Raw genomic sequence first — 72,089 nt, forward strand, 5'->3', positions numbered from 1 at the left:
ATGTTGTTCTCTTTTGATGTGAAAAATCCACTTGCAACCGACAACATTTTGGATTGGAGAAGATGGAACAAGATCCCATGTTTCATTTCGAATTAGAGCATTCATTTTGGCATCCATAGCAGTACGCTAAACTTGGCTTTTGACAGCCTGGGTTATATTTTTGTGAAGTGCAACTTCTGCGTGTTCAACATTTAGGTTGAGTTTGTTAATTGGTTTTGAAATGCCACGTTGGAGACGTGTTGTCATGTTATGAGAAGGTTGAGATTGTACTAATGTAGGAGAGTTTTGAGGTTGGTCATTAGAAGAGGACGGTTGACTAGAAGTTGGTAACTGGGAAATATGAATGTTATCAGGAGAGTTTGTATTTGAGGAGGGAGTGGGCTCATTAGGTGTAGAGTTTATAGTTGAAGAAAGAGTTGATATGTTAGGTGTTGAGGACACATGTTGAAGAGTGGTAATGTATAAGGGTGCCCACTCATTTAACACATTTATAGGAGTGAAATTTGGTGATGAATTAATATGTTCTTTAAAATAAAATTTACTTTCAACAAAGTGGACATGTCTTGAGGTATATATGCGATGTGAGTCGAGCTCTAAACAATAATATGCACTTTGTGTTGGAGAAATCCAATGAACACACATGGTTTGGACTTTGGTTCAAGTTTGTGGTTATTATAAAGTCTTAACCAAGGAAAACATAAGCAACCAAAGCTACCAAGTTTATTATAGTTGGGTTTGGAGCCAAATAATTTTGTCTAAGGGGTTTCATTTTGTAAAGTGGGTGTTGGTAGTCTATTTATCAAATAAACAACAGTTGAGCATGCATTAGTCCAGTATTGTAGAGGCATATGAGCATGAGTTAAAAGAGTGAGAAATGTCTCAACAATGTGACGATGTTGTCTTTCAGAATAACCGTTGTGTTGAGGTGTATGTGGTGGTGTTGTAAGATGAGTTATGCCTTCACTGGAGAGATAAGGTTTTAGACCCTCAAAATTCACCGCCATTGTCTGAGTATAAGACTTTAAGAGGGAGCTGAAAAAAATTTTCAACCAAAGACTTAAATCTAATGAAAAATTGGCTTTGTGTCAGATTTTTGTTTTAAAGGATATAGCCATATGTATTTTAAGAATCTACAAAAATATATAGTACTTATATCCATCATAAGAGGTTACAGGGGAAGTCCAAACATTAGTATAAATATATTGTAATGGAGCAGTGGATACGATGGAAGAAGTAGAAAAAGAAAGTTTATGACTTTTACTTATGCAACATGAAGTACATTCTAAAGTGGAAATGTTAGAAACATTTAAATTATTTTTCGAGACAATTTGACGAAACATATTGAGAGATGGATGGCCAAGTCGGTGATGCCAATGCAATGAGGTGGTGGTAGTGATAGCATAGACTTTAGGAGATGGAGACATCAATTTATAAATGCCATCTTTAGAAGGGCCTTGGAGTTGTATACTCTCTGAGTTGTGTGTTTTAATGAAAAAAGAATTAGATGAGAAAGTAACATTAAGTGGATTATCTTTGCAAAGTTGTGAAACAGATATAATATTTTTGGTTATGGAAGGAACAACAAGAATATTATTGAGAGTAAGATTTAGGAAAGACATAGAATCAATGTGAGAGATTTTAAGACCCATTCCATCACAGACAAATAGTTCATCGGTACCATCATACAGAGCATGGAGTGAAAGATTGTTGAGATCGTCGGTTACATGGTGAGACGCACCACTATCAAGCATCCAAGAGAATGATGAATTGAAGTTTCCTAAGGTGGCAGAATGTGCCAATAGTTTGGAGATTGTGGGTTTTAGATTGATGGATAAAAAAGGTTGTTTAGTTTGACTACATTTGGAGTGCGAATTGCAGATGAGGCAGCGACCATTGCTGTTATGACAGTGTTTAGAAGGTTTTTTTTTTTATTATTTATTTATTTATTTTTGAGGATCAAATAACTGATATCATATAAGAGATTATAATGTTATATTTTTTTATTATCAAAGAGAAGGTAGTATATATAATATACAAGGCTAAGAGATTCTACTGAAAATGCTATACAAAAACATTCCAAATAAGTAATAGCTAATTAAGGATATGATCAAACTAAAGATATTAGCTTTGACTACAACATATAATGGAGTTGATGTTGCCTTGATTTACGGTTGTGATCAAGAATGATTGTACAGAAATATTATTTCTTGATAAAATCCATTTAGAGTTGGATTTTATTCCCAGATCAGGTAAAAACCAAGTCGTCTCATAAGTTTTAAAGTCACTCAATTATTTAGCGCATCGAAACTTGGATCCAAAACTGTCAAATGAGGGCTTTGCAGTTTTGCAGATATAGAAATCGAGAAGTTCTTAGTAAATAACAATTATCAAATCATCTTTATGTGGTAGAATTTGATAGGATAAGAGTTTTGTTATTTTAATTTATCTTTTTCGATTTTGTTTATTTTATTATTCTTCTTTTTGTTTTTTGTGGTGATTTACGGTGATTGATTTGGAATTTTTGATTTTGGACATACACACATTAGCACCTAGACACGATAATATACAGTCCCCTTTGTGATAAAAATTTGAGTTGCTACTCTATATTATTATTATAGCTATTAAATTGGGTTAAAATCATACCATAAAATAACAATTGCCATCCACAAGATAACAAAACAATTATCCGAAATCTTGGTAATATTTATGGCACATTTCAATCATGCTTATAACATACCATGTCCAGTAAGAATTTTGCTGGCTATTAGTCACCGCTCTTAAATTTTGGATGCCATAATGTAGAAAGTATATGTTTAATTATCTTCTCTATCAATTGTATCTATTTGTTCACATATATTTATTGAAAATAAAATCCTTTGATCACAATAACATTTCAATTATGAAATAAATTAGCATTATATTTTGTTGTAATAATTAAGGTGTGACTTTAGTGTTTAATTCATTCTTAATTGGTTAAGTAAAGAAAAGGTTTAATAAGGGGTGTATTTGGAATAAAGGAAGTTGACTTTAAAAGCAAAAGCATTTTTGAAGGCAGAAGCAAAAGCCTTGTCGATTTTTTTTGGCCAAGGAAAAGCCGAGACGACTTTAAGTACTGGAGTATTGTTGTTTTGTTTTTCTGGACTTTTCTTCTTTTAGGTTTTCTTGCTTGTAAGTAATTAGAACCTTTGCCATATGAATGGGCCTAATTACATAGTTTTAGAGACCTTAGTTTATATATCTTCTTTCTTTCTCTGGATTGCTAAAAAATTCTCTCTGTCTAAATCTCTATCTATTTCTCATTTGAGATTATTTCCATTGTAGCATCTTCAAGCTCCATTGGAGTTTCTTGATTCGTAAAAAAGACATTTAGGTTAGACCGTGGGCGTAGCCCAATTACGGGTAAACTACGTAAATCCTTTGGTGTGCTTTATTGTTCTTTATTGGTTTTCATTGTTGATTTTTGATAGCATTGGCTCTATTGTTGATCATTATTAGTGTTCAGGACCTTTCTTGATCTACTTATTATTGGTCCAAGGTAGTGTGGGGCTCAAATTCATCATATTTGGATAACATTTTCAAAAGGAAAGGAATGGAAAGAAAATGAGAAATTGATGTGTTTTCTTGCATTCTAAATCTTTACAATGTTGAGAAGATCTGTTTAACTTAAAATATTAAAAAGTTTCTCCTTCAAATTTTGTTCTCTATATTTCATCATTTTTTTCCAAGCTAATATATGTACATTGTAAAATCTAAAATTAGTACATAAAAATTAGCTAAATTAAACTATTTTTTGATCTCGAGAATGTAACAAATAATATATACAAATTCTATTTTAAAGTAAACGATCATGAAATATCATTACAATGGATTCATCTTTATAAGTCAACCAATTTTCATTTTTTTATCTCACTTTTAAGATGAGAAATTGATAAATTAAAATGTCAACAAGCTATGTAAATAATAAGCAAATGAAAAGTACGAATAATTTCAATTCTTTGATCTACAAGCATATACACATACCTAAATCACTATACCACATAGTCATACTTTCCCATACTGGTGTCTTGGGTGATCGGCTTATAAGTTATAACTAGCCGATGGTAGACCTACGATTGAAGATATATACATACACCTGAAATCCGACACGATTTAAGGCACATATAACACCTTTGACTTTTCCTATCGATCCCTACCATCGTCAACATTGATCACAACTTCAACTTGAGGGGGCGCTTGAGAAAGCCCCTCATCAATCGGACGACTATCCGACAATAGATTAGCCCGGCAAAACGGACACGACGCATGCATACGTAACCACGTATCGACACAATCAACATGAAAAACATGTCCACACTTAGGCAACAAACGTAGACTTTCCTTCTCCTCAAAGGCACCTAAACACACCGCACATTCGCCCGTCATCTTCATCATTGACTTCATATCCATATCTTGATCCGACCCCATATACACGAACTTAGGAAAAGTATCAATAACCCTGTTTTCCAACCCATATGGAAGCTCTAGATTGGTGGGCCACCCGACTAGATTCGGATCTACGGCGAGTCTATTGCGAGTCAACGCTCTATATCGGCGGCATATGATGGATATAAACCATAGGATTAGGAGGATTGATAATAAAATGTAGAAGGTAATATTCATAACAAGAGTTACAGTTGGTGGTTTATCCATCACATAATTTAATTTCTCTTTTGCATTTACAAATTCCTCTTTTAGATTTGATCATTTTAATGACTATATATTGTTATGTTTTGTGGTCTCTTGAGCATCTTGGAATGGTTCTTTAGCGCCCCTTGAATCTTCAACGTCTTTTTTAAGGATTAAAAAAAATATATAAGCAAGTGCATATATGGTATAAATGAACTAGTTGCTAGTGTTGTTTGAGTCTCCCTTTTCTACTTGCTTTTTTAGTATGTATGATGATTCTAAATAACGAAAGGGTCATTTGAGTCAATTTAAGTTTAGGAACAGAGCAATTAAGAATCGACTTGTGTGAGCTATATCTCTTTGATGAACTTATGAGGGATAGATAACAGTAGTTGAAAGTGTCAAATATGTGTCCCAGACTTTTGATAGTCCCCTTTATTATGTTCTGTGTAGTTTTCTATTCACTTTCCTTTATATTTTGTTGACTATATACATTACCATATGTTTTTCCAATGGTTCAATTCTAGTCCTGCTTGTTTTGTGTTTTGTAGGTTTCTCTCATGGGTTTTTTTTGTGTCCCATCTTTTCCTTTGCAGGCCTCTTTTTACTTGTTGCGCGTTTCTCTTCTATCCTCTCTCTTGAAAGGTACGGGTATAGTCTGTCCAGGATGTTGGGTTGATGACAATGACCTTGACCAATTAGTTTGAGCTATTATTTTATTTTTCCCTTATAAATATATTAATTTTATTGATGTTAGAGACTTTAATTATGAAATTAATTTTAAATAATTTTTTCAACACACTACAAAAAAAGATAACTTACAGACTAAAATCCATCGACTAATCCCAATAGTCGGAAATTTCTGAACATTTTTCCGACTAAATTGCTACTGAACTGTTTTTTTTTTTTTGGAAATTTAAACTAGAAAAAAATTAAAAAAATTTTAAATTGAAAATTTCCGGCTGAATTTTAAAATTCAGTCGGAAAACTAAGATTTTCATTTTTCACCATATTGTTCTAATGTAAGTTGGAAATAGATAGTGGGAGTTGACCAAATTATTTGTGTTGGAAATAGAAGTTCAAGTTGCAATGTAACTTGCGATTCAACTTCTGAAGTTGACTAAATTACTAAAATGTGAAAGCCAAACCAGCTTTTAAAATTGAATCTGGCATCGTATCGTAGCTACTTTACTAATAATATAATAATACGATTGCTAATGCTATGCTAATACAATTAATAATATACATTGAACTGATGCGACAACTAATATATTAACACGACTACTTATAAAGTAATATAATTAATAATATACAATAATAATATAGGAATACTATACTAATACGGGTAATGATGCATTAATACAAGTAATAGTATATTAACATAACTAATAATATACTAATAATGCACTAATACAACTAATAATAAATTAATACGATTATTAATATAATAATTACTAATAATATTTAGATTTATTTGAATCAAGTTTAACTAATAATAAACTAATAGGAGTACTACACTAATACGGGTAATAATGTACTAATACGAGTAATAATTACTAGCTAGTAGCTAATACTACACTAACATGACTAATTATATACTAATACAACTAATAATAAACTAATACGAGTAGTAATATACAATTACAATTAACAATTTACTAGTACTATACTACGATAAATAATACATTAATACGACTAATTATATACTAATACAACTAATAAAATATTAATACTACATTAATATGCTAATAATAATAATAATAATAATAATAATAATAATAACAATAATAATAAACTTAATAATAACGAATATTTCATGATATACCACTGAGTTTCTTCGAAATTCACCATATACCACACGAAATGTTATAATTCACCGTATACCATTGAGTTTACGTCCATTAGCACAGAATACCATTAATTATTCACCATATACTATTTACTTTTTTTATTTGCGTCAAATACCATTTTTTAGACTACTCAGCAAACCCACATCGAAGACAATTGTATTCATTTCTCTTAAATTGTAGACTACTAGAACTAGATGCCTATAGCCAAAATATGCCTCCGTTCAACTCAACTCAATGAAGCTTATTAGGCATTTATGGTCGTCATAGTTTCATTCTTGCATTTCATACTCTCAAAAGCAAGAAAAGCAGACTATAAGTACTCTTTCAATTAGTTCGAACAGTAAGTACAGTAAAGTGAACAATTGCATCATAATATAGTCCAAGACTCATCATAAATTGATTAGTCAGCTTCATTACAGGAACATAATGCACCACAACAACTTCATCATTCAACTTCACGTAACTCAAATTTCTCAAGATCATTAATCATCATTCAAGTATGCCAATAGAATTCAAACAAAAAAAAGACATGAAAAGAATGTGAATTCTAATTGCCTCTCTAAACCAAGTATGCAAGGCACACATGGCTCAAGCATGACACCAGAGAAAGATACGCATGAAGATTAAGCCAAGCAAGTCCTCATACAAAAGCTAAACTGTACAGAAGACCAACAGCACACAGACAGCAGCATAGAAGACCAACAGCTACCACCTGCTGACCAGCATACCTTGCAGCGTTTGCACAGAGCCAACCTAAGCATCCCCGGAGACACTAAGGGTAGATTTGGAATCTCCATACATGGGTCTTACTGTCAAGGTCCACGATGTTTGTTAACTCGCACAGAAGACCCTCAAGAATTGATGAGGAAGGTCGAGCGTTCAGCTCATTTCACGTCAGAATAATCAGCACCAAATTCTCAGAAACAGGTTCTTGAAGTTTGTTTCTGTGCATTGTTGGGAAATCATTCAACGCATCATTGTTCAAGCCTTGGTTATCACACGTAGACAAATTAAGGTGTTCAAGAACACCCTTAATTTGGGTGCACTCTCAAAACCCTAACTTCGAAGAAATGCTTATATATCAGTATGAACTAAGGTAACAATCTCCTTAAGAAGTGTTCAGATGCTAATTTTTCCTTTTCTTTAACAAAAATAAATCCTCTATATTACATCTACAATACTCAACTACACACGAATTAAGAATCAAGAAGTTCAAATTTTCCCTAAAATATTCATACCTCAATCATAAACTCACACAGTTCATTCAATTATCCACAAAAGCCCTAAATTAAACAATTTTCACAATCAATCAACCAACCTCACACTGACGAGCATTACTGTGATTAAGCCATTGAAGAAGACAATCCTGATGAACAAACTTAATACTACCGCTACAAGCACACGGATATCTCAACGGATTATCAGCCTCACCAGGGTTTCGACAAATCCTACAAAAATCCTCATCTTCATCATCATCATCGAACACATTCCTCGCAACTGATGATGATGACGCCGCCGGAACCGAAAACTCAGAGCTATCCCCGGATGATTCTCTCTATTCATCTTGATCTTTGATTTTAACTTCGCTTGAATCAATAATTTCGTTCGAAGACGCATTATTTGAGGTTGAATTTAAGGATTGGATCTGAGAATCGAACGATGACGTTGGTGATGCCGACGAAATCTCCATTAAGGATTTTAAGGATTTTTGATGGATTTTAAGGGTTCTAGATCAATTTAGACGAATAAAAGTTTCTTGAATGGAGAAGAAGAAAGATGGAGGATCAATTTTTTGAAGAAATACGTTGTGTTTGGGGAAGTCAAGCCTAACAATGGCGCCTGTTGAATACGTAAGGGCATACTGGTAATTTACCACAATTGGCACACTGATGGCAGTTGTCATTAATAGTATTTTGTGCTAATGGACGTAAACTCAATAGTATATGGTGAATTAAAACATTTCGTGTGGTATATGATGAATTTCGAATAAACTCAGTGGTATATCATGAAATATCCGTAATAATAATAATATATTATTTGAGAGGTTCTCTCTCAAGGGCCGTTGGGGGTGATTTCCAACAGCAGCCCAGTCCAACAGTAGTTTCCGGCCGTCTCCTCTCTTCCACCTCCAGCTTGGGTGTCCGGTGGTCCTGCCAGTCTGCAAGTTGTTTCCTCCACCACTGACATGCAGACCAGCCCAGTCTAGGCCAACCTTCCCCTTTCAAGACGCCTGAATTGTGGGGGTTTCTTCTTCTTCGGTAAAGTCTAGTTCGGGTTGTTCCCTCCTCCGGTGACCTTGATTCTGTGGGGGTTCAGGTTGAGTCCGTACAGGCAGCCTGCTCAGAAAACAGGATCCCCCTTTCTGGTACGTACGTATTTTTTTTCCCTCGGTGTGTTTGGTGTCATTTACGTGCCGCTTTCGTGAGTGGGTTAGGTAGCTCTTTTGGGTCGTTTTGAAGTGGGTACGGTCTGTTCTTCATGAGGGTCCACCCAGGGTCGTTTTGTGTCTATTTTGGTTCGGTTCGGCTCATATTGTATGGTAGCGCTGGTGCCCTCTTGTGAGGATATTTCAAGTTGTTTGTTGTTCAGTGGTGGTTTAGGTGGCAGCCTCCCATGCTTTGATAGGCTGTTTCGTTGTGTTTTTCTGTGCTAGTTGCGTATTGGTTTGTTCTGATGGCTTTGTGGTTTTGTGTGGGTGGTGTGGTACTTCTTATGGTTGTTGGTGTTAGTGGTGGTTGCTTTTGTTGTGTGCCCCCCTGTTTATCTTGCGCATTCGTCTGTTGTTTCATCATAGTCTCTGGTGCTTTCATATGGTTGTCAATAGCATTTCTTGCCCTTTTAGGGTTCGTGATGGTTGTAATAATGGTGGTGGAAAGAGGCACACTAAGAAATACTTCATTGATCATCTTGGGTTTTGTTAATTTTGGCTCAGATACATCTAGGGTTTACCTTAAAGATCATCCTGGGAGTAAGTCTTTCTTGTTCTTTTCTCTAGACACAACTCTTAAAAAGGCGGACATTTGGTTCTATGGGGATTGCTTCCGCACTCACTCCTTTAGTAAGAATTGTAAGCATGACAATGGCTCGATTATCCCTGCACCTTCCTTCGATGATGATGCAATCCATGACATCCCCAAGCTTTGACCTCGGTGTGTGTTCCTTGTGTGGTTGATATGGCTCCTCCCTTGGGTTCATCTAGTGGTCACCTCACCGCTTGTTTTGATGTGCATCTTCTGGACCTTGCTTTTTTAAAGCCCTTGCGAACAATAAAAAGTATCCCCCCAAGTTACACCTCGGTTTTGCTAGGGAGTTCCTTCAGGCCCTTGATATGATCATAGCTTGCCCGGATGATGTATCTGCTTGGGTGTAGCTTTTTATCTTGCCTTGTTGTGTTTTGGGTACCTTTTTGCCTAAAAATAGAATCAAGCGGCGATCGGGTACAAGGGAGCGCTGCCAGTTTGATCATATTTCCAATGCCGTTTCTAGATGGAGTGACCCTAGTGACAGGCTTTGTTTGGTTTTGGATCATTTAGCTGAGGCACCTCCCCCCTCTGCTAGTGTTAAGGAAGTCCGTAACCTTGAAGACTCTAATTTGTATCAATGCAAGCGTAAGTTCGAGGATGGTCATGTTTTTGTTGCCATCAAGGTGTTGTCCTCTTCTAGTGTGGCACCCCTTTTCACGGACACCCTTCAGGCTCTTGAATCTAGGCACCCTTTTGCGCCCACTCCGGTTCTACCCTCTTGTAATGAGGAAGCTCTCTATGTGTCCAAAGATAAAGTATTGAGGATGATACATAGCTTTCCTAAGGGTACTTCATGTGGTAGAGATGGGCTTAGAGCTCAACATCTTATGGACATGCCGGGAGGTGCGGCGTCAGTTATCGCTGACTCTTTGTTGTGCTCTATCACTAAGGTTGTACTAATCTGCTTTTGAGTGGTAAGTGTCCTAGCGTGCTTGGGGGTTATATAGCAAGTGCACCGGTTACCCCGTTGGTTAAGCCATGGGGTGGTATTCGTCCTATTACGGTTGGTACGGTGTGGTGGAGGCTCGTATCCAAGGTTGGGGCTTCGGTTGTTGGGAAAACCTTGCACACCTATTTTCAGTTTGGGGTCGGCACACACAACACGCTGCACATTAAATTTTTTTTAAATAATCTTTCCGACTGTTTTTTGATCGGTAAACTGTCTGAATTCCGACTAATTTGCTATCACTACTTCTAGTTGAAATTCCGACTAAATTTACGACTATATCATGTTAGTCGGAATTCCAACTAAATTTACGACTAAAAAAATTTTCCGACCATTTAGATCCGATCAAACCAAAACAGTTGGAAATTAGTCGGTATTTATACCGACTGATTTCCGACTGTTTTGAAAAGTGGGAAAGTTGTTTTTTTGTAGTGACACATGTTATTTTGTTCCGCATTCAAGAGAAGAAGAGAGAAACAAAAAGACCAAAGAGTTACAGCTGAACGGCGGTGAGCTGGTCGCAAACTGCTCCTCTAATTCGTCTACCAACTGAGATAAGAATAAAATTCACATACTAGTATTTTAGAAAATAGAAATTAAACCCTTTTAATTAATTCTCACTTTTAAGGACCATCTTGTGATATTACATTTAGGAATAATTATTAATACTCCTGAGAAATCTCTTTTCTTATTTATTTGTAGGAATAATATCTCAGAAATTAAAACACATCTTTCTTTAAGAGCTATCTTATCAAGAATCATCTATGTTTTTCTTGTTGACTATTGAAGATAATATATTAACCTTAAAAAAGCTATATTCATATTTCTATAACACCATAATAATAATGGATTAATGTATCTCAATTAGTACGTGCTAATACTCATGTACATCAATTAAGATTATGAGAATAAACTTTCTATTCTCATCTTGTTACTCACATGTGCCAAAAAATAAAAATAATGTTCGTCAACTGATTTGTTGACTTAGGGTTTTTCCTTTTATTTTTGGACTCCAAAAGAAAAGATAAAAATAACTCCTAAAACTTTAAGGCTTAAAGAATAATATAATATCTTTCAACGAGTATTGTATGCAATCGTCTCACAATGAAACAAGCCCATACAAGTAGCCTATGAGAAAAAAAAAAATCAAAAACAATGAAATTTGAATTGTACAAAGAACAACTTTTTATAAAAGACATTGGGGTGACCCGATTAACGCTGTCTCATGGTGAGAAAGTCTTAAATTTAATTAAAATTAATATCACTTATATACATATTAATAAGCTTTTTGGGCCCTAAAAAATTCAAGGCGCTAGACGGTAGCCCGCTTTGCCCTTACTAATCGACGGTCATATTATTGAGTAACATCAAATGATACGTTACGTAGTTTTATACTCCTTTTGTCCTTTAAAATTTGCCTCATTTAACCAAAAAGAAGTTCACATAATAAATTATCAAACGAAAAAGATTCAAAGAAATAGAGTTTAGATTCAAAGAAACAGAGTTTAGACCATAACTTCATCTTTAATGTAGACGTTTAAGTCTACATTAGTGATGGCCACGGAGCGGGTTACCCGGAACCGAACCGGTCCCGAACCGCTTGAAATCGTCCCGGAAACGGAACCGTTCGCAACAGGTTCCGAACCGGCCCGAACCGCAAAACCGTGAAACCGCCCCACCGGTTCCAAAGAACCACCCCAGAACTGGAAACCTGACCGGACCGGTTCACCCGACCCAACGGTTCCTTGGAACCGGAAAAGTACCGGGCGGTTCACCCGGCCCAACGGTTCTTTGGAATCGGTCAAAAACTAGCCGTTGGGGATTTTTTATATAAATACTCCACACTTTCAATCATTTTCATTCACAATTCATCTCTTCTCCTGCTCTCTCTACTTAATTACTTAATTACGCAATTATTCTTTTAATTACATAATTAGTCTTTTAATTATTTCTTAATTACATAATTAGTATTTTAATTATTAATTTATTTCTTAATTCTATTATTATTTCAACATTATCATGTCTTCCTTTTTTAAAAAGCCTCTAAAAAAGTTACTAAAGTGTCAAAATCATTGGAAGGTTCTAGCTCCAAAAGAAAGGTCACTTCAACTCCATCGGTATCAATAACACCTTCGGTTAATAATTATAATTTTGAACCAAATTATCCAGAAGGGTAAGACCAAGAATTACACGCGTTCTGTGCCAAGTTTCGTGCAAAACAAACCAAGTTTGAGGTACTTTATGCGCGAAAGTGCCAAAAAAGCTTAAAAACCCCTAAATTTTAGCACATAATTTCAAGCATATGACTATTATTTTCAATTCCAACTATTTTACCACAATAATATATACCAAATAGTGTTGTGTGCCAAGTTTGGTGCAAAACAAAACAAGTTTGAGCTACTTTAGGCGCGAAAGTGCAAAAAAAGCTTAAAAATCCTTAAAATCGCAACTTAGCACGTAATTTCAAGCATATGACTATGATTTTCAATTCTAACCACTTCAACACAATAATATATACCAAATAATTTTGTGTGCCAAGTTTCGTGCAAAACAAACCAAGTTTGAGCTACTCTATGCCCGAAAGTGCCAAAAAAGCTTAAAAACCCTTAAAATCGCAACTTAGCACGTAATGTTAAGCATATGACTATGATTTTCAATTTTAACCACTTCAACACAATAATATGTACCAAATAGTGTTGTGTGCCAAGTTTCGTGCAAAACAAACCAAGTTTGAGCTACATTATGCGCGAAAGTGCAAAAAAAGCTTAAAAACCCATAAAATCGCAACTTAGCTCGTAATTTCAAGCATATGACCATGATTTTCAATTCTAACCATTTCAACACAATAATATATACCAAATAGTGCCAAGTTTTTTTAAAAACAAACCAAGTTTGAGCTACTTTATGCTCGAAAGTGCCAAAAACACTAAAATGAAATGTATTTCAAATAGTGTTGTGTACCTTTACTGCTGTCCATTTCGGATATGTGGCTTTGGATATAGATCCCATTTTACCATGCACTTTCTTCATTGTGCTGAAACTCATGGGAAAAGTATAACTATTTATATATCAATGTATGTAATAACATAAATGTAATACTATATATATATATATATATATATATATATATATATATATATATATATATATATATATATATATATATATATATATACATATATATATATATATACATATATATATATATATACATATATATATATACATATATATATATATGCATATATATATATATATATATATATATATATATATATATATATATATATATATATATATATATATATATATATATATATATATATATATATACATACATACATATATATATATATATATATATATATATATACATACATACATATATATATATATATATATATATATATATATATATATATATATATATATATATATATATACATACATACATATATATATATATATATATATATATATACATACATACATATATATATATATATATATATATATATATATATATATATATATATATATATATATATATATATATATATATATATATACATATATATATATATACATATATATATATATATATATATATATATATATATATATATATATATATATATATATATACTTAAATAAAATTGGTAAAATATATAAAATTACGCATTCAACAAGTCTTTGAATTTTGTGTTGCGAGGCGGGGTTTGAGCTTTTTGTAATAAGTCGAAGACGTGCACAGTATTCGTCAAAGGACATATGACCAAAAGTATACAATGCAAACTACAAACATAATTTTATATTCAACAAATTAGAGAATATGTGAACTTAAAAATCAAAAGATAAGTTCAATTTCAAAAATAAAACTTTCTCTTCCACATATTGAGCCAGAATGAACGTGTGTTTAGATGTAAGGGAATTATTCAAAGCGGTCTCAATATATGCTTTGACGTCATCTGGATCATTTACGCTTTTAGTACCCGAAATCGATTCAGGACAAAATCATCCAATTTTTATTGGAGGTTCACAAGAAATTAGCTCCTCGTAAGCCGTACTAAACTCACGAATAAGAAAATTTTGTTAGTAATTTAGTTATTAAAACAATTAAAAAATAATGCCTAAATTGTAAGATAATGAACATCACCTCATGTAGACATAGATAAGAGCTAAATTCAACATTTCTAATCTCAAAAATTGCCCAATGTCACTAGGACCAATAATTACAAAAGGTCTCTCAACAAAGCAGAATTGTTCCTTCTGCAGGGGTAGAACGATTGGGTCCTCCTCACGCATGCGAGATGCACATGTGTGCAGCTACTTGCAATCTTGAGAGAGATCTTTTAGCTCCGCATCAGTCAAAATTGGAGTGATTGCCACCGACTTTGACCTAGTTGACACCTTTGATGAGGAACCGATCTCTCTCCTAGAGCCCTTTGGACTCTTTTGCTATTTCAATTTATACAATTAAATTAGTGTAAGCATGCAATTAAAATAATAAAAATAAGGGATATTATCAATGTTACCCTTGTATTGTAGCACTTTATCAATGGTACCCCTGTGTTTTTTTTAATTCCAATGGTACCCCCAAACTATCTTACTAATTACAACCGTGACACTTTTAACTTTTTTTCGTTAAGTTGCCATTAAATCTCGAATTTGACCTAACCATGGTTAGTTTCTTCTTATTCCCTTTTCCCTTTCCTCTTCCTGCTCTCCTTCCATGGCTGCTTCATCTCAAGCCCGACAATGATCAACCCGAATATGCAGAAAAGAGCGAACAAACTTCTTCCCAACAAACGAAAACGATGGCCGCAAATTTAGTATTAATTTTGAGCATATCAGAATCTACTATCCATTTTCGGCAAATTGCAGTATTGAATCCTCCATTTTTGATCCAGAAAATTATTCTTTCGCGAAAGGTTGTTAACTGTTGATTACTAACCTATAAATCCGTGCATTTCTCTCATCATCTGTGTAATTCTTGGTGAAAAGGGTAAAAAGGTGTTGGATTTCAAAGATTGGATTTTTCTAGTAATGCCCATTACTGGGTTCATCTCAAAGAACCCCAATACCATATTGTTTACTATTTCAAGTAAGTTGGTGAATTACTCTTTCTATTCTACTTGGTGGGTATTTTCAATTCATCCAAGAAAATGGGTTCTTACCAATTGGGTGATTCCACCTTTTATTCTCTCATTGATACTTATGCTAATTCTGGGGATTTTAAGTCATTGGAGAGGGATTTTGATAGAATGAAATGTGAATGTAGAGTTTTTTGAGAAAAAGATTTCATTTTAGTGTTTAAAGTTCATGGTAAAGTATTTTTCGCATGAGAAAGCCATTGACTTGTTTAATCGAATGGATGATGAGTTCAATTGTAAACCGACTATTCGATCGTTTAACTCGATTTTGAATGTTATTGTTCAAGTGGGTTTTGAGAAGCCCTTGAACTTTTATGAAAGTGTTGTTGAATATTGGAATATGATGCCTAATGTTCTTAATTTCAATTTGATGAACTGGATTTCGTTGTCGAGCAACAAATTGAGTGGAGTTATACCATCTTGGATTGGTAAATTGAGTAATCTTGCCATTCTCAAGCTCTCGAACAACTCGTTTTATGGTGAAATCCCACCTGAGATGAAGCAGCCATGGAAGGAGAGCAGGAAGAGGAAAGGAAAAAGGGAAGAAGAAGAAACTAACTATGGTTAGGTCAAATTCGAGATTTAACGTTAACTTAACGAAAAAAGTTAAAAAGTGTCATGGTTGTAATTAACAAGATAAAGTGCTATAATACAGGGGTGCCATTGATAATATCCCTAAAAATAAATAAGATACAAATGATTATTACCATGGTAGTGAATCGGACCCAAGCATATGGCCATGTGACGAAACTACCTAGGGCGTCTGATAGTTTCTCAAGGTTCCATTCTGGCATTGGAACCGAGAGTGAGAAATCTTCAAACCCCTTTAGAATAGTTTCTACGGTCACAGTGATGTGGCCCCTTGTAACAGGCATGGAATGCACTGTTTGGCCCTCTTTGGTTGGCTGTGCCACACCATATGCAACCTCAGTTAAGTTGCCACCACTAGTAACACCTAGTTGAGGCAGCAAAAGAGAACAAGGAGTCGCCTCATGAAAATTGTGTTGTTTAGTATGATAAGCATCATAATAAAATATTAAAACACGTTGCAATTTAAATTAATAAATTCTTATATATTTAAAAACTAAGTACCTTTACCACTGGCTCAGGAATTGGCTCTGGATTTTGAGCAACGAAGTTCATGGTCTCCGGTGTAGGATTTTACCCTTCGGGGGTAGTAATGGGCTGGAGTGCTACGGGGCTCGGCCGAAGCCTTAGGATCGCCATGTTGACTTTGCTGATTCTCGACAATCAGATTTGCCAAGTCTACAGTGGGTGCTCCCATCTTCTGCAACACGAATGTCACTTTGGCGAGAATGTCCTTCGTAATTTGTGCTCTGAGGGTTGCTACTTCATCAGGTGGCATCATTTTGGATTGAGTAGCAACACACTCTTTGCCGAATGCCTTCTTTAACCCCACGCGGACGCCTCCTTTTCCTAGTACCCCCGCCCTCTATAGTCTTTCCCTAAGACCATATGCAATGCATCAACATTGCCTCTCCCCCGTAGCTTCTTTTTCCTTCCACCCCATCTGTTCAAATAAAAAGTGACATATATAACAATTAGTTTAAGTAAATCAAAGCCAAAAAAATACAAAACAAATCAAGAATATACTTAATAATTTCAATACGCACCACAGCATCAGCAACCGTCTTCATTCCCGGATCAGTAATGGCACTTGCATCTCAGAAATGAAGTCTGCAATACCAATCTCGCACCCGATCTCCAGCAGGAGTATTCACAGATGCGGAGGTAAACGTAGATGAGGTCATGGTTGGACTCTGATTGGGGTATAAACCCGCATCCATCCACTCTGTTCAAGACTCATCGTACGTTTTTTGGCCCAAGCGATGGTAAAACTTCCTTTTGCTTGCTGATTCCGAAGCTTTACCACGCTTTTCCTAATTAATAAATAGAAATCAAATGTCATATATTAGTTTAATGATTGAATCAAAAAAAGTAAATTTAAATCAAAAGCTATAATATAATATGGAATACTTACAACTTTAATGAGAGTTGTCCTTTTGGCACTAAAAGCCTCCCATTCATTCTTCGATATGTGACCCCATATTTTATAGGGCATCTTTGAAGGTGCTTGCTCTCCACCTTCGTTTTTCGTTTTGACCTTTTTGGTCTTACGGGCACGCTTCTTGGTGATCCAGCCAGTTACTAGCTTGGATTTGAAATCTCTGAATCTTTCAGCTGGCTAAAAGAAACACATTCTTCTTCCCCTCATCGTTCTCGATATGAAAAAGATTCTACAAAAGAAAAATTATATTTATTAGTATCAATTAAATTAATTTTAAAATGAAACTAAATGAATAAAAATAGTAAAGTTGCTTACCACAGTATCATCCCATAGAGAGATCTTCAAACCCTCTGGAACCTCGTTCCATGCATACAATATCAAAATCTTACGGATTCATAGGCCCACTTGTTTTCCATATTGCGTACGCCATTTTCCACAGGGTTGACCTAATGCATTGTATTCCAAATGCATGGGTTCTGTGACTTTGAGGTTTTTCATTGGACCTCGCCCTTTTCCTTTCTTATAACCAACGCTTATAGTGGTAGTGCGAGCATCCATTGGTGGGGCGTCTTTAGTGTCATAATCATTGTTAACTGGTAGAGCGTCTTCAGCCATACGCTCATATCTAATAATTTGGTCCTGTTCAGGGTCATAACTATGATGCTCATTATCCAAGGTCTCAATCTCGGGGACAATTTCATCTCTAAAAAGATGCATTGTAGATAAGTACCTTAATGAGTATGAATATAAATATATTAGAACATAGGAATGTAATTTCAATTCTAACCATTTCAACACAATAATATATACGAAATAGTGTTGTGTGCTAAGTTTCGTGCAAAACAAACCAAGTTTGAGCTACTTTATGCATGAAAGTGCCAAAAACGCTTAAAAAAACCTTAAAATCTCAACTTACCAAGTAATTTTAAGCATATGACTATGATTTTCAATTCTAACCATTCCAACACAATAATATATACCAAATAGTGTTGTGTGCCAAGTTTTATGCAAAACAAACCACGTTTGAGTTACTTTATGCGCAAAAGTAGCAAAAACGCTAAAAAAAACCTTAAAATTCATACCTTGTGAATGACTTAATAATAACAACATTGTTTTAACCCTAATAATAATACAACTTTTTTTTAAATTGCCCAAATTATATTTATTCTAATAACCATTATTAACATTCATATTAACAACTAATACTAACATGATATAAAAACAATAAAAATAAAATCACATTCCTAAATTTGGAAAACTAATTAATTAACATTCTTATTAATATTTATACATATAAAACAAAATAATTAACATACTAATAATATAAACTTGGACAAATGTAATATTAACAACTAATAGATTCTAAATAAAATCACATTTAAACTATAAATAATAAACAACATCATTTAACCCTAAAAATTTGAAAAACAATGGATATTGGTATCAAAAGAAATTACCTTGTGTATCTAGATGAAGAATGGCTACAATGTGACCTACAATGAAACAACAAAAACAAAATTAGTAATTGTAACCATTTCTCAAAAAAAAAAAACAAAAAACAAAAACCAAACGAAATACCTTGAACTCTTTCGTGGGTTTTTAAAGCAAATGAAGAAGAATGAAGACAATGAAGAAGAAGCAAAATTGAAGCTTGAAGGAAGAAGACGTGTGTGAAGACAGTAGCAAGATGGAGATGAAGATGAGTACAATATCTTAAAGAAATGGAATGAAGACAGTAGCAAGATGAGTACTGTAGCAAGTTAAATGCGTATGTGAAGAAAGTAGCAAGATGAAGATTAAGATGATGAAATTTTGTGGGTTTGAAGAAAAATTGAAGCTTGAAGGAAGAAGACGATGAAATCGTTCGTGTTTTCGTGGGTTTTGCAACAGTACTATAAGGGTTTATGAAAATGGAACGTTAAAAGGCGCGTTTTTAATTTATGAGAACTTATTTGCTGCGGGCCACATAAAACCGCAGCATATAACTACTTATTTGCTGCGGGCACCAAGAAACCGCAGCATTTAATCTTTATTTTTTTCCCAATTTTTTTATGCTATTTAATGCTGCATTTGATAAAAACCGCAGCAAATGTCACGCAGCAGATACGTTTTTTTTCACTAGTGACGATTATGCAGAAGAAGTGGAAAGAGAAATAAAAATTGAAGAAGAACAAGAACAAGAACAAGAACAAGAAGAGGAACAAACGACCCCTATTGGGATACATAGATCTCGACAGTCATCAACGAGATCACATGAAGAACAACTACAACAACAACACAAAGACAAGCTCGTGGTAAACGAGTCAATTTTCAAAGTATCGGTTAGTTTTATAATTTTATTCTTCAAATTGATTAAATTTTAAATTATTATTTATTTATATATTGTGGTATTTGAGTATGTCTTTATATTTAAATTTAGATGAAGATGAACCAGTAAGACAACCTTTTCTGGCAATGCCACCTCCTAGTGGTAGAGTTGATTCACATGTGTAGTCGTATTTTACAATAGAACCAACTGACAATCCGAATGTTTTCTTATGCACTTGTCAAATTTGTGAAAGTCAAGGGGTAAAGCCCTTAGTTTCATACAATTTCATCAGAGGTAAATACTTTTTAAGTTTTTATACATACATGATATTTATATTTTGTAAATTAAGAATGTATTAAAAATTCATTTATTGTGTTTTGTGAATACGTGTTAGGTGGTGGTACGGGATCTTTTAACAAACATTTGGCAAAGAAGCATGGAATCACAAAAGAAACTCATGCAGCAAGCGGCAGCGGGACCACAAGTGGAAGCCGACAGTGGGACATTCCCGGCGGAGGTATGCCTTTTAAATATAATCGTAATGATATGATTGATGAATTTTCTAAATATGTAACTTGTGATGAATTGCCATTTAACCATGGTGAAAGTAAGGCATGCGAGTATTACACTAGAAAAACTTTGCAACCACAATATAGAGTATTCCCTAGGAACACTCTTAAACGACGCACAATAAAATTATATGAATCAAAGCGCTATGAATTAGTAGAAATGCTTAAATCTTTTAATGCATAACAATTGATATTTGGTCTGCTCCCCCACATTTAGAACCTTATATGTGTGTAACAGCACATTAAATAGATCATAATTGGATTATTCAAAAAAGAATAATTGCTTTTGAGTTAATGCTCGAAAGACATACGGGTGAAAACATAAAATATAGATTAATAGAAATATGTAAAGAATGGAACTTGTTAGATAAGATATTTTGTTGTTCTACCGATAATGCAACCGCCAATATTAATTGCATCGAACTTTTGTATAACGAACCTGCTTTTAGTTTTATCCTTGGTGGTAGATTATTACACGTACGTTGTTGTGCTCATATTGTTAACTTATCTTGCCAAACAAGTATTAGACAACTAAGTTATTTATTAGATCCTATTAGAGACATAGTAGAGTGGCTTAGAGTTGGACAGGTAAAGAAAAGATATAAGCAATTATGTGACCATTATCAACTAAAAAAAGTGTATTGGTCATTAGATACTCCTACACATTGGGGCTCAACCCATGATTTATTAAAAAAGGCTATTGCTTATTGTCCGGTTATAACACAACTGTATATTGATTGTACAGATAGCCGTATAAGTGATGAAACATAGGAACTAGCTATAGGCGTACAGAAAATATTAGAAGCGTATGTCCACGCAACTAATATTTTTTCATATGTTTACGAACCAAACGTCTACTTAGTAATAAGTGAATGTATTACTATTTTTTATCATCTTCTTAAACATTCGCATAATGATAACTAATATATTTTTAAAGCCGATTCTTGCAGATATGATGGACAAGTTGAAAACATATTTTACTGATTTTCCTTTTATTTATGAAATTGCGACAATTTTAGACCCATGTTTTAAGACGGAAATCCTTACTAAAGTAATTGGATTTTACTACCAATCATTAGATCGCCCACCTAGTGATGTACATAATTATGTTGGAAATTGTAAAAAATTTTAGCAGAACTTTATGATTACTATTCTAGTGTATATAAACCAAGTCGCGATATGTCTAGGCGTGCTAGCGTCTCGGCATGTCCCACTTATTATAATCCCATAATAGCTCACATAATAAGCCAAGATGATAAATTTGTAGGACCATCTTTTCCTCACCCTCCGCTTCATATTTAGAATTAGATAATTATCTTAAACATCACTTTGAAATTGACCAAGGTAGTTATAATATTTTAGAATGGTGTAAAAAAAAATCAATAAAATTTCCCATATTATCGAGAATTGCAAAGGATATCCTTGCAATTTCTGCTTCTACTATTGCGTCTGAGTCTGCTTTTAGTGCAGGTAGAAGAGTTCTAGATGAAAAGAGATCTCTTCTTGCTCCACATACTATTCAAATATGTGTTTGCAAAAAGATTGGGATCAAGCGGAGCTCCGAACACAAGGACTCAAGAACGATGATGATCCATGGATGATGATGGATACATCTGCACCATCGTCAGGAGGAGAGTCCGCGGAAATATCTAACCAACAAGATGATGATGACGAAGACGAATAGGATCATGAATATCGGACAACGATCAATCAACATTCAACAACTACAAATAAAAGGTATGACAAAGAACTATGTGGGCTTTGGTTCCTTCCGGATATGTAGGCAGCTTAGTATTCCTTCGAGTACTAGGTTCAAGTCCATTTTCTACCTTTTTTTTATTAATCATCTTTATCGTTTCTTATTAATTTATTTTTTTCCTTCTTTTTAGTAAATATTTTAATAACGATGACAAGCAACAAATTTCGCTAACAATCAAGTAATCATCAACGGTACGTCCGCATTATTTTAGTATTTTTATATTATATTTAAAGGAAAAATAAGAATGGAACCGATGGTCCGACCCGCCCGACCCGAGAGTTAGAACCGCCGGAAACTTTCGAATCAGATTCCACATGGAACCGGAACGAAACCGGTCCAACCTAAACCGTGGCCATCACTAGTCTACATATTTGGAAGCTATTTATGAGCAAAACTTTTATTCCTTCTCCTAAGTAACATCCATATTAGATTATCCAATTATACTCTTTATTGTTATCTTAATTTTTTTATGAGACCCCTTAGGAATATTTTAAATCAGTTGTACGTTCAAGCTAAGTTACTCTTTAAGAGATGAAAAAAAATACCCAAAAAATTCCTTTTTATAGCAGTTGTGAACAATTCTCTTAGTTATTTTATTATCTATTCTTTAAGAGACCGTTTCTTAATAAGATATCTCAAAACAAAAATTTATATTATTAGACTATTAACTTAAATATGTTTGATGGTAAAACTATTTCATATTTCCTCCATTCTTATTTAGTTGTAACATTGTCTTTTGGCACAAGTATTAAGAAATGTCATTGTTAAATGCATGATGTCTATAATACCCCTTAATATTAGTAGGTAATAAGTTGATAATGTATAAAGTGAGTATAAAGTAGGGTTGACATAGGAAATTATTAAGTTACTTTTAGCCAAAAAAGATAATATTACAAATATTATGAAATATCCAAGAAAAAAAAGTTGCAAGTAAATTAAACAAGTACTAAAATTTATGTTTGTTTAATTCTTTTCATCATTTATGTATTATGTTACTATAATGTAGAGGTGATCATGGGCGGCCCGGCCCGCCGGTCCGGTCCAACTCGGCCCGAAAAAGTGAGGGTTTGGGGTGTCAAAATATGGCCCGATGGGCGGGTTTGGGTAGAAAATAAGTGGCCCGATTTTTTTTGGGACGGGTTTGGGATTTGGTGTTTGGCCCGCAGGCCGCCCGGCCCCGCCCGGCCCGAAAAAGTGTGTGTTCATGATTTGCATTTTAATTTTGTTTTATATTATGTATAATATGTAACAATTGTATTTGATTATTTCAATTATTTTTAATTTGTGTTTTAAATTATGTATAATATGCAACAATTGTATTTGTAATTTTGTGAATTTCTTTGTCTTTTTTGGTTTTATTTATTTTAGTTTTATATTTTTATTTTTTTGGTTATTTACAAATACGGTGATTGATTAGAAATTATTAAATAAAAAAATGAGAGTTTTTAATTTAAAGCATTATTGATGAGTGCTTTAAGTTATAGTGAAATAATTATGGTTATCTTAAAATTAATTTAAAATAAAAAAATAGAAGAAATTGTTTGATACAACACTGCAAGCAGCAGGAGGGAGGCAGGGACCATGAGTTTGTCATTTATATTGGCTGCTTTAATCTCTTTAGATTTTCAATACTTCATAATAGTACCTTTTAGATTGGATAAATAAATTTTACATAAAAATTTAAAAATTATAAAGTTATTTAAATTTTACATAAAATATATAAATAATATATAACATAGGCCCACAAAAGCCCGCACAGTACGGGTTTGGGCAAGAACTTTTTGGCCCGGCCCGAACCCGGCCCGGTGTTTGATCACCTCTACTATAATGATAAAACCCGCACCAATTATTTTTTCTCCTAAAATGATGGCAACCACAACAAATGCACAGTAAACTATACACTCAAATAAATAAAGTTTGTAAAAATAAATTAAACAATAAATGAATTCCAAACAATCCAAATTAATTCAAGTAAAACATTAAATTACTCCTACTACTGTCCTACATTTCAATACTTCATCAATTATTACATTATTATATTACATACTGATACTACCCCATCCATTAGAGATTTTCCCCGTAAATTATTTTCTTTATTTTTTTATCTAATGGCGCAAATTAGGAAAAAAAAAAAAAAAAAAAAAAAAAAAAAAAAAAAAACCTTCAAGAAGCGGGCCAGCAAAATCTAGAGAAGAGCCGACCCGGTTTAGGAAGAACAATAGCCCGACAACAAGGACACGTGGAATGAGTCCTAAGCCAAGAGTCAACGCAACCAGAATGAAACACGTGTCCACATCTAGGCATAGAACGCAGCGTTTCATGTTCCCTAAAAACCGCCAAACAAATGACGCACACATTCATCCCACGGCACAACTTCTTTCCTTGAGCGAGGGTGTAGGTAAACGTCATTAACGAATCAATCACCGTCTGATCAACGCCACGTGGCCCACCGGAAAACGGATCTTCAATATTGGGATTGGGATCCACTCGACGCTTGCAACAACATTTTGTAAGTAAAAGGAAGACAAGAAAGATGGTAATGGAAGTTGCCATTGCAAGGATTAGAGAGAAAATGATCCAAGAGAGTGTATGAGAAATTGGCATTTCTTTTGGGTTAAAAAGATTTTAAATTGATAGTCGGATCGGATTAATTGGGTGGTCTTTGTTATAATTATTGAAAATGATGATGATGATGATGATGATGGTGAGAGTTTGGGGTGAATGGTGATTGGAGAGAATTGAAGTTTTGGTAAGGGTTCTTTTTCTGATTTGTGAAATAATTGAAGTTGATTTCGTGTCGTAGTGTAGTGATGGAGATTGGAGAGGGTTTATGTTGAATTAGCCTATGTTTGTTATGTTGACACATGTATCTCAATTTTTCGTTCGGCCTATTCTAGTAAGCACCAATTATGACACAAGACGAGTTGTAAATTTTTTTTCTATAAAATAACACTCAACTCTTGGAAAATTAACTATAGTAATATTATAGGGATAAAAACATTTAATTTCCGTTAAATTTTGGTAAAAGTCATAAATACCCCTAATAAATCCCAAATTTTTTCCACAAAGGAAAATTAACTACAGTAACATTTTTCGTTAAATTTAATTTCCATTAAGTTGGGCTTTACATTTGGAATTTATTAGGGGCATTTATGACTTTTAACAAAATTTATGGAAAATAAACCTTTTTACTTTCATAATATTACTGTAGTTAATTTTTTAAGAGTTGAACGCTTAAGAATTGCTACCACCTGCCTTTTGCAAGAGTTGGTGCTTACCATATAGAATATCCCATTAAAATATACCCATTCATTTCTATATTATGAATACTACTAGAGCTAAACAAAGTTTAGTCTAAGTCGCAAATTAAATCAAATTAAACCGTAGTTTTAATATTTGGTCTGATCTAAGGGTTAAACGGTTTGGTATAGTTTTTTTCAAAAAACAATTACGGTTTATGGTATGATCTCGATCTTTTATTTTTTAGTCTAGTCCGCAAACCGTACTATGATCGAAAATCATAAATTTTCTTAAAAAAATAGGTTACTACCTAAATATTTCGAGATGTAGTTATTTTTATTAATAATATATACGTAAATGATGCAGATGCAATCAATTAATTCTAAATTATTATATTTTGTGTTTATAGGTGCAAAATATTTGCATAAACACATATTAATTTGGAAAAAAATTAAAAAAAATTGTGGAGCATATCGTTGTAGAACGGTTTGGTCTGGTTCTGTTTGGTGATTTAAATAGTCCGATCCAATCTGAAAATCTTTCAGACCAAAATTTTTGGTTTGGTCTAATTTTAGTATCAAATCAAACCATGTGCACCCGGGGATTTTACTTATGTACTTGTAGTTAGAGTTGTTCAATAGAGGCTACCCATTAGGGTTGACCTATTCGACTCGAAAAAATAGATGGGTTTGAATAAAAATCTACTATATATACCATTAGAAATTTAAAGTAGTGACATTTAAATTAAGTGTCATTAAATATATCCCACTAGAATTAAATTATGTTATATTGATACTCTAAGTGTCCAAACTCTAAGTTTATAGTCTATTTACTTTGATAGTCCATCAATGTGGATATTTACGGTTGGTCTCCTGAGAGAACACGTTAACTTATTCTTGATCCCTACTTCATATACACTTAATAACTACTTGAGGTACCACAATCCCCTACTTGAAGTATTCTAAACCCCTAATCGACGCCTCATAAACCCCTACTTGAGTTACATTAAACCCCTACTTGCTATCACCTAAACACCAACTTGTTGTATTCTAAAGTCTAACTTAGCAAGGTGTAAAACCCTACTAAATATGGTGAAAAAAACCCTTCCTGATACGTTTTAAAACCGCAACTTTAGTTATTCTAAATAACTATTTGATGTAACATAAATGTCTACTTGAGGTATACTAAATGTCTACTTGACTTATCTTAAATGCTTACTTAAGATATCCTAAAACCTTGACTGTAACATTTGAGAAATTAAAATTTTTAGAATTGGAGAATTAAAAATTAATATTAGAATGAGAATTATTTTGGATTGAGTCGGATAATTTATTTCGGGCTAAGATAACGAGGAAACAGATTGGGTCTAAGTATATGGCGGATATTATAAAATATCTCTTTTAATTTTATTAATTTATTTTCCTTCTCTCCATTTCTTATTTGATTATAAATTTTTTTAATTCTTCCTACTTTTAATTTGGTAACCGAAAAAGTAAGAAAAAAAAATAATTTGTTGCCTCCATTTCACAAAAAAAATAAAATAAATAAAATTGAAAACCAACACTGGGTTCATGACCTTCTTCTTTCTTTGAACAATTGCAACTATCACCTTCAATTCTTTGTGAATTTTCTAAACCCTCAATCTGTATTTTGTTCATCCTTTTCCTCTAAATTTCGCAGCCTTCTCCCTCAAATTACTCTGAAAAATTCGAGTATAGAACAATAGCTTTACTGCTTTTCGTTCCTTGCCATTTTTGCATGAAAACTTTTCTCAATGAACAACAATGGTGTCGGTTTAAATTAGTTGAACAGAAAGCACCACCTTCACGCCATTGTTGCAGTTGAACTCCATTGAAACAATATCAAGTCTCTTATTTCTTCTTATCTTTAATCTACGAAAAACCGCACTTCTGTCCTTGATTTACGAAAGAAGACAAGTTAATTCTTTTCTTTTCTATGATCCAGGTTCAAAAGTTTTCTTTTCTTTTAATTTTGCTTTCTATGAATTACTTGTTTCAATTTTCAAATATAAATCTCCCTAATCATAAGTAATTGATTTCAAGACTAATTATATGTGGCTGTTTAAATTAGAGTAGTGAACTTTGTCTTGATTGATGTTAATTAGATGAATCTTGGGATATTTGTATTGATTTAAAGAAATATTGAGATTATAGACTTTGTTGATATTATTTGTGAAGAATTCATGTTGGGTTAAAATTGTTTGATATTGATCATTAATAGGAAATGATGAAATTATTGAGAGTATGAATTTTGTTGGAAAAGGGTTAATATTAGGGGAAGTATTGAACAATTGGAATCCTTAGAATGAATTAGGAGTATTCTTGATTTTTGGTATGAATGTACATACAGTGTTTATTTGGAAAATATAAAGAGATCAATTAGAGAAGCGAGTAATCTTTAAAAGAAGTTAAACAAGTCTAGATTGCGTTATAATATTTTGATGATATATGGAGTGTTTATGTTAGAAGTGCACAATCCTTTAATGCTTAGAAATGTTAGAATATAATCCTTGATTAAGTCACTGTCTTAGGAGGAGATGTAATAAGTTACATGTTAGATTAGTTGTATCAAACACACCTTAGTGATATTATGTTTTTTGTTATGCTTCAGAAAGATGATTTCTCTATCGAACCATTCTAGTTGATAGTTGCGTATCAAACTTGACTCCTTGAACTGACAATGATGGTGAGTAGTAGCAGTCCCTTAAAGGGTCTGGCCAGACTACAATTTTGAAAATTGTTTTATAAAAGCTGTGAATTTTATAATATTGAGACAAATTTGTTATGAATGATTATGCTGATATTGATATGGTCAATGGATCGGGCTCACGAACTGATCATTGACAGAGTAGAGGGAAAATCTCCCTTATTCCCTATTTTGAGGTTAATTGTCATTCAAATATTGACTAGCCTCACCCAAGAGTGACATAGCCATAAAGCTATGGATGTTCCTTTCAACTAGACTCCCTGTGCGCACCTAGATCTAGAAAACTGATGTTGCTTTTAAACTTATGATTTGAATTACTGTGTTTTGTTGTTTTGGATTGTTACTTCTCATTCAGTTTAACATGACCCCCTATTGTTTCCATCTTTTAGACTGTCTACAGATCGAAACCGGTCGGGAACGATGGGTAAGCGGTGATGATTAGAGTTATATGGATGTTAAATTGAGATGAGTACGTGAGAAGTTGTAGCTTTGTATTAGGTTTTGGTAAACGTATATTAGACTAGATTGTATTGGTTATGTTGGACTTTTATAGTGACTTTTATGATTACTTTGTGTTTTAGTTAGATGTTTGGATTGAGAATTAGCTTATACAACAATGTAATAGAACTGGTGATCCCTTTGCACAAGTTTTGCAATTGAGATTTAAGTTTCTTGGGAAATAAACCCCGTGATGACCCTGTTTACTCAGCCAACGGTAAGTCGGGTTGTTACACTGACGAGTAAGCATGCAGTTACACATTAGTTATCAATTTGTATTTTTTATTTTTTTTATTCTTTTTAAAATTTGGGTCGGCCCTATTGAAGCGGTCTCTTAAATAGACCGTCTCTTAGAACAATTTGTGTTATTTTTAAGCTTGTATTTTTATTTTTATATCGGTCACGTTTATTAACCTGTGGATGTCGCCCGCTAAGAAAAAGGGTGGGTTGTGACAAATAAATAAGGTCTGGAATGGCGAGGGGCTTTTAGAAAATCAAACTCGAATTGGATTGAAATAAATAAATCATAGAATTGATTGGTTAAGATTGAGAAAAAATAATTTATTGGATAATATAAGAAGAAAAAGAGTGGGTTTATTTCCAAAAAGGCGTAAAATTAGTACGACAAAATAAAATAAAAAATATTGCAAATTGAGAGGGTTAAAGAGAGTATAAAGTAGTCAAGGTCAGCCCTAAGATTTAGGGCCCAAAACCAAAATATTAATTATGAGGCCTCTCGATATATCTTCTCTGTTTCATTTTACTAGCAACTTTATGATAAAAATATCACTATGAAATAAAACTAAAAGAATTAAGGAAGTATAATACACATAGATTAAAAAATTCTTTATCTATAATGTTTGATTTTTGCACCAAAATATGATATAAAATCCAATTATCTAAGAGAAATTTTCAATGGAAAATCGCTATTAACGAAATCTAAATAAAGAGAATTATCTTTATAGCAACTTAAAAATTAATTTAGTAAATGAATCTACATTTTATTAACACAAGGACAAAACAAAGCATAATTTGAAAAACATTTGCAAAATTTAAGATTCCCTTAGCCCTAAACAACCAAAACTTATATATTGAAATATTACAACTTTAAAAGGACCATATGATTGGATATTACAAATGTCGAAGAAACATTATAGGCTCATTTTGACATATTGTTGGATGTGAGTATGACAAACTTCCCTTCCATTGTTATAAATAAGGAGATTGCATCATTTTAAATCTAGCAAACTATTTTAAATGGAAACAAAGTTAAATTTATATGGTGAGGATCAAAGGATTTAATAATTCAAATGTCAAGGAAGAGGTGTTGAAGGCGTCAGAATTATTAAGTATCGGAGTAAGTTGGATTAAAATTCAAGTTATGTTGGCCAACGTGCATAACAAACAAAAATGTATAAGACTATGTCTCAAATGACATATAAGCTCAAGTTAGATTAAGGAGTTGAGTTATACAAACTCAGGCTGTGTTCGTGTGGCTAATATAGTTGATGTGACTAGATGAGGTAAAGACAGGGCCGGCCCTTGGACAGAGTGAGTTGGGGCCATGCCTAGGGTCTACTAAAAATTAAAAGAAATGCAAAAAGTGTCATAAGCAAGCCTCAAACCCCTGACCAATGTGCAAATGATTGACGTAATCGGGAAGTTTTGCATAGCTTTGGGCTACATTTGACATAAGGGACAACTAATACGTACAGCTTTGGGCATCCCCTTCATAAATTCAACAAAAGATGTATGCTTTGGGCATCCCCTTCATAAATTCAACAAAAGATGTATGCTTTGGGCATCCTTCTTAAAAAGTGAAAACCAAGTGCAAGTTTTGGCGGCAAAAATAAAAAGTAATTCCTATGAGTGTAGTGGATTGCCGACTATTTGACGACCATGTTACATTTTTGTAAGTTTTTAAATATAATGTCATTATTTTCTTCTCATTTATTTTTATCTTATTATTTTTCCTTTTTAAGAGTCCAATTTAATATATAATTTAAACCACTTATTTTTTAACATGGTCTTTATAGTAACTTTGTAAATTATCGAACATTCCTTAAAAAGCATTATTATTGTCTATTAATATTCGGCCCAAATAAGGCACAAAATAATGTATCAATCAAGTAATATACACCCAAGTAAGATACATGCATGCTACAAATTACAGCTCATCTTTTATGAGACCATTTTACTATAAAAGACTTGTTTATATAATTATTTTTTTAATTAATCACTTTAAATTTATAAGTAATAGTTTTATCACATTAAATGTATATGGATCAGTCTAATAAAGTTGGTTTCACTGTGAGACTGTCTCATTCAAGAATTTATGACAAATTAAAACTCAAATCCCATTTGATTTTGTCATTATAGATAGCATATAATCATCCAATGAATCATACTGAGCAATGGTTCCAGTGTTCATTAACAAGAATAAAATCAATTTAAACAATAAGCTAGAATATCACATCCCATTACCATTCCCATTCTCCAATATCTCATCTGTTTCAGTCAGACACGAACTGTTACTTTTGTGTACCAAAAACTGAAAACATGCAGAGTGGATTTTCATCCTTGATCACTCCTAACCTCTAGCCTGAATTTTTTCATCATTCTCCCATCATCAAAAATGGCAGAAAATCAGCCCATCCCCATGAGCCACAACAGAAACCTGAAAAACCCGACAAATCTTTCACATTCCCGCAGCATTTCTACCATCCCAAACCACCATAAGACCATCGGTTTCATGCCCAAGTTCCTTCTTAAGACCCTGCATAGGAGGAAACGCTCGGTTTCGAATTCTTCCATCATTAATGGCAACAAAAACATCAAGGATCCCGCTACGAAAAACAATCAACTTCTGCAACTTATACCTGTGCCTAAAAGAGTAACTGCCATGATGTCTTTTATGTTTAAGAAAGACAAACAGCTTGATCATGAACAATGTAAGGATCATAAGCAAGTTTCGAATAAATCGATGCTAAAGGAGGTTCCTAGTAGGCTTGCTAGTACTTCTAAGGATAGTAAATTTGGTGTGGGTATTGATTCGAGTGTTGATGAGTTAAGTAGGTCGAAATCAGATAAAAACAGGGAGAATGTTGAAGTGAAAGGGGGGTTTAAGATGAAGAAGATGATGAAGATAAGGAATAGGAAGAAAGATCAGTTCGAGCTTTGTAAGAAGAAGATATTGATGGGAGAGAAGTGTAGGCCTCTTCATGGTAGCCTTCATTATGATAAGAATGGTGTTTTGGTTGCTGAAGATTTTTCATGATTGTTGAAGAATTAACAACAATCCTATTGTTAAAGAGTAAATTCTTGTTCAAGTTCTTAGCTTTTTTTCTTTTCAATTGTGTGGATTGTGTGGTTCTCTTTGTTTCCTGTGAAGTAATAGTATTATCATTGTATGTTCTGTGTCGTGCGATTTGCAAATCTCTTTGTGTATTGTAAAAAAAGGAAAATTATAGTCGGTTTTGAGCTTTTTTGGTCATTATGAACGAATTGTGAATTCGAAAATAAAATTAACTGGTGAATTATACTACAATGATCTATTTGTCAATTATTGAAGAATGAATAAAAATTTGTGTGAATAAAATTTCATTGAAGCTGCTTGATAGGTTGCAAACTCGATATATTAGTGTCATTTAATGGAATAGTTTACTGCAGATTATTATCGCAGTCTTTAAAATACAGGTTCTTCAATAACATCAAATGTATTGGGATAACATTTGCTGAATTTGTACTCAAGATAGAATTTGAAAATAATTTGAGGCAGAATCATACAAATTTCAGAGAATTTATATATAAATGGCCAGGTTTCTTTTAACTTCTCAGGTATACGTGTACAGATTGCACATTTTCCGACCCTAAGCAGCTGAAAATCACCACATTGCAATCGTATTACACCTTCAATGGTTTTAGCCCAAGGGAGGCACGAATTTTGTTTGCTGCAGCAATTTCAGGATGGTCTCTTCCATCATCCTTCTTTTTCTTTCTTCTCTTTCTTCTTCTTAAACTCTTCACGAGCACCATTGTCCTCATCTTCATGCCTTCTGGGACTGAGACTCCGACCATACCTCTTTCGGTCCCCATCAGGTCATCACGGTGTCTGCGATCCCTACTTCTACTTCGGCTTCTGGAGTGGCTTTTCTGCCTAGCACGATCCACCTATCATGCCTATCCCTTTCCCTACCTTCTCTGTCTCTATCATGGCCATACTAATTTTCCTCTCTGATGCTACAATAATTGCGGTTTCGGTCCTGATGAGTCTTGATGATCTCTATCTCTGTCTCTGTCCGTATTCCTGTCCCTGTGTTTGTCCCTGTCCCGATCCCTATCCCTGTACCTGTCCCTGTCCCGTCCTCTTCCATGTTCTCTATCGTAATCATAAATCACGATCATAGTCCCTATCTCTGATAAGCAAAACAACATCAAGTAGATCATAGTCCCTATCCCTGATAAGCAAAACAACATCAAGTCAATGTATACCATATTCTGTTCATCAAAGGCGTTGTTTAAGACTAAAAATAAATACAACAGAAGAGCAGTTTGCAGAGAAATGTTTGAGAGGAGATAAGAATATTCCTTATTAAACAAATGGGCTTAAAAAAATTAAAACATGTATGACCATACTTATCAGCTGCACACTGCGAGTGCAGAGAAACCTGGCAGGATCTTCAAATTTCACTTTTGAAAGCTGCTTTAACCCTATGCATGGCAGCAAATACCATAGCATGGTCTCCATCGAATGGTGAGTGTGTGATCAGTGTGTCGTTTGCCAAAAGATTGAAGATAACAGCTTATGTATGACAACTGCACATGAATCAAACGAAGCATCAAAGTTACTCATGAGTTAATGTACACCATATTCCATTCATCCAATGCATTTTTTAAGACTAAAAGTTAAGCCAACAGAAAAACACTTTGCACAGAAATGTTTCAAAACATATCAGAATACTAGTAAGCTTATTGAACAAGGATAAAACATTTTAAACATGTATGACCCATCATACTTCTCATCTGCACACTGCCAGTGCAGAGAAACCTGGCAGGATCATCAAATTTTGCTTTTGGAAGCTGCTCTTAACCTATGCATGGCAACAAATAACATGCATGATCTTCATAGAATGATGCGAGTGTGTGCTCGATGTGTCATCTTCCATATGACAAGTGGACAAGAAACAAACAAAGAACTCACTTCCAATTTTGGCTTACTATGATATAAATATTATAACGATGATACAAAAGAATGTTATAAACAAAAATTTAAATAGTTGCACGGAAAAGTGGAAAGCACAGATATCATATGATTAATGTTTGATTACGGTTTGCAGACTTATGTCTACTCAATGAATTCGTTCTATAATTTTTATTTTAAATAATCAAAATATTCGAAACACAATTTCAACGGACTTTGAAACGTCAATTTAAAGTCTTAAAGCATGTTCCAAAAGATTTTGAAAAAGCTTTCAAACTCTTTATTCAACCCCACTAAAGATTTTAATTCAAAGCATATAATATTGGGTGAAGGGACCATCTTCTTTTCCTAGACAATAAACTCCAAATGATGAACATGAGAATAACAGTGAGGGTAGTCAGCCATGAAAGTGACAACTGGTTTGCCTCCATAGTGTAAAATAAAAATGAGGCATCACTCATCAGCTTCTTTGGATACTTACACATTTTTGCTTTATATGCGAAGAGAAAAGTGAAACACGAGCAACAAGTACGAACTATAAGTGAAGAACAACAATTCAAATAACAATCATCCCTTATCAGCAACTTATAGTTTCACTAACCTTCATTTGGGAACAATTTGGAATAGTTTTAGTGGGGAAAAGAGTGTTTTTCCCTGTTTTAGGAGGGGGTGTTCCTTTAACCAACTGACCTCAGAACAATAACTTCCTAAAGATGGTCTATTCTCATAAATGTATTCGATTGGACTAAACCGGAAGGAATTTGATAAGATCAAACTGAACTGAAACTTATCAGACTTGAACTGAATCTATTAGAAGTAATCGAGTATAGAAAACATGAATTAGTGAAAGTAACCGGAAAAAACATAGTTTGAACAGAGCTTGTTAGACAGAAGTATGACTTATTAAGACGGAACTGAGCTTATTAGAACCAAACTAAACTTACTAGATCTGAAAAGTCCAGAAGGATAGGTCATTTGAATGTGTATTTTACTTCAATAGACGTGTGTTATAAAAAGTGTGCCCGAAGTGCGCCGAGGTACGAGGTGCTAAGAGGCGACCACTTAAACGCCTGCTTGAGTTTAGGCGGAGGCTCTTCAAAAGCACGCCTTTCGCACCAAGTGTGCCTCATGTATGCCAGATGTCATTTTAGATAAATAACGTGTATTTGCCTAATATTGTCGAAAAACCCAAAATTCTTAGTTGTTTATTGAATGGAAAGCAAATATATACCTCTTTCTTTCCCTAAAGAAAATATATGGAGTGAGAAAAAGAATAGCAAAAATAACTTTGATGCGCCACCATCTAATTTAGATTTTTAGTGTTTGTTTTAAGTGTGTCATGAAATATTTCAAGCATCGAAAACTATTATTTTCTTTCTTTACCTTTGTCTTGGTTTTAGTTGTTTATTACTATTGTTAATTCAACTGACTTATCGAGTTATCATATGACTTTATCTGCTAAAGTAGTGTTTAGCTTACTCATATGTTAATTATAATATGAATTTGTTATGGATCATGAATTTTCAATAAGCAGAATTTAAAGTTATTGGGATAAAAAAAAGGAAAAGGAAGAGTAAGTTAAAGGAATAGTAAAGAAGAAAGACAATTAAAAGACAAAATGTGCTAATTTGATCTTCGCTACTCCCGAGAAGTAATTTCATATATCCCATACATTACAATGCCTTTACCTCAATTATTTATAGAGGTAATTTTAGCCTAACAATTATTAGCTAGGACTTTCTAAAGTATTACTCAATATGAGGCAAAATACATTGTATAAGCTGGACCCCACTGGAAGGCTAATAACTAATTTGATTCTCTTTGCCAGGTTGACATTTTGCATCAACTTCCTGTAGCAGAATCCATAGCTTCCTCAACCGAATTCCCCATGGTTTGTGCACCTCTTTTGCCACACCTCTTGTAGGTCAAGATCTCCTTCATTGCATGACATTACCCTGGGCCAACAAATTCACCTTGTCCTCAAGTTGATGAGAAGGAAAGACCAACAGCATACGTTGAAGATCCTCCCAATTGGCATCTGTTGTAGGCAAATCCTTCCATAACACCAGATTTTCAGCTTGATCCGAGACGAGGAATGATAACGTATATCTAGGATTTCTTCGGGTTGTGCCACTAATTTAAGTCAGGAGTCAAATGAGGAGGAATGGGGGAAGCAGCTGGTGATCCTACTACTGTTGTAAGCTGAGATACATGAAATGTACACTAGTGGAAAAAAACCTCATTTGCTGCGGTTTTTTAGCCATAATATGCTGCGGTTTTGGCCCTAAGCATTAGTGATAGCAGCAGATGACCTATTTTAAATGCTGCGGTTTAAAACCGCAGCAGAAAAATGCACTATATGCTACGAGCATCCCAAAAACCGCAGCATATAGTCATACACTATATGCTGCGGGCCTCCTTAAAACCGCAACATATAGTGTATGACTATATGCTGCGGTTTTAAGGAGGCCCGCAGCATTTATATATATATATATATATATATATATATATATATATATATATATATATATATATATATATATATATATATATATATATATATATATATATAGTGCTTTTTTCGTTTAATACTATTAAATAATCTAATAATGTACAATGTAATAAACAATGATTAATCCAATGATAATCACCAATTAACACCAATAATCACCAATAATATCTTTGTAAACTCTCGATCGTATACATAATATAATAATATGTACATATACAAATTAAAGTCCTAAATCTAAACTAATTACATTATTTACCAAGAACAAAAATTAGCAAGATACGCGGCAATTTTGTCTTTCAATTCGCGTATTTCCCCATCTCTCAAAGGGCGTGTTTTCCTTGGATTGTCGTATAAAACCGATAATATAATATAAAATTAAAAGATACATAAACATTAGATTTTACCAATAATAGTAAATATATATATTATAATTTAAGAACGTAACAAATACTTACGACATCTATGTTTTTGACTCCAACCTCCTTCACGAATTTTAAGATATCGTCCATGTATTTGAGAGTGTAGTAGCCGCAATCAACGAAATTAGAAGGTTGTCAAAAGCACTAAGAGAAAATAGATGTTAGTTCCAAAAAAGCTTAAAAACCCATAAAATCTCAACTTAACACGTAATTTCGAGCATATGAACTAACCACTTTAACACAATAATATATACCAAATAGTGTTGTGTGCCAAGGTTCGTGCAAAACAAACCAAGTTTGAGCTACTTTATGCGCGAAAGTGCCAAAAAAGCTTAAAAACGCATAAAATCGCAACTTAACACGTGATTTTTAGCATATGAATATGATTTACAATTCTAACCACTTCAACACAATAATATATACCAAATAGTGTTGTGTGCCAAGTTTTGTGCAAAACAAACCAAGTTTGAGCTACTTTATCCGCAAAAGTGCCAAAAACGCTTAAAAACCTTAAAATCGCAACTTAACACGTAATTTCTAGCATATGACGATGATTTACAATTCTAACAGATTCAACACAATAATATATACCAAATAGTTTTGTATGTCAAGTTTCGTGCAAAACAAACCAAGTTTGAGCTACTTTTTGCGCGAAAGTGCCAAAAAAACACTTAAAAACTCTTAAAATCATAACTTAACACGTAATTTCTAGCATATGACTATGATTTTCAATTCTAACCACTTCAACACAATAATATATACCAAATAGTGTTGTGTGCCAAGTTTCGTGCAAACAAAACCAAATTTGAGCTACTTTATGCTCGAAAGTGCCAAAAACACTTAAAAACCCACAAAATCGCAACTTAACACGTAACTTCTAGCATACGACTATGATTTTCAATTCTAACCACTTCAACACAATAATATATACCTAATAGTGTTGTGTGCCAAGTTTCGTGCAAAACAAACCAAGTTTGAGCTACTTTATGCGCGAAAGTGACAAAAACACTTAAAAACCCACAAAATCGCAACTTAACACGTAACTTCTAGCATACGACTATGATTTTCAATTCTAACCACTTCAACACAATAATATATACCAAATAGTGTTGTATTCCAAGTTTTGTGCAAAAACAAACCAAGTTTGAGCTACTTAATGCGCTAAAGTGCCAAAAACGCTTAAAAACCTTTAAAATCGCTACTTAACACGTAATTTCTAGCATATGACTATGATTTACAATTCTAACAGATTCAACACAATAATATATACCAAATAGTTTTGTATGCCAAGTTTCGTGAAAAACAAACCAAGTTTGAGCTACTTTTTGCGCGAAACTGCCAAAAACACTTAAAAACTCTTAAAATCACAACTTAACACGTAATTTCTAGCATATGATTATGATTTTCAATTCAAACCACTTCAACACAATAATATATACCAAATAGTGTTATGTGCCAAGTTTCGTGCAAAACAAACCAAGTTTGAGCTACTTTATGCGCGAAATTGCCAAAAACGCTTAAAAACCCTTAAAATCGCAACTTAACACGTAACTTGTAGCATACGACTATGATTTTCAATTCTAACCACTTCAACACAATAATATATACCAAATAGTGTTGTATTCCAAGTTTTGTGCAAAAACAAACCAAGTTTGAGCTACTTAATGCGCTAAAGTGCCAAAAACGCTTAAAAACCTTTAAAATCGCTACTTAACACGTAATTTCTAGCATATGACGATGATTTACAATTCTAACAGATTCAACACAATAATATATACCAAATAGTTTTGTATGTCAAGTTTCGTGCAAAACAAACCAAGTTTGAGCTACTTTTTGCGCGAAAGTGCCAAAAAAACACTTAAAAACTCTTAAAATCACAACTTAACACGTAATTTCTAGCATATGACTATGATTTTCAATTCTAACCACTTCAACACAATAATATATACCAAATATTGTTGTGTGCCAAGTTTCGTGCAAAACAAACCAAGTTTGAGCTACTTTATCCGCAAAAGTGCCAAAAACGCTCAAAAACCCTTAAAATCGCAACTTAACACGTAATTTCTAGCATATGACTATGATTTTCAATTCTAACCACTTCATCACAATAATAAATAACAAATAGTGTTGTATACCAAGTTTCGTGCAAAAACAAACCAAGTTTGAGCTACTTTATGCGCTAAAGTGCCAAAAACGCTTAAAAACCTTTAAAATCGCAACTTAACACGTAATTTCTAGCATATGACTATGATTTTCAATTCTAACCACTTCAACACAATAATATATACGAAATAGTGTTGTGTGCCAAGTTTCGTGCAAAACAAACCAAGTTTGAGCTACTTTATGCTCGAAAGTGCCAAAAACACTTAAAAACCCACAAAATCGCAACTTAACACGTAACTTCTAGCATACGACTATGATTTTCAATTTTAACCACTTCAACACAATAATATATACCAAATAGTGTTGTGTGCCAACTTTTGTGCAAAACAAATCAAGTTTGAGCTACTTTATGCGCAAAAGTGCCAAAAACGCTTAAAAATCCTTAAAATCGCTACTTAACACGTTATTTCTAGCATATGACTATAATTTACAATTCTAACCACTTCAACACAATAATATATACCAATTAGCGTTGTGTGCCATGTTTCGTGCGAAAAAACCCAAGTTTGAGCTACTTTATGCGCGAAAGCGCCAAAAACACTTTAAAAACCATAAAATCGCAACTTCACACGTACTTTCTAGAATATGACTATAATTTTCAATTCTAACCACTTCAACAAAATAATATATACCAAATAGTGTTTTGTTCCAAGTTTCGTGAAAAACAAACCAAGTTTGAGCTACTTTATACGCAAAAGTGCCAAAAACGCTTAAAATCTTTAAAATTGCAACTTAACACGTAATTTCTAGCATATGACTATGATTTTCAATTCTAACCACTTCAACACAATAATATATACCAAATAGTGTTGTGTGCCAAGTTTCGTGCAAAACAAACTAAGTTTGAGCTACTTTATGCGCGAAAGTGCCAAAAACACTTAAAAACCCACAAAATCACAACTTAACACGTAACTTCTAGCATATGACTATGATTTTCAATTCTAACGACTTCAACACAATAATATATACCAAATAGTGTTGTATACCAAGTTTCGTGCAAAAACAAACCAAGTTTGAGCTAATTTATGCGCTAAAGTGCCAAAAACGCTTAAAAACCTTTAAAATCTCAACTTAACACGTAATTTCTAGCATATGACTATGATTTATAATTCTAACCACTTCAACACAATAATATATACCAAATAGTTTTGTGTGCCAAGTTTCGTGCAAAACAAACCAAGTTTGAGCTACTTTTTGCGCGAAAGTGCCAAAAACGCTTAAAAACTCTTAAAATCGCAACTTAACACGTAATTTCTAGCATATGACTATGATTTTAAATTTTAACCACTTCAACACTTTAATATATACCAAATAGTGTTATGTGCCAAGTTTCGTGCAAAACAAACCAAGTTTGAGCTACTTTATGCGCGAAAGTGCCAAAAACACTTAAAAACCCACAAAATCGCAACTTAACACGTAACTTCTAGCATACGACTATGATTTACAATTCTAACCACTTCAACACAATAATATATACCTAATAGTGTTGTGTGCCAAGTTTCGTGCAAAACAAACCAAGTTTGAGCTACTTCATGGTCTCCGGTGTAGGATTTTACCCTTCGGGGGTAGTAATGGGCTAGACTGCTACGGGGGTAATGGGCTCGGGTGTTGGCTCGGCCGAAGCCTTAGGATCCCCATGTTGACTTTGCTGATTCTCGACAATCAGATTTGCTAAGTCAACAGTGGGTGCTCCCATCTTCTGCAATACCAGCGCCACCTTGGCGATAACGTCCTTCATAATTTCTGCTCTGAGGGTTGCGACTTCATTAGGTGGCATCGATCGGGATTGAGTAGCAACACACTCTTTTCCGAGTGCCTTCTTTAACCCCACGCGGATGCCTCCTTTTCCAACTACCCACCCTCTATGGTCTTTCCTAAAGACCATCAACATTGCCTCTTAGGGTGAACTCCCCCGTAGCTTCTTTTTCCTTCCAGCCTATCTGTTCAAATAAAAAGTGACATATATAACAATTAGTATAAGTAAATCAAAGCCAAAAAATACAAAACAAATCAAGAATATACTTAATAATTTCAAAACTCACCACAGCATCAGCAACCGTCTTCGTTCCCGAATCTGTGATTGTAAATTTACCACTTGCATCTCGAGAATGAAGTCCGCAATACTAATTCCGCACCCGATCTCCAGCAGGAGTATTCATGGATGCAGAGGTAAACGTAGATGAGGTCGTGGCTAGACTCTGATTGGGGTATAAAATCGCATCCACCCACTCTTTTCAGGCCTCATCGTACGTTTTTGGGCCCAAGCGATGGTAAAACTTCCTTTTGCTTGCTGATTCAGAAGTTTTACCACGCTTTTCCTAATTAATCAATAGAAATCAAATGTCATATATTAGTTTAATGATTAAATCAAAAGAAGTAAATTCAAATCAAAAGCTATAATATAATAGGGAATACTTACAACTTCAATGGAAGTTGTTCTTTTGGGAACAAAAGCCTCTCATTCCTTCTTTGATATGTGACCCCATATTTCGTAGGGCATCTTCGAAGGTGCTTGCTCTCCCCCTTCGTTTCCCATTTTGACCTTTTTGGTCGTACGGGCACGCTTCTTTGTGATCTAGCCAGTTACTAGCTTGGATTTGAAATCTCTGAATCTTTCAGCAACAGCTGAAAGAAACACATTCTTCTTCTCCTCATCGCTCTCGATGTGTAGAAGATTCTAAAAAAAAAAATTATATTTATTAGTGTCAATTAAATTAATTTTAAAATGAAACTAAATGAATAAAAATAGTAAAGTTGCTTACCATAGTATCATTCCATAGAGAGTTCTTCAAACCCTCTGGAACCTCGTTCCATGCGTACAATATTAAAATCTTGCGGATACATAGGCCCACTTGTTTTCCATATTGCCTACGTCATTTTCCACAGGGTTGATCCAATGCATTGCATTCCAAATGCATGGGTTCTGTGACTTTGAGGTTTTTCGTAGGACCTCGCCCTTTTCTTTTCTTATTGGTAGTGGGAGCATCCATTGGTGGGGCATCTTCAGTGTCATAATCATTGTTAAGTGGTGGAGCGTCTTCAGCCATACGCTCATATCTCACAATTTGGTCCTCTTCAGTGTAATGACTATGTTGCTCATTATCCGAGATCTCAATCTCGGGGACAATTTCGTCTCTGAAAAGATGCATTGTATATCAGTACCTGAAAGTGTATGAATAAAAATATATTAGAACATAAGAATATGACTATGATTTACAATTCTAACCACTTCAACACAATAATATATATCAAATAGTGTTGTGTGCAAAGTTTCATGCAAAACAAACCTCTGTCAACAAGTCAAAAACACACGGACGTTTTCCTAATTCATCCTCGACTCCTTCTATCATCTCATCAACACGATCCACATCTTCATCGACATTCTCTTCATCTGTCTGATCATACCCATCAACATGATCTACTACATCCTCATTGACATCAGCCACATTATTGACGTCCTCAACAACACTTTTCTCTTTGTAAACTCCCTCCTCACCATGCCAAACCCAAACATGATATTGAAGTCTAAACCCATATCGAAGTATGTGCTCCCTAAGGATATCAACACTATCTACCTTTGATACATTGCCACAAGTGACAAATGGGCAATAAAAACCAACTCCCCTCGTCCTAACTTGATGTTCAACCGCAATACTACAAAATTCTAATACGCCATCAACAAATTATGAGGATTCAATGCTTCCAAACATCCAAGAACGATCTTTGGTCATCCTAATTAGTGTGATTTAATTAATTCAAAACAAAATTAATACACAATTTTTAACATATATACTTATTTATAACAAACATATTTAACCCTAAAAATATATACTTATTCATACCAAATCTATTTAACCCTAAATATACATACTTCATATTCTAATTCTATACTTCATACTTCATACTTCAATATTAAGCACTACATTGTAAATAAAATCATATTCTAATTCTAATAGTTAAAGATATAAGTATAACAACAAACCACATTTTTAACAAATTACACAAATATTTAACAAACTAATAACATAAACTTGAATAATGTAAAATTCACAAATAAAATGATATCTTTAGCACTAAATTACTAAATTACATGTTAAACAATAAAGATATGAACTTGCAAATTAGTAAAATAAATATAATAAACTTGATTTCGTGGGTTATGTTATCTACAACGAAAACAGAGAAACAAAATTAGTATACAAACAGTTGCCCTAATTTTCGAGTGTTTTCATTAATATCTTGCAAAACTTAAATACTTAAAAAATTAAAAAGAGAAAAAATACCTTAATTTCATGGGTTTTGAAGATGAATAAGACCAAAGTCAGAAATTTCGAATTTATGAACAGTTACAGCCGTGGGTTTATGAATAAGTAGCAATGAACAAGAAAATGTCGTGGGTTTCAATGGGTTTCAATGGGTTTTTCGAGTGAAAAGAAGTAACAAATATGCCGTGGGTTTATGAACCAAGAAGTAGCAGCGTGAAGAAGAAGATGAAACAGTAGCAGCCGTTAGAGTGTTTTATGAAATTCTTCGTGTGGGTTTTAGGAAAACATTAGCAGCGTGAAGATGGGTATAACGTTAAGAGCAAGAATGATGAAGAAGAGCAAAAACTAAGATGATGAAGAACAGGGTTTTTTGAAACTGTGGTCGGGTTTTTTGAAGAAGATGTACGTATTATGTTTAATGCATGAAATAGAAGAGTACGTTATAAGGCGCGTTTTTGAAAGTATTAAATGCTACGGGCAATAAGAAAACCGCAGCATTTAAGTGGCCAAGTGATTATATGCTACAGGCTAGGAAGAAACCGCAACATTTCATTGGATTATTTGCTGCGGGCTAAGAAGAAACCGCAGCATTTTTGATTGTTTTTTTTTAATTCTTTTTCCTATTTATTGCTGCGTATATAAAAAACCGCAACAAATGACACGCAGCAGATATGTTTTTTTCCACTAGTGGTAGGATGTATTAGAGTAGAATCAGGTAGCTGCAATGTATAGGCCACTTTCCCAATCCTTTGCAATATTTTATATGGACCATAGAAATGAGGTGCTAATTTTTCATTGTTTCGTGTAGCCATAAACCTTTATCTGTATGGTTGTAATTTAAGATAGAGCATATCTCCAACTTCATATGAAACATCTTTCCTCTTCTTATCAGCATAATACTTCATCAATTGTTGAGCTCGAGTTAAATTAAATTGCAGCTCATCTAGAATTGCATCCCTTTCACGGAGTAGTTGATCTAAAACGCACCAAGTGTGGTGGTGGTCGACCGTACAAGGCTTGGAAAGGGGACATCATAGTGGACGAATGAGGTGAAGTATTATACCAATATTCGGCCCATGGTATCCAAGTGGTCCACTTACGGGGTTGCCTATTTATATAACATCTCATATATGTTTCATGTGCCTTGTTAACGATCTCCGTTTGACCGTCGGTTTGTGGATGGACGGAGGTGCTACGGATGAGCTTTGTGTGTTGTAGCTTGAACAACTCCCGCCAAAATTTACTCAAAAATATACGATCCCGATCGGTAACTATGGTAGTAGGAAATCCATGTAGAAATTGGTAGCGACAGAGAATGCCATGTATGGGTGGCGAAGGGGCACGAAATGAGCATACTTGGTTAACGATCCACCACAACTAGCACTGCGTTCATATCGTTGGAAATAGGTAGTCCTTCCACGAAATCCATTGAAATATCGGACCACACATGGGCTGGGATGGGTAAGGGCTGTAACAACCCAGCAGGCGAACAACTTGAGGCCTTTTGCTGTTGGCATACAGTACATTCCCGCACATTTTGCTTTATTTGTTTCCTCATGCCAAACCAAAACCATTCGACAGCAAACCTATTACTTTGTAGAATAGCTTGGCACCCTGCATAGTGAATCCCCTTGGTGCTGCATTTTGATGTTCAATTGCTTGGCGGATCTTCACTAAATTATTGTCATGGTCTACTTCTTGCTGTAGAATATCCCATTGAATAAAGTGTGAGCTAATTAAGGAAATCAATTAGTCGTACTCATCAGGAATCCGAGACAGCTTATCAGCCACTTTGTTGGATGCTCTTGGGTTATATAAGAAATTAAAATCATAGCCCATCAGCTTTAACACCCACTTTTGGTAATCAATGTCGATTTCCCACTGATCCCATATGAATTTAAGGCTTCACTGATCGGTTTTGACAATGAATTCTCTCAAAAACCCTTACAAAAAGGATAATAATTCTCTAAAATAAAATCAATGAGTTCCTCAAGAAAATATTATAAAATTAATTGGCAATTTTAAAAGCAAAATATTTCTTGTAAAATCCAAAAATCGTATGAAAACACTTAAGCACAAAACGTTGGATTTTCTCATATATAAAAACCGGAATTAACATAGCAATTTATAGAAAATAAGATTCCTAAGAAAATGGAATATTCCAATCCATTATCCCATTATCAAAAGATCATGGGAGTAATGCGGATAAAGCAACCATACGGTTATTTGATTAAGTCAAACCAGACATAAATAACCGTTGTTCACATTTGCCTTAAAATAACTTCTGTTCCCTTTAAGCAGCAGTTTCTTCAATAGCTGTTCCTGTTCCAGTATTAATTTCTGGAACGTTTTTGCTATTAATAGAAACGGTTATGCTTATTAGAAATGGTTACTTGCTAACTTGTAGATATAAAGACGGTTAAGAATAATAGCTAAGACCAATTCAACAACAGTTAGTTATATATTTAACAAATCCAAGATTTACTAAATATAGATCCTAAAATAAAGGATCTTAGAAAATAAGGACGTTAATTCATTTTATTTAAAGAAAAACGATTTGCCAATTAATTTTAATAAATTACTACTGCAACAAATTAATTTTATTAAATACATTAACTAAAAATAATAATTAAAATATAATAACCAGAATTTTTAGTCAACGTAGTCAACCTTCAGCTTAGGAACAGTGCGCTGTCTCCAGACTTCAGTTTAGCTAGAACATCCAACTTGGGAACAGTAGATCTGCTGTCTCCATTTTACATCCCAAGCGATATGCTTCTCCTAACCTCTTTTGAAACCTTTTGACATGTACGTTTCCATAAGCTAAGTCATAGGTACTATCAACGATCATTATCACGACCGGATATCGACCTGCACACAATCTCTAAAAACATATTTGCTTAAATAAAGTGTAGTCATCATCAAAACTCAAGAGGTCCAACAAAATGAATGCATAGTTAGCCACAAACTTATGATAATATCCAGTTAGCCCTAAAAATCCTCGTAACTCTTTAAAGGTCCGTTTGGTTCAGTGAGCAGGATTGGAATGGTATGGAACCCCATACCAGGATGGTATGGATTCAGAACTCCATATCAGACTAAAACTGTTTGGTTCAATCCTGTAATAGATATTCAATCCATTCACACTGTTTGGTTCAATTATGGAATGGATTCGGTTGGGGCCAATTAATCATAGCTGCTACCTTCTCTTCATCGATAGCTACCCCACCACACCTCCCCCCCGGCAAAAATCAGGTAAGCAACTTGTGTAGGACCAATTTCACATCTTCCTATTGACAAATAATTGATTCTCAAGCAGAATATTCATAACAATGTCTAAATTGCTGCCTATGGTCCTCCATAGAACGACTATACACAAGTATGTCGTCAAAGAAGACCAATACGAACTTTTGCTAATGTGGCCGGAAAATGTCATTCATGAGTGATTGAAAGGTGATCGGTGCGTTAGGGGTCGTTTTACAAATGTCTTCCTGCCTCATTCTAATCTGATGATAACCGGATTTTAAGTCTAGCTTGGTAAAAACAGTTGCACCATACAGTTCATCTAAAAGCTCATCGATAATAGGAATAGGATACTTATCTGGGGTAGTAGCCTTGTTGAGTGCTCGGTAATCAACACAGAATCTCCAAGAGCCGTCCTTCTTTACAAGGATAACTGGGCAAGAAAACGGGCTGGTTGAGGATTGGATAATTTCTGCCTTGAGCATGTCAGCAACCATGGTTTCTATCTCGGTTTTCTGGAATTGTGGGTAGCGGTAGGGTAGGACATTAATGGGGTTAGTACCATCTTTAAGGGTGATGGTATGGTCTCTGGATCGGTGAGGGGGAAGGCTGGTAATAGGTTGGAATATGGGGTCATACTTTTGAATGATGTCTTCTAAGCAAGGAGGGATTACTGTAGGATCAGTTGTGGGCTCAGCTTGAAGGCCTGCAAATTCGACTAGCACTCCAAGGCTTTCATGTTGGATTGTTCGAAGTATGGCCTTAAATGATATGCAATCTCTGCGTAAGGAAGAGTCGCCCCTAATGACATGGTCCACTTCATTAAGGCTACACCTCATGGTTTGTAATTTCCAATCTATCGTCACTAGTCCAAGCATCTCCAGCCACTGCACTCCCAATACCACATTCGAATGCCCTAACTCAAGAACCAAAAAATCGAGCATTACGGAAATGCCTTGGAATGATAATTGCACATTTTTTCATTCTCTTAGACCTCACACTTCCTTCCTAGTGCCTAAAACAACGGCAAACCGAGCACCGGGATCACATATCAAACCCAATTTCCTCACAAGTGAAGCTGAAATGAAATTATTAGTGGCTCCGAAATCAATTAAAATAACCACCTCTATTCCTTGAACTTAACCTAATAGTTTCATGGTTTTCGTCCCTATAAGACCCACCACCGAACTCAATGAAATGCCTGCTAATGGAACTTCCTCTCCTTCATTTTCAATGGCTTCGTCCACAGTTTCCTCGAACTCTTCACGGTCATCATCAAACGAGACCAACAAACTATATACTCTCTATTTTTACAAACGTGATTGTAGGACCATTTACCATCACAACGAAAGCACAAGCCCTTTTCTCTTTTTCTGTTAATTTGAGGGTGTTCTGTTTTGGTTTATAGGAATGTAAGGGTGTGGAGTGATTATCAGGATAAATAAAATGCTTATATATGGGTCTCGAAGGTGGTTTACAGTGCTTGGTAAAAGAAGAGGTGGGTGGGTAAGGTGTCAACTTAGTGTGGGGAACACGGGTAGGTGAGGGGACGATTTTAAGAAATTGGGAAAAGAAAAGACTAGAGTATTTTTGGTCTATATATTCTGCCCACTCCATTGCTTTTTTTTAAAGTGGTGGCATCAAACAATCTCAATTCTGTCTTAATGTGTTCCTTTAAGACCCAAGCATAATAAATTCAGGCACCTTCTCCAACACCGTAATCTTCTCCACAAACTCCTATGTGTATTCGACCACCGTCCCTTCTTGCTTGACGGCCAGCCACTGTTCGCAAAGGGTGCCTTTGTTTCATGGCCGGAAATTGTTGTGATTAGTGTGACTTGAGTGCACATTTGATAAGGTTCATTCATGTGTGACCTTTGGGATGGAATCCCATGAATGTGTTAATGTGGGTATATTAAGTTAAGTTTTGATGATTGATTTATGATGGTAATTAAGTATGAATTAATAAGGTAATGAAGTGTGAGAGTTATGAGAGTTAATGAAGAAGAAGAAGAGAATTGATTTATGTATGTTCGATCAGAATTCTGACAGAGAAATCAGAATGGTCGCTCGACCTATCCGCTCGCCCGAGCGAGCCTTATTGGCTGGTCGAGCGGTCAGACAGAATGGTCCAGAAAGTACCTGATTCTCGCTCGACCGAGCGAGCTCTCTGATCCGGTCGAGCGGATCCTCTGATGTGCATGGGATGCAGTTTTTCGTCCTTTCAAGTTCTTGGAATTATTTCATATTATTCATTACCCTATATTAATATTGTATTCAAGAGAGCTATTGATATTCTTGTATCTAGTACTATATATAGAGCTCTCATACTCACATTGTAATCAATCCACAAAATACACCCCAAGCCAAACACTAGCCTATATCTCTTCTCTATTGTAATTCTCCATATTTGAGAGTTCTTTGAACTCCTTTTGATTATATAAGAGATACTACACACCGGAGGACGTAGCCTTAGTTGGGTGAACCTCGTTAAATCTTTGTGTCGTTTTATTGCTTTATTTTCTCCTACAAACATCGAAATCATTGTTAGTGTAATTTGTTTGTCACTAAACCTCATACACTCGATCTTGGTAATATTGGAGTTTGAAACACATTGTTCAAACTCTAATACATCGTCGTTTTCAGAAATAATGGAGGATGAGGTTTTTCAGCTCAGCCCAAGTTCGAATCGTGCTTAATTGACATTCCCATTAATACCACAACAGAGCTGCGCCATCCATGCTCATCACGGCTGCTTCAATTCGCTCCTCATCTGTCAAATGATAAAATTTTAAAAACTTTTCAGCCTTGAGTAGCCATCCGTCGGGGCTTCTCCGTAAAACATAGGTATGTCCAGCCTTTTTAGCTTCCAATGCTCTCTTGGGTTCGGTTGGGGACGCCCATAATTCGGATGTGGTGACCCAAATAGGTTGGTATGGATATAATCATGGGGAAAGGTGTGATATGCGTGGGGTTAGGTTGGATGGGAGATAGAATAAGATATGGTTGATATGTGATGGAAATGTATGGGTAGGCTTGAGGTGGGGTACGAAATAGGAACTGGAATGGGTGAGAGGGGTAGGTGATATGAATTCGGGATGGGTAAGGTAGTTTGGGTGGAAGGATGGCCAAAATTTTTGGGGAGTGCGAATTGGATGGTTACTTACTCTGTAATGAGTGTGGGGGAGTTAGGGGTATTTTGGGTCTGGGTACGTGGTGGTGATTGATATTCTGATGGTTGCATTTTTTTTCCATAGCCTCTTGCATCCGATCTTGCCCTCCAATATCATTGAGGCTAAGGAATCTTTGAGGTTCTCCTGGCTCTTCAATAACCTCCCTTCCATTCTCTCCTCTAATGCACACAGTTCAGATTGCCTTTAAGTAGGTAAGTCCTTTTAACATCTCAAGGTCTTGTTGTAACACTCTGAGATTTCTTGACGTCATTAATTAATATTTTAATGATTTTTGGGTATTTTATAATTATATTAAATTGATTTTGAAGTAGTTTTAATAAATTCCTTTCATATACGAATTTAAATATTAACATGTATTTATATTAAAAATATAATTACGATTTTATATAAGGGGGTTCAAATCAAAATAATTATTTTATTTAAAATGTGGGAGCGTACAAAGGTGAGTTTCTTAGTTGGGCCTCGCAAGAAAATAGGTAAATAAATAAGTAAATAAGTGTATAAACAATATTAAAGGATGGGTTAGGGTCGTGAGTACTCCTTTCCTCACTCACAAAGAATCACGCCATTCTTCACGCCTCCATTCCCTCTTCCCTCTCTTCTCCTCTCCCCTCTCCCTCACTGCTGAGCCGCCACTACCACCAAGGGCAGCAGACGGTAGCCGTGACTCACCCCAAGCAGCAGACGGCAGCCGTGACTCATCCCAAGCAGCAGACGGCAACAGCAAAGAAGCAGACAACAACCGTGAGCCATCCCAAGAGCAGCTGCTGTTGCATTTTTCCACCGCCAGCAGTGGCGGCTGCCCCACACGACCACCAATTGTGGTCCACCACTACACTTACCACTCCTCTCTTCACCCATTTTCTCTTGTTCACCTAAGTAAGCCATATCCTCTTCCCTAATTGATTTTCTCTTGTCTTTAATTGAAATTGTTATCAAGTTTATGAGTTTAGTATTGACTTTTGTATTATTTTCATTGAATCTTTTTGTGGGTAAGAGTTTAATTGATGAATTAAACATGTTTATGACTTAGGGTTTGAAGGGTGATTTGAAATTATGGGTTGTGTGTTGATTTTGTATTAGTTTCTTTGAATCTTAGTATGGGTAGTAATTAAATATGTTATCTTTGAACACGAAACGATTAGGGCTTGGATTTAGAGATTGGCCTTTGGTCTAATGTCGAGCAGCAGGAGGATCATAGACAGGCGTAGCAGGTACTGGAGCTTCTTTTGCATTGCATTGCATTTGGGGAGAGTGATGAGGGCGAAGCATAACCTGTGTCATACCGCTGTCTTTCGATTTTGTAGCTCTTGTTATCTTTTGTAAACTTTGGTTGTATATGTTTTGTTATGAGGCCTTGTGTCCTCCCTCATGTATTTGTATTTCCGTTGCGTAGTTTATAACTCTGTATGGTTTTAAGGAGTTAAGTCTTTTTAAAACGCAAACGTCGACACTGGAACCACGATCCATGTTTGGCATGTTCATTTGAGAAACCGGCGACGAATCATTCCGCCGTGACATAGTTTTGATAGGCCGTTGGTGCCTTTACTTTATTAGCTTCTAAATAACTTTTGTTTTTCTACAAAGGCGCCAAGTTTTAAGGCAGATGCTGCCGAAATTTCCACTCACCTTTTTAAAGTTAATATTTAACGTTTATCTAAATTCTTTTCCTTTTCTTTTATGTAACACCCGAATTTCCTCCCGTCCTTTACGGTTTTGGTTTCGTTTAGGGGTCGGAAATTCTGGGGTGTTACACTTGCTCAAGGGCTTCAATTCTTTGTTGATTGGTTGGGTTACCCATGGATCTTTTTTTGCTCGGATACCAGTTGTTATGGATCATGAATTTCCAATAAGCAGAAATTGAAGTTACTGGGATAAAAAAAAAAGGAAAAGGAAGGGTAAGCTAAGGGAATAGTAAAGAAGAAAGACAATTAAAAGAGAAAATGTGCTAATTTGAGCTTAGCTACTCCCGAGAAGTAATTTCATGTATCCCATACATTACAATGCATTTACCTCAATTATTTATAGAGATAATATTAGCCTAACATTCATTAGCTTGGACTTTCTAGAGTATTGCTCAATATGAGGCAAAATACAATGTGTAAGCTGGAACCCACTGGAAGGCTAATAACTAATTTGATTCTCTTTGCCAGGTGGACATTTTGCATCAGCTTCCTGTAACAGAATCCATAGCTTCTTCAACCGAATTCCCCATGTTTTGTGCACCTCTTTTGCCACGCCTCTTGTAGGTCAGGATCTCTTTCATTGGATGCATCAAAGAATTCCACGTTGTTTTACTATTAAAGAATTAAACATGTTTTAAATTATTTTGGTGCCTTTTAGTGAAATTGAGGACCTTGCATACAAAAGCCCGCACCTTCGCCTTGCACCTTGAGAAAAAGGACCTTTTGCACTTCGATGCGCCCAACGCCTCTTAAAATTAAGCAATGAACTAAAGAAAATTATTACAATCATTCTAAGGAATCAATCAGCTATTAGTATACGGATACAGAATACGAGCTTCCTGAATGATATTCAAATTGATGAATGGTATATTAATATTGCTAGCACAATCAGATATCAAAAGTTTTATGACTGACACTGCACTACATGATCAAGAGTAAATAAGAACAGAAACACGAAATAACATCTTTTACACTTGTAAATAAAGCAACAAAAACAAATTTTCTAATGTTCAACCAAACAAACCACATAAGCTCATAAAGCAATTGGTTGTATATTGAAGTTCTAAAAGTACAGGAGCAGGTAGTATTTGTTAGCTAAAAGAGCCAAAATGAACCTGAAGTACTTCAAAAAGCAAAAGGAATGGAAAATCTACAAGTATGCTGCAAGAGAAAAACCGGACATGTTTAAAAAATTAAATAAAAGAGATTGACCTTTTCTTATTGCCAGGTAGCGCAATATCACATGAATAGTCCTTAGTGAGAAGTTCACCAATAAACTCGTCCACATGAGTTAGCAAAAAATCTGATGGTAGACATACAGTTCAAAAAAAACCTAAACAGAAACATAAGCAAAATGAAGGAGAAAGTTAATAGTATGAAATTGGCGGATTACATCCATCTTGCTTCTTCCCTTGCAGCTTTCGATAATCATTGTATAGAGGCTCTAGGTACAAGTAGACATCAGAATCAGTTCTTGTAAGACGTAGAAAGAAGGCCCCTAGTACCCTCACATATTTACAGTAGCAATAACCACAATCAAAACAGAACGAAAAGTAAAAAAAAGAAAAGACACATCACCATCAAACACTCATTTAACATATTTGTGCATCCAACCTTTTAGTCAAAGCTTGAAAACAGCAAAAAACAAGATACAGTTCAGCGAAATTTCCAATTAATTGCAATAACAACAGCAATACTAAATCCTTTGTACCAAAGAAAGTGTAACGTATGAGATCAATAATGACAATCCTCTCAAGTGATATATGGTCTAACACACCTAACTAAAATCGACATACAAGCTAAAAAAAATCAACATCTTCCAATTTTCATGAATTGGAAAGATTCAAGTTAATAAATACTATTAATTTGCAAACTCATAACAGACACATGAATACTAAAAGAGCATAAACTAGTGGTGGTTTAGTTTGGTTTACAATTCATGCGTATTGATATTAATTATCATTAGAAGATCAATAATGTTCTTAAACCATACTTCATGGAACGAATTAAGCAAGCAAAAATATCTCAAATGGTAGTCCAACACGCTGGATTTTTTTGATGAATTCAACACCAAATTCAAACAAATCACCTAAATCATAATTTGGGTTGTGGAGCGAAATTTGAAAACCAAATTCAAAGGAAATGAAATTTAAAAACAAAATTTAAACGTGTGAAAGATTGTGAACTGACTTATAATCTTCGTTTTTTGATGAATTCGACTACTATATCCTTCTCAGGTTAAATTTGGAGCATCTTCATGACAAGGCATACAAAAGAAGTAGGTTTCCGATTACCACCAAAAGTCCCGCCGACGCGGTAGAGTTCCATATCAACGAGAGTTTAGGCGGTAAGACCGAAGCATTGTTTATTCTAGTAAGTATTCTGGTAGATTTTCGACAGAATTATCATTTTGACTAAATTTGTGGATTTTTACCTGTTATGTTCTTTGTTAATGGGTCCGTATGATTCGCCATTATTGAATGTTGATCAATTGAATCAACCCTAACCCTAGCTTTTTCGCTTTGCTCGCAGAAGAGCTAGCGGTTTTCTTTGTTTTCTTCCTCCCGATCTGAAAGTTTAAACACACTAGGATTTCCAGATTCCACAATGCAACCCGAATTATCCCATTTGGGTCATGCATCACCTCTGGCCGATTAACTCCTAAAGCTCACAAAGAGTATTATTCTCGGCCACCGCTAGGGCATACCTTATCAATTCGGATCCGAAAATCCGAATATCGGACTCTAGGAATGAGCTTTTTTTTAATGGAGAATAAGAAAATGTTGTGGGGAACACAATAACCATCGTCTTAGATGAAATAGAGAAATTATGCGAATATTACAAAAATAAGAAATGGATGGACTTTAAAGAACATATAGGTGAAGAAATCGGTCGGGCTAGATGGTCTACCCTATTGAGGTGTGGAGATGCCACAGGAAGATTGGAAAGACTCGGCTAACTGATCTATTCAACAAGATTTAGAGGAAAAATAAAATGCCTAATAACCGGAGAATAAGTACTCTAGTGCTTATTTACAAGATTAAAGGAGATGTCTAAGATTGCTCTAACTATCGAGGAATAAAACTCATGATTCACGAGCCTACTATGAAGTTATGGGAAAGAGGGATACAGATACGTATGAAGAGATATACTCTATATTAGAGAACCAATTTAGATATATATTAGAGTGAGTTACAATAGAAGCATTTCATCTTATGAAAAAAAAATGATGGAACACTATAGTCTAAAAAATAGACTTGCAAATGGTATTCATTGACTTGGAAAATGTTTACGATAACGTATTAAGAGAAGTATTTAGGTGGTTAATGACAAAAAAAACATTCCTAAAAAAAGTTCTATGTTCCTTGCCAACCAACAATGATCACAAGGATTAAAAGAAGTTGAAGTATCAACAAGAATAACAGCTTTGCTAGCCAAGAGTTTGATTCCTTTTTCCCTCATATGGCCTAGCCTCCGATAGCACAAGTTTGGAGAAGACCTTTTCTCAACCGCATACAGCTCACCAAAACACACCTTTAAATGTGTTTTGTATTGAGTGCAACACAAATCACCTCGAGCAACTGTCATTGAGCCCTTAGACAACATTCATTTACCATCACCAAAAGTATGTCTAAAGCCTTCTCGATCAAGAGCATTTCCAGACAACAAATTAAGGCGTTAATCATGAATATGGCGCACATCTTTCAAAGTTAGCATGCACCCAATGCTTGTCTTGACTTGAATATCACCAATACCAACAATGGTCGCCGAACTTTGATTACCCATTTTCACACTACCAAAATCACCAGCTTTGTAGCTTTGAAAATAATCCCTTATAAGGACATAATGGTAAGAAGCTCTTGTATCCACAAGCCACTCTAAATCTGAGCCATCAACATGATGACACTCACAAGTTGCACAAATCAAAGTGACCTCATCATCATTCTTAGATACAGTTGCTGCAATATTTTTGTCGTCTCCATCTCCATGTGATTCTTGCCTTTTATGCTATCTCTTGAACTTGAAACAATACTTCTTAATATGGTCAGGTTTCTAACAATAGTGACAACTCCTAGTCTCATTTCCCGCTCTTGACTTGGACCTACTATGTGAGTTACCACGCCCCTTATTTGGACCTTTGCTCTTGCTTCTTCTCCTGTTCTCAACAACTAACACTTGTGAATTATCGACTCCCATCTCCTTTCTTCTCAACTCTTCAATGAACATACTCTCTTTGATGCCATCCAAAGAAAGTACACCGTATGGAGCAGAGTTGCTGATAGTCACTACAAGGGTTTCCCAATTGTTCGGCAAAAAACTCAACAAGAATAAAGCTTGCAACTCATCATCGAGAACAATCTTCTTCATCGTCGGCTTGTTAATGATGTCTTGAAAGTCATTGAGATGTTGGGACACTGATTTTCCACCTTTTAACTTCAAATTAACAAGTCTTTTGATTAAAGAAGCGTTGTTGTGAGCGGTCTTTGTTTTATAAAGACCCTCCAATTTCTTCCACAACTCATAAGGGTTAGTTTCCTTAGATACATGATAGAAGATACTAATGTCAATCCACTGTCTAATAGTACCCAAAGTCTTTCGCTTTAATTTTACCCAATCTTTTTCGTCTATTTTTTTCAGGTTTTGTGTTTAGCAATAGCACCATCATCACAACAAGTGGTTACATCAATAAGATCAAACAAATATCTACAATACAACAAGTCCTCCATCATGGGTCTCCATATGGAATAATTGGTTGATGTCAACTTAATCATGGAACCATTACTACTAGTACTAGTCTCCATTTAGCTGTTCCAACATCATTTTTTTAAGCTAAAAAGTAGATAAAACAAATACACCCTCAAAGCTTCCAAGAGAAGCTAACCACATTATAATAAGTACACCCAAAAAAATAAATATTATAAATCACAAAATGGGTTGGACACCAACATCACAGCCATGCCCGCGGCTATCAAACATACACCAAATCACTAAAAGTGTAGGTTTCTTCTTCTTTGGCTTTCTTTTCTTTTTCAATTTACAATTTTGGTGTTAATATGGTACTTTAACATTGTGCTTCCTGTTTGTTTATGTTAACTCAAAATAGGGTGTAGGGTTTAGGAATTTTATCTCCAATTTCTTTTTTACTCTCCTTTTTAAAAATTTTCTCAATATCTCCCAAATTGTTGTTGTGGTTTCATTGATTTTCTGTTCTTTGATTTTCAAATTTCAGATTACAGAGATAAATGTGTTTTTCGTCTGTTGGGTGCTTTTTCTATCTTCACAAACAATTTTTATGCGTTGATGGAAATTGATATCTATAGTTTTGCATTAAAGGAAGCTTTTATTAGGATTCTAGTTTGATGATTTCAAATTTGGCTTAAGGGAAACTGGAGGTGACGGAAAGTAGAAAAATCGAAAATTGGATTTTTAAGCTTCCACATTGATGATTACGATACAGTAAAAAATAAAGAATCGTTACTTGAAAATTTTAACTCAAATAAAAGAAACAATTTAGTTCTTTTTTAATTTCATACTTCTATTTCATTCAATTCAATTTTGTCAAGCACAAAACTTTCACTCATATTTTCACTCTTTCAATTGAATCCAACCCTGCTCCATTCAGTCCTAATCTCCTGGAGGAGAACAAGTTCTAGTAGCTTGTGCCAAAACAGAAATTTTAAAATTAGGTTTTTAAGTTTTGACTATTATTATAATGTCCATTGATCTAGTTTTTGTTTATGAGATATGGATAGCACATTCTTACACATAAATTAGACAGTCAGTATTATGTTTTCTCTTTTGCTTTGCTATCCTTAGTTTCAAGAAAGTTATTCCAATTAAGAACTTTAATTCATGCAAATTGATCAAAGGTTAAAATAATCTATTAACTGGGTTGGCTTGACCATAGATGTAAAAACATCAAGGTTGTTTTTAATTGACCCTTGATAGATTAAATCTTTTGTAACTTCTCCTAAATAAGAATGATTAAAATCTCATACATTAACACATAATAAATTCACAAGTCCCATATGATCTCATACATTAACGCATGATGAGTGCAATTATTTGCACTCATTTATGTTAATTTCATGCTCCTTACGTGATGTTTTAGTTAGTTTTAGGTAATGTTGTAGGTGATATTTGAGGGGAAATCGAAGTTTTATTAGGTCCCAGGAGTGATAAGAGGGTGAAGGCCTAGAGAAATGGCTTAAGACCTCTAGAAGAAGTGAAGAGATCGAGCAAAACAAGCTCCAAAGGGAATAAACGAGTCGTAGCTAAACCGTGCCAAAAAGCCATGACTTGTCGCTCAGTATTACAGTCCAAAACATTGCCATGACTCGTCGCCAACTCACTGAAGTCACATAATCCAGGCAGTAGCAAAGCGACGACTCGTCGCCCCTAATGTCACGAGTCATCGCCATGCGTTCGAGCAGTTATTTTGCAGCCAATTTTTATAGCAGTTTCAAGTTTCAGTTTTTTAGCAGTAGTTTTAGAGATAATCTATAGAATTGTTTTTGGTTCTTTAAGCTTTTGTTGCAAAACTTCATTGTTACATTAATTCTTCTTGTAATTTATATTATCATTTTTCGTAATTAGTAAGTTTTCTTTGTTAATTGCTTTATTATTTATCTATTGCGTTGAAATCATTCGTCGTTTTATGTTTAGTATTTCTTTTAAGTCATCATTCATTATGAATTGCATATTTACCATCATGTTTAGTGAGTAGTTTTCATCTTTAGGGTTAGCGTATAATCCCTAATTCAAAGCATGGGATGACATTTTATCGATTGATTGTGTGAATTTTGGGTCTATAATTAAATCTACGCTTAATTAATCTCGGTTTAAACATCTTTATTAACCTTTTCAATAAAACGGAAGTTTGAGATTAGGACTAATTTAGGATTGAGATATATTTAAGTTAAATTCCTACTAGTTTAGCCAATAAAATGGAAGTTTGTACTAGTTTTTCGGCCACATTATTTCTTGATCCGTGTCTTGTAGTCATAAAACAAACAAATTGATTGACTCACCTCCTTGTGTTCGACCCGCGACTACACGTCAACCATGCGCTTGCGGTTATTTAAAATTTGCTCTATCAATGCATAAACAGAGGTAATAGGCAGAAAGATATAACATGAAGCACAATGTCAATGTACCATATTAACAAGTTGCATCTTCTTTTCTAGGGAGCCCATTCACTAAGAATTCCACAATTAAGCGTGCTTGGTGGGGAGCAATCTTAGGATAGGTGACCTCTTGGGAAGTTATCCTAGGTGCGCACGAGTGAAGTCAAAGTGCGCTGGAAAGACTTGTATTGGTCTGTGGGGCCAGTCTACCATCTCCATGAGTAGTCACCGGCGATCCGTTGGACCGGGGTGTTATAATGGCGCTCTAACAACACTCAGAGTATGAAAGATACCCAAATGGTGTTTCTTTGTCATTTTCCTAGCCTTTCTCTCCTCGTGGTGTTATGGAGAGTATACAAGGGTTAATTTACAATGATTACTACTAGCTTTGTGCAAAAATATTCTAACTAAAAGATCTCTATTTTACTTTTATTCTTTCATTGTTAAATTCACACTTAACGTTCTATTACTACAAGAACAACATCAATAACGTTAGAGCCTTATTTTCAAATATATTAAAGTTGGCCATATGAAGTAATATATTAGTTTTATTAGTTGTCTACGTGGATTCGTTGGGTCACATCTTATTGGATGTCCTCACTACTCTGAAATATAAAAACAAGATATTTGAAACATTCACATAAGCGATTTCTTTCTCTTATTGTTTTATAGTGACTTTTGTTACACTTTAAGTATTGCTCTGACTTAATTTGAAACCTTATGACTCCATCCTAGTCTTCATCTTTCTAATTTGGCAATTACCCACTTTTTGGTGTAATCCACCAAAACAATGTTAACAACAAACAATATGCACCACGACATGTCTCCTTGTATGGATCGAATTATATAATTAAAGACCATTGCAAAAAGAAAAAGGCTTAAGGTCGAGTATTGATTAAGACAAGGTCATTTATTATAGGAAAATCCCATGTGTTCCCCTTAACATGTTTTAACATTCGTATTTACTTTTCGATATATATCTTGCATAGTTGTAATATATTAATGTTTTTTCTGGGAATGTTCTTTTTTGTCATTAACCTCCTAAATACTGCTCTTAATACATTATCGTAAACTTTTTCCAAGTTAATGAATACCATACTGCTCTAACATATATCTAAATCCCTCAATCCCATAACTTCGTAGTAAGCTCATAAATCATGAGTTTTATTCCTCGATAGTTAGAGCAATCTTAGACATCTCCTTTAATCTTGTAAATAAGCACTAGAGTACTTATTCTCCGGTCATTAGGCATTTTATTTTTCCTCTAATCTTGTTGAATAGATCAGTTAGCTGAGTCATTCCAATCGTCCTGAGGCATCTCCATACCTCGATAGGGTAAACCATCTAGCCCGACTGATTTCTTTACCTATATTTTCTTTAAAGTCCATCCATTTCTTATTTTTGTAATATTCGCATAATTTCTCTATTTTCACCTAAGACGATGGTTATTGTGTTCCCCACAACATTTTCTTATTCTCAATTAAAAAAAAGCTCATTCCTAGAGTAGGATATTCAGATTTTCGGATCCGAAATGATTAGGTATCCCTTAGTGGTGGCCGAGAATAACACTATTTGCGAGCTTTAGGAGCTAATTGACTAGAGGTGATGCACGACCCAAATGGGATAATTAAGGTTGAATCATTGTGGAATCTGGAAATCCCAGTGTGTTTAAACTTTCAAATCGGGAGGAAGAAAACAAAGTAAACCGCTAGCTCTTCTGCGAGCTAAGCGAAAAAGCTAGGATTAGGGTTGATTCAATTGATTAACATTCAAAAATGGCGAATCATATGGACCCATTAGCAAAGAACATAAGAGGTACAAATCCACAAATTTAGTCGAAAAGATAGTTCTGTCGAAAATCTACCAGAATACTTACTGGAAAGAACAATGCTTCGGTCTTACCACCGAAACTCTCGTCGATAAGAAACTATTCCCCGTCAGCGGGACTTTTGGTGGTAATCGAAAACCTTCTCCTTTTGTATTCCTTGTCATGAAGATGCTCTAAATTCAAACTGAGAAGGATATAGTAGTTGAATTCATCAAAAAACGACGATTATAAGTCAGTTCACAATCTTTCACACATTTAAATTTTGTTTGTGAATTTCATTTCCTTTGAATTTGGTTTTGAATTTTGGCTCCACAACCCAAATTATGGTTTAGGTGATTTGTTTGAATTTGGTGTTGAATTCAACAAAAAAATCCTGCGTGTTGGACTACCATTTGAGATATTTTTGCTTGCTTAATTCGTTCCATTAAGTATGGTTTAAGAACATTATGGATCTTTTAATGATAATTCATATCAATACGCATGAATTGTAAACCAAACTAAACCACCACTAGTTTTTGCTCTTTTAGTATTCATGTGTCTGTTATTAATTTGCAAATTAATAGTATTTATTAACTTCGATCTTTCCAATTCATGAAAATTGGAAGATGTTGATTTGTTTTAGCTTGTATATCGAGTTTAATTCGGTGTGTTAGACCATATATCACTTGAGAGGATTGTCATTAATGATCTCACACGTTACACTTTCTTTGGTACGAAGGATTTGGTATTGTTGTTGTTATTGCAATTAATTGGAAATTTCGCTGAACTATATCTTGTTATTTATTGTTTTCAAGCTTTGACTAAAACGTTCGATGAACAAATATGTTAAATGAGTGTTTGATGGTGATGTGTCTTTTCTCTTTTGCACTTTTCGTTCTATTTTGATTGTGGTTATTACTACTGTAGATATGTGAGGGTACTCGGGGCCTTCTATCTACGTCTTACTAGAACTGATTCTGATTTCTACTTATACCTAGAGCCTCTATAAAATTATTATCAAAAGCTGCAGGGGAAGAAACAGGATGGATGTAAGCCGTCAATTTCATACTATTAACTTTCTCCTTCATTTTGCTTATGTTTCTGTTTGGTTTTTTCTGAACTGTACGTCTACAATCAGATTTTTTGCTAACTCATATTGACGAGTTCATTGATGAACTTCTCACTAAGGACTATTCATGTGATATTGCGCTACCTCGCATTAAGAAAAGGTCAATCTCTTTTATTTAATTGTTTAAACATGTCTGATTTTTCTCTTGCAACATACTTGTAGATTTTCTATTCCTTTTGCTTTTCAAAGTACTTTCGGTTCATGTTGGCTCTTTTAGCTAACAAATACTACCTGCTTTTGTACTTTCAGAACTTTTATATATACAACCAATTGCTTTATGATCTTATGTGGTTTGTTTAATTCATGGTAGTACTTTTAGTTGAACATTAGAAAATTTGTTTTTGTTGCTTTATTAACAAGTGTAAAAGATGTTATTCCGTGTTTCTGTTCTTATTTACTTTTGATCATGTAGTGCAGTGTCAGTTATAAAAATTTTGATATTTGATTTTGCTGGCAATATTGATATACCATTCATCAAGTTGAATATCCTTCAGGAAGCTAGTATTTTGTATCCGTATACTAATAGTCGATTGATTCTGTGATTGTAATAATTTTTTTAGTCCGGTTCTTAATTTTAAGAGGCGCTAGGCGCATCGAAGTGCAAAAGGTCCTTTTTTTCAAGGCGCTAGGCGAAGGTGCGGGCCTTTGTATACAAGGCACTCAATTTCATTAAAAGCCACCAAAGTAATTTAAAACATATTTAATTCTTAAAATGTAAAACAACATGGAATTCTGTGATGCATCCAATGAACGAGATCCTGACCTACAAGAGGCGTGGCAAAAAAGGTGCACAAAGCATGGGGAATTCGGTTAAAGAAGCTATGGATTCTGTTATAGGAAGCTGATGCAAAATGTCCACCTGGCAAAGAGAATCGAATTAGTTATTAGCAAGTAGGGTCCAGCTTATACATTGTATTTTGCCTCATATTGAGTAATACTCTAGAAAGTCCAGGCTAATGATTGTTAGGCTAAAATTATCTCTATAAATAATTGAGGTAAAGGCATTGTAATGTATGGGATATATAAAATTACTTCTGGGGAGTAGCTAAGCTCAAATTAGCACATTTTCTCTTTTAATTGTCTTTCTTCTTTACTATTCCCTTAGCTTACCCTTCCTTTTCCTTTTTTTTAATCCCAGTAACTTCAATTTCTGCTTATTGAAAATTCTTGATCCATAACAACTGGTATCAGAGCAAAAACAGATCCATGGGTAACCCAACCAATCAACAAAGAATTGAAGCCCTTGAGCAAGACCTTGAGATGTTGAAGGACTTACCTACTCAGGTGCACTGTGTCCATTAGAGGAGAGAATTGAAGAGAGGTTATTGAAGAGCCAGAAGAACCTCAAAGATTCCTTAGCCTCAATGATACTGGAGGGGCAAAACCGGATGCAAGAGGCTTTGAAAAAAAAAATGCAACCATCAGAATATCAACCACCACCACATACCAGACCCAAAATACCCCTAAATCCCCAACACTTATTATGGAGGAAAGTAACCATCCAATTCGCACTCCCCAAAATTTCGGCCACCCCACTCCCCAAACTACCTTACCCATCCCGAATCTGAATAACCCACCCCTTTCATCCTTTCCAGTTCCTATTTCGCACCCCACCTCAGGCTACCCACACATTCCCATCACATAATTAATTCACCATGCCATGTCCCAAGCTGCACTATAAAAAGCCATGTAGGAAATTCTTGTAGAGGGTCCTACTTTAAAGCTAAAACTTTGAATATGACTGAATTAACATGATGGTTTATAATCAAACATTAACTTGTGGCCCAATTCTCTTCTCAGCCTCAGATTTCTCTTAGCATAGAATATATCTACTTATTGTGGATTTCGCTTTCATTACATCATAATAAGAATCTTGTCTGATGAATTAAGTATTCATAAATGTAACTTTAAGGTTAATCTACCTCTAATTTCATAACAAACCTTCTTTTTTAGGCTATTTGCAATATATGGTGTTATAGACTTTGGGAGATTAGACTTCACCAGCCTTTTTTGTTGCATGTGCATCATAATCATCATCATCATTATCACCATCATCATATCCAATATCCAGCTCGAAGGAAAGGTCTGGGTGAGGGAAGGTAACGAACAATCCATTCCTGTACTCCCTTCACAAGGAGGACTAGAGGAATGTACTTTATTTATGGAAAATCATGTACTATTGCCCGACCCTAATGATTCTGATTAGTTCTAGAAGATTAATAATTTATTTGTAATTGTGATCATTAGAAGGTAGATTACTAATTCATTTTGTTATAAATTTCTTTTATACTACGGAGGTTTGTTGGACTGACATACCGAATTATCGAATCAGTGTTGAAGTATATGTCTCCCTACATTCTTCAAACCGGAGTATATGAGCAATGTCAACGCTAGTGTTCAGTCTTTGGACTTTTTAACCTGTGAACCTGCTTACACAATTAGAACCTGATTTTAATAAACTTTTGTGTCTCGCATTTTACTCCCTCTGTCATCTCAATAATTTGCAACATTTCTATTTTGAGTGATGTCCACATCAGGTTCTTTAATTCTTATACACACGTCTCTCATTTTTTTCTCACTTTTAATCATATCCATGCTATTAATTCTGAGTTTTAATTTCAACAATTTTGGTATAAGTGTAGGATGGCTTTATGGTAGAAACGTTTGGATGAGATCACTAAACTTGGCCTTCCAAAATTGTTTTCAGCGTGAAAGAATTATCATTGCTAATGTTGGCGACTCTGTGCCGTACTGGTTATCACTTCCGAAGAGGGTGACTTGGTGGTTGTGCAGCTTACTATTGACTTTAAGCCCAATGTGCCTCATAAGTTCATTTACTCCGATCTCCTGGTCTAGCATGCACTAATCACAAATTTGGAAATTTTGTATCGTTTTTGTATCCATTCGCATGATTCACTAAAATTCTTGCGAGTCCTTATGTCTTGCCTTTGCAAACAGAGGAACATGAGCGGATAATGCAATGCAATGGACGAGTATTCTGTTTACACGATGAACCTGGACTCCACAGGGTGTGGCTACCGGATGAGGAAGTGCCGAGGCTAGGAATGTCTAGAGCTTTTGGGGATTATTACATTAAAGATTTTGGCCTTATATTTGTGCCTGAGGTGACTCAAAGGAATATTACCAGTCAGGACCAGTTCATTAAGCTGGCTACAAATGGGGTATGTCATGTACTTTCTGGTATTTTGAAACTCTAATTGCACATCACACTCATCATAGAAATTATGCTATTTTTTTTTTGAAAATTGCGAAATTAAATAAATAAAGAAAACGCTGTAAACGGGGAAAATAAAGACCGCCAACATAAAAAACCTCAGTGAAGAGAAATAGCCAATATTTTTTCAGTATTGAAGTCTAAAGTCTAATGCAGTACTCCTATTAGCTAACACATAAGCGAAGTCGCGCTTTAGGGTAAATTAAACTTCTAAATGACAATTACAAATTGCATAACGGTTTTAGATGGTGTTGTAGCCACAACGTCATCTGCAACTTCACGTATAGAAATTTGTCGGGCATTTCTCCGTAGAATACATTCCAAACTTTGTATCATGAGAGACCAACAACCGTACTAACTTCTTTTGAATGTTCGTATCAAACCTGTTGATTGTGAGCTAATTTGATGCAATAATAGAGCAGCTATCTTGCTATAATCTCGGTTTTAATTATAATCTAAGTATCGGAAATCCTCATGTTCTGTTTTTTCATTGTTAAACTTGTCTCACTAAATGACTTTTTGTGATAAGGTGCAAAACATTGACAATAAACTACTCCCTTTTCATTACAGATATAGGATGTGGTTTCAAATCAAGAGGCGAAAAATATTGTATCTTCAACTCCGGATAGAGGCAAAGCCGCTAAGCGATTGGTTGATCCTGCTGTTCGAGCATGGAAGAAAAGGCGACAAGGAATTGCAATGGATGATATCTCGGCAATTTGTCTCTTTTTTAACTCCCCCTCATCTTCTACTCACGGACACCTATCTGAACCTAATGCATTTACTGAAATAGAATAAGATAAATCGGCAAAAGTAGTAAAAGATCACACAACTTGTTTTTTAGGCTGTGCTTGGTCAGCATAATATATGATTTATGTGAAAGTCAAATTCTCTTATGTGCTCCTTTCATCCTTGTGCATTTCTTTTGTCCCATAGCTTCAAGTATTTGATTATCTCTTTATTTATATGTTTAATTACAGGGAAAGGGGTGAACTAAGTGAGAACCAAATTTAGAACCTTTCTTTAAAAAAGGTATTTAGGAGCCAGGCAAAGAGGGAATGAATGCCATGTGATCTTACAAGTCAAAAGAATATGCAACAAAAATCCCTTCTTTTGCAAACCCCGAAAGTAATCAAGATAACTAAAAACAGGCGATCGTTCAAAATTTTAATAATGGTTGGATCGAACGATCCTACCAAGATCAAAAATATAAGTGACAGAATTATAATACGATTTTACCATCCAACGATCAAATGATTCGATCCCACAAGGATAGTCCCAATCAAAAAAAATTCTTAAATTCTAACTTTGACTTACATATTTACAATTATGAAAATTCAAATATTTACCAACTCACAATTCATAAATGATTATTATATGTATTCCTTCTAAAAGATGAAATCAAATAAATATTTATTGACACATCGAAACTTTAAAGATGAATTAAAATGAACAAGTATTAGTAATAAATCAATTATTCTATAGCATATCAAAACATATTTGTAGGATCTTAAATCCTACGATCTGATTCTACCATTTCAATCCTACCCCTTATGATCCCGATTCAAACAACCTTGAAGCCATAATAACAAAATATGGAGTCAACAACAAAGCCTTATGAGTTTTGAGATTCTGAAACCATTTTGTTGAATGTTAATGTGCTCTTTACTACAAACACTACTCATACTTTGCCAAACAAACCCTTAGATGTCAAAGTATCTTTTAAGCAACTCCTTGTCCGCATCACCAATATTTGGATCAGTGAGTAAGTCCACAAATGACGAGATAGTTTGGTTATCAGCAGCGAACCCTTTATCTCGCATAAGGCAGACAAACTTTACAGCCCTTTTAACATCCTTAATCTCAAGAAGTGCTTGAATAATTATATTGAAAGTGAATTCATTCGGGGAACATCTAATGCCATCCATTTTCTCAAATAGTTCATTAGCATCAGTTAACAACCCGTTCTTACACAAACCCTTGATCATAACATTATATAGACGCACATCTGGTCGTAACCCCTTAGCTACAACAAATGAGAAGACATTTACAGCTTCTTCATGTTTGCCAACATCCCACAACCCACTAATTAAGATACTATACATGATCATATTTGGGTGAACTCCGTTCTTCTTCATGTTCTTTAACAAATCCATTGCTTCATCCATCCGTCTATATTTACATAGACCATCCAACAATGAAGCATACGTAACCACATTCGGTTTGACTCCATGACATTCCATTTCCTTTAAACACTTTAGTGCACTTTCAAGCTGGTTGTCCTTGCACAAACCATTAATGATTGAGCTGTATGTGACAATATCAGGGGTTATTCCTTGAAGAACCATCTCATTCATAAGGATAGGGCCTTTATCACTATTTTTAGACCTAAAATATCCATTCAATAAAATGTTGTAGGATATAACATTAGGTTTACAACCTTCTTTACCCATCAAAATCATTAGCTCTTTTGCCTTGTCCATCTCACCGCGTAAACAATATCCATCCATCAACGTATTGTAAGTGATTAAATCGGGGACTTGACCCTTTTCCGTCATTAATCTAAATACAGCTTCTGCTTCATCAATCATACCATCCTTACAATACATATCGATTAACATGTTGTAAGTCGGAACTTCAGGAATTAAGTTTTTTGTCATCATCTCACTAAACATATCCTCCGCCTCTTTCCACCTCCCTATAGTGCACATTCCTCGGATCAAAATAGTATAGGTAACGACATTAGGTCGAATTCCCTTAACTTGCATCTCAGAAAAAAGATTAACGGCCTCATTTATTAACCCGTCTTTAGAAAGACTATCAATAATGGTGTTATAGATGACAATGTTAGGCATACAATGGGCATGGGACTCCATGTCTCTAAGGAGCTTAAGGGCACCAAGATTGTCTCCAATTCTACATAAACCTTTAAACATGGTCCCATAAACAAACAAATCGGGTTCATACCCAAGCTTTACAATTTTATCCAATAATTGAACAGCGTTGCCTAATCGATTGATATGAATAAAGCCATTGATAAGTGTAGTAAAGGTAACAATGCAAGGTCGATAACCTAGTTTAATAATGTAGGAAATAACCGCAAACCCTAAATCAACACGACCTAAGCGGCAATAACAAGTAGCCATAATAGAAAGGGAATGGCCATTCGGACGGAGACCTGAGAAATGCAATTGCTTAAAGAGAGTAATGATAGAGGAAAAAGGGGGATTGGGTTTCATTTTAGACATGGCAGTAAATAACATACAAAAATCAAAAATAGATGGAAGAGGACGAATAGATTTCATAGAATGAAAGAGGGAAAGGGGATGATCAATTTTGTTAAACCCTAATTTGGATTGTTGTCGAACATAATCAAGGAATAATTTAGAATCAGCAACATGAACATCTGAAGCGTAAGTGGAGATTTTTCGATGACAAAAATGAAATCTAAGATTACCTGGAAATCTAGAAGGGAGGAGAAGAGCAATTGGAAAGAGAGAAATAAGATCAAACCCAGATTTGGTAGTAAACCTCATTGTTAGAGTATCGTGTTTCCCAGACACTGGTATGGAGTTCAGTTTTGATATCTAGGCGCCATGTCTATAGTTTGATGGAAGGAATGGAGATGGCGGTACTGCATACTTAAAAGGAATGTAGAAATGTGAGTAGACACCATGACCACAGAGAAAGAACAAAAAATCAGAAAACAAAAAACAGATGCTCCTACGAGTGAAAGAGAGTGATATTTATCGACAAAAATGACGCTAATCATCCATTACTCTTTGTAATTAGTCTTAAATCTATAAATTAAAATATAGTTAAGTGAGATCTTATTTGATTTGAGTCATTGCAAAGATTATTAATATTAAATTTTTATAATTTTTTATCATACGTAATCAGAAATATTAAGAATTAAATTAGTACATTGGATTGCGTAAAAAAGCAAATGTTGCAAGTAAATTAGAACGAAGGAAGTATTCACTAATCATACCATGATAAGACTTTAAATGGGTTAGTCTAAACTATATTAAAAAAATTTATTTTCTATATAAGTGTAAATTCAATTTTTATTTTTTTTCTTTTTATGTTTTTTTACTAATGGAATTTTTGTATGAACCTGCCTCACGTGAAACAGTTTCATACAAGACGCAATTTTTAAAAAACTTTAATGTGCTCGGATATAGAGGCTTAAAAATTTTTAAAGTTGCCCTAAAAGTTTTTTAGAAATTTAGAAGTTTTGGGTTAAAGTTGACGCAATTTGATGGGCTTGGATAAAGAGGCTTTAAAATTAATTTTGGATTAATATTGTATATGGCTCTTGCAAGTGATATGTTGCCCTAAATGGTGTAAAATTTTAAAAATTTTACAAAGAAATTCTTGGATGATTGAAGATAAAGATATAGATGAAGATAAAGGTTGGTGATGACATAAAAAAATCACATGATGAGTCGTCGTCATCATCATCATCATCATCCTACCCAGTATATTCCGTTCTTAGAAAGCTAAGGCCAGGGTCTAGGGAGGAGGGAAGGACGGCGACAACTCATACCCATAAAGGAGAGCACGGCCAAAGGACTCCCCCGACTCGAGAAAGATAAAGAGACGCAAAAAACACAAGCAAGACAACTTAAAGACCTATAGACAGAAGGACCACTACAAAAGAAAACAAAGAACTAAATAGAAAGAAAACAACCTGATGAGTCATGTTAAAACTAATTTTGAAATGAATGCTTTTTGTTAATTGGTTTTCTTTTACAAAGAAATAAGTTTTTTCGGATTGTTTGTATAAAATTCTAGTGTAGGTAATTTTTAATATATAGTTACTTTTTATATGTATTTTTTGTCAAAAGTCGCTTTTATAGTTAGATTTTGAAAATATTTCCTATAATATTTGGCCGTTGAATTAGAATGGTTATTGTAAGATTTTATTTTATTTTAAGTTTCAAAAAATATGCTATAGATCACTCCAAAATTTGATGGCTTTTTTACTCTTCTTCTTTTTGTTCTTTCCTTAAGCTATTAGCCACCAGTCCACAATTACTATACCACAACGATTTAACTTAGTTACCCTAGCATTTTCAAAAGAGTGAGCAACAAATCTCTTCTTTATCATGTTTTTGTCAAACTTGTTGGGTTGTTTTGTCAAATTGGATGTGTTGTTTTGTGTATTAGAAGTATATATTGTATGTCTAATACTTCTTGATATGACATAGTTGGTTGTAAACTTATTCCTAGATATTTTACTGGTTGGTCTATTCAAGCTGACACAGTTCTATATGGTGGTGGTTTGAAGCGTGGTTGTGAAGATAAGCGTTTGGCGGCTAGGTGATGGTTATTGGTTAGTGATGGGTAGTTGAGAGGCTCCGAGAAGTTTGGTGTTGGGCTGGGGATGAGACTGAGTGGGCTAGGGTGGGTAACACTGGTATTTTTTTAATTATTTTTTTTTAAATTGCCTAAACAACTTATATCATCTTATCCTTACTGATGATTATTGTTAGTAATTCCGCGCTTATTTTGAACAATTATGCTACTTTACTCATTTTGGTTATTCATGTTGATTTTGAGCGGTTTTGATTATTTTAAGCATAATTCATATGGTTTTATTGATAACGGAGTTTACTAAGGAGATTATTGCTCGTTTGAAGATGTTTTACAATAAAGATGGGCAAAAGAGTAGAAAATTGTTTAAAATGCAAAAGTTTTGAGGTGAAATTTGATACATGCTCACTCTATACTGATGGTAATAACTCTTGATCAAAATATTGTATTAATGCAAATTTTGTGGCATTGGAAAATAGACTTCAAGACCTTTTCAACGGTATTATATGTTCGATTCCGAAAACCGAGAAAAAAATGGCGGTTGTTTAAAGTTCGTCAGTCTGAAGCAAAGCGACGAGTCGTCGCCTGAAAGCCACGACTCGTCTCCAACTGCTGGTATCCACGCGCTGTCAGTTTTCTTTCATTAATTTATAGGTTTTATTTATTTTAGCTTTATTCTATTATAAGAAATCAGTTATTTTTGAGAGATTGTTCCCTAAGTAACCTTAGAATATAAATAGGCATTTGTTTACTTCATTTTTTTTAGTGCGTTTAGTGCCCTAAATGCCCTAATGCTCTAGTAATTAGTTATTAGTTTTATTTTTCAGATTCTCTCTTTTTGTTCTTCTTCTTTGAGAGCTTTCATTGTTAAAAAAACTCATTGTTATGTTTATTTTTTATTGCAATTTACATTTATGTTCTTCTCCATTAGTATGTGTTCTTGGTTTATTGCTTTATTATCTGTCTTTTTGCATTAAATTATTCATCACTTTCATGTGTAGTATTTCTATAACAAACCTTTTTTCTTACTTCTAAATATTTTGACAAATTCAATCATCGTTTCGTTTTATTATTTCTAATTCCGTTTCGAATTTTATTCCAATTTTTCTTAAGTTCTTAATTTTTTTATATATTTTATTTCGCTTAGATTAAAATATTAGGTTTAAATTATAAGTTTTTTTTATTATATTTAATAATTTTATTTTTTTCTCTCTCTCGGAATAATAATAATATTGTACTTTAAATATAAAACCTAGCTAAATTAACTATATTTGCAAAATCTAATTGTGTTTATATACTATTTTATGATTTAAAAAAATAATATAAATAAAAAAAACAAAAATTATATACAAACTAAGTGAGGTGGCCGAAAAAAAAAGGGCTACTTATCAAGTGTTAATTTTTTTCAATTTTTTTTGTTATTTTAACCTTATCTTGAAGTTACTTAGACATGAAGAAATTAAAAAAAAAAAAGTAATAAAAATAGCTTATAAATACATCAACAAACGTAGGGAGAGGGAAAAAAAAAAGAGAGCAAAGAAGAAAAACAAATCATAAATTTATCTTATACTTTCACAAAGATACTTTGTGAAATTTCTAAAAATCTTTAAACTCTCTAGAAAAATTTCTAAAAATTCTCAAAAATTCCCCAAAAATACTATTTAGTATTAATTATAGAAATTAAAGGGGAGGAAGCAAATTTTGTGGCTAGAAATTCTACAAATAAGGAAGCCGATCAATATATAAATTAAATTTTATGTAAATTTTGGTGATTTAATTCATTGTAAATTAATTTATATGATTTATTCATTTTAATTTCCTAAAACCGCATAATCTGAAATAATTTTAATTAAAATAGTAAATATTAATATTTTTAAACGAAAATTTTTCTGTACATAAATATATATGAGATATAATTTTTGCCATAATTTCATGAATTATAGTTGAGTTAAAAATGCATAAAATAAGGAAATTCATAATTTCGGTTAAAAATATATAATTCTAGAACAATAATTTATTTTACT

The 72,089-nt window shown here is 34.3% G+C and overlaps 3 protein-coding genes, 1 long non-coding RNA gene and 2 pseudogenes across 6 annotated transcripts; 2 read left to right on the top strand and 4 right to left on the bottom strand.

The window, feature by feature from the left end:
- Positions 1-4,179: 4,179 nt before the first annotated feature.
- Positions 4,180-4,689, bottom strand: LOC130828507 (RING-H2 finger protein ATL11-like). The gene has a single exon (XM_057694482.1). It carries the CDS (start codon positions 4,687-4,689, stop codon positions 4,180-4,182), a length of 510 nt encoding a protein of 169 aa, XP_057550465.1.
- A 12,633-nt stretch (positions 4,690-17,322) lies between these two features.
- LOC130828508 (E3 ubiquitin-protein ligase ATL9-like) lies at positions 17,323-24,855 on the bottom strand. The gene is made up of 3 exons (XM_057694483.1): positions 24,571-24,855; positions 18,170-18,305; positions 17,323-17,450 (listed from the first exon to the last, which is right to left on the bottom strand). Exons 1-3 carry the CDS (start codon positions 24,853-24,855, stop codon positions 17,323-17,325), a joined length of 549 nt encoding a protein of 182 aa, XP_057550466.1.
- A 15,495-nt stretch (positions 24,856-40,350) lies between these two features.
- Positions 40,351-48,150, bottom strand: LOC130797094 (uncharacterized). 3 transcript variants are annotated; one of them, XR_009038785.1, is made up of 6 exons: positions 45,997-48,150; positions 43,345-45,027; positions 41,824-42,223; positions 41,481-41,738; positions 41,104-41,379; positions 40,351-41,001 (listed from the first exon to the last, which is right to left on the bottom strand). It is a non-coding gene; the product is annotated as an uncharacterized LOC130797094 (long non-coding RNA). The 3 variants fall into 3 exon arrangements; XR_009038783.1 differs by having other exon boundaries at positions 43,345-48,148; XR_009038784.1 differs by lacking the exon at positions 43,345-45,027 and having other exon boundaries at positions 45,997-48,146.
- A 12,200-nt stretch (positions 48,151-60,350) lies between these two features.
- On the top strand, positions 60,351-62,053 carry LOC130828509 (pre-mRNA-splicing factor 38-like; annotated as a pseudogene).
- Positions 62,054-62,717: 664 nt separating this feature from the next.
- LOC130828511 (probable protein phosphatase 2C 34) lies at positions 62,718-65,544 on the top strand (annotated as a pseudogene).
- Positions 65,545-66,449: 905 nt separating this feature from the next.
- Positions 66,450-68,282, bottom strand: LOC130828512 (putative pentatricopeptide repeat-containing protein At1g12700, mitochondrial). The gene has a single exon (XM_057694484.1). It carries the CDS (start codon positions 68,280-68,282, stop codon positions 66,450-66,452), a length of 1,833 nt encoding a protein of 610 aa, XP_057550467.1.
- Positions 68,283-72,089: the final 3,807 nt, after the last annotated feature.

Source organism: Amaranthus tricolor, chromosome 12 (assembly GCF_026212465.1).
Source record: "Amaranthus tricolor cultivar Red isolate AtriRed21 chromosome 12, ASM2621246v1, whole genome shotgun sequence".
Taxonomy (NCBI): domain Eukaryota; kingdom Viridiplantae; phylum Streptophyta; class Magnoliopsida; order Caryophyllales; family Amaranthaceae; genus Amaranthus; species Amaranthus tricolor.

Coding starts and splice junctions, on each gene's coding strand:
- LOC130828508 (XM_057694483.1), bottom strand. CDS start 24,855: ATGGCAACTTCCATTACCATCTTTCTTGTCTTCCTTTTACTTACAAAA. Junction 18,306..24,570: donor ACGTGTTTCATTCTGGTTGC/GTTGACTCTTGG, acceptor GACCCTGAACAG/GACCAAATTATTAGATATGA. Junction 17,451..18,169: donor TAAGAAAGGAAAAGGGCGAG/GTCCAATGAAAA, acceptor AGTCTTGAACAG/AGTGGATGGATGCGGGTTTA.
- LOC130828507 (XM_057694482.1), bottom strand. CDS start 4,689: ATGGATAAACCACCAACTGTAACTCTTGTTATGAATATTACCTTCTAC.
- LOC130828512 (XM_057694484.1), bottom strand. CDS start 68,282: ATGAGGTTTACTACCAAATCTGGGTTTGATCTTATTTCTCTCTTTCCA.